This window comes from Impatiens glandulifera, chromosome 4 (assembly GCF_907164915.1).
Source record: "Impatiens glandulifera chromosome 4, dImpGla2.1, whole genome shotgun sequence".
In the NCBI taxonomy this organism is placed as follows: domain Eukaryota; kingdom Viridiplantae; phylum Streptophyta; class Magnoliopsida; order Ericales; family Balsaminaceae; genus Impatiens; species Impatiens glandulifera.
The window spans coordinates 53,628,823-53,700,911 of record NC_061865.1 but is presented as its reverse complement, the minus strand read 5'-3'; the positions used below and the strand labels follow the sequence as shown (position 1 = coordinate 53,700,911).

The following is a 72,089-nucleotide window of genomic DNA, read 5'->3' as shown; positions in this document are numbered from 1 at the left end:
ACAATACAAAGAGAAGAAACTTTACCGAATCGAATAAAAGATAAGATCGGCGAAGAACAGAGTAAGAAAGAGAGAGAAAACGGAGCTTTGGTTTTTGATTATGATTCTAGAGAATATCTTTATAGCTTGCTTGAGCGTGGGAAAGAGACCGACTATCACCGAAAACTTTAAGCTATGTGAAGAAGGTGGGAACATTCTATTATTGTTAAGAAAAAGTAATTTAAAATATTAGGAATATAACCAAATTTATTAAGCTTTTTTATATTTTTAAATATTATTTTAATAAATATACAGTCAATTTCTTTTTAAAAAAAATATTATTAATAATAAAAAAAATAAAAAAGTATGTTGAATTATTATAATATTAAATATAATAATTATTAATGATCATATGGTTGAGATTGAAGCTCCTTTTTTATTCATTATTTAAATTTTTATAACTTTTTTTTAAAATTAAAATAAAATTTGTCTTCATGTAAAATATTGTTAACTTAATATCTACCTAACATTTATAAATAAATAAATAAATAATTATAAAAAAAGTATATTGAATTATTATAATATTAAATATAATAATTATTAATGATCATATGGTTGAGATTGAAGCTCTTTCTTTACTCATTATTTAAATTTTTAAATTTTTTTTTAGAATTTTTTTTTAAAATTAAAATAAATTTTGTCTTAACGTAAAATGTTGTTCACTTAACATTTATAAATAAATAAATAAATATAAAAAAAGTATATTGAATTATTATAATATTAAATATATTAATTATTAATCATATGTTCAGATTAATACTCTTTTTACTTTTCATACAAATTTTTGAAAAAAAATATTTAAGTTAACGATATAAAATGTTAACTTATTATTTACGTAACATTTATAAATAAATAAAATAAGTTGTGTGACATTTATAAATATTATAATAATTTTATTAGTTAAAATTATTGACATAGTATTTTTTATTATTTTATTTTTTTATCTTTATAAATATTTCTTAAATAATAAGTTAACTAAGAAATCGTTAAGATAAAATTTGTTTTTTTTTATAATTTTAGAAAAGACCTAAAAGATAAGATTTGAAGAAAGAAATTGAAATCTTAATGGATCACTAATAAGAAATCTCAATTATAAACCATTTCACTCTAAATTAAATATTAAATAAAAATTTCTCACAAAAACCAATTAATAAGAATCAAAACTAAAACTGTTAATTTATTAAAATATACTATTTCCACTTTATTCTACATCATTAATTATAAATTCCATTAATTGAAAAAATATAGTTTGATTAGTTAAGAATGATTTTAAGGAATTTATTATTGTGGTTGAAATTTATAGTACTTTTAGTTGTTGTGATAATTATTTTATCAATCACATCTTGACTTTATAAAAATAATTATTTATTGTAAGTGTGTGTTCATTTTTTCTAAATAAAAAATTATATGTGTTATCTTATGACTTATGAGAGAACTTTAGAGTTAAGCTAAAATTTGCCCTCTAACATTATTTAACTTGACTCTCTATACAATGAGATTGTAAATTCAAACTAAAATTTTAAAATCAAATTTTTTATGTTTTTTTACTGGTTTTTAGTTTGTTTTATTTAAATGTATTTATTGGGAAAAAAAAGTTATTTAGATTAATAAAAATGACATTTTAAATGTTATTAGAATTGTCCAAAAAGAAAACCCAAATCAAGGAGGGAAATTGAAAAGGAGATTTATCTACTTTTAAGACAGATTCCGGAATATATGCTTAAAGATGCCTAGAATTATATTCTCCATATAATAATAATAAAAACAAATAAAAAATATTGTTTAGTTAGAAATAGGAGTTTGTTTTATTTCCTTATTAAGATGAAATTGACAATTAACAAATGAATAATTAGATTATTGGGATGATTAGGATTTATGTTATTTCGATTTTTTTAATAAATTTAAATTGACTTGTATTTATCATTGAACTTATTGAATGTATCATTCTTTTTTTAATAATCTATTTTAAACATTCAATTAACTGATTTTAAAACATTTTTCTAAAAATATTAACATAATATAACAACTTCAAACAATTTGTATTATTAAATAAAGACTAAAAAATCTAATATATAGTTAATAATAAGAAGTTTTTCAATCAATCGAGTTAAATGTTCACCTCTATTGTATTATAAAAAAAATTGAATATGATTTAGTGAGAAGTTATGAAAGTTTAAATGATTAAGTTAACCTCATTTAAATATTAATTAAGTATTAAAAAAATTAAAACATGATTACATAATTATTTTGTTGTTTTATATATGTGCTTTTACTATTATAATTATGTCTTATTTATTTCTCTATCTAATGAATCAATGATAATAAAACCAAAATTCAAAGTGATTTTCATCTAAATATATATATAAAAAAAGTAGATTTCAAACAAGGACTAAAAAAATGAAATGCATTAATGGGTTCTTTCTTCACATATAGACGAGGGGGATCAAAACAATAATAATATCAGAATTCAGAAGTTTCATCGAAAGCACCATTTTCGGTAAGTTTGGAACTATATGTAGCCGTAGGGTTGGTTTGATTCCATTTTTTAAATCTACAATAATTCATATCTAAATTGTTCTATTCTTTAATATTGTGTTATTTGACTATCAATTACTTTATAAAAAGTTAATAATTTGTTCAAGATTTAGTATCATATTAAAAATGATTTGTGTAACGTTTCACACATATTTAATCCAATATCAGTTATATGTTCAACGAGGGCGGATATATGTTCAAGTCTACCTTGGTCGTAACACTAACACGGGGTAGCACAAAATATTTTGTATATAAATGATAATAATGATGGGAAAATAACTTCGTTATTGATAGTTTTTCGTTGCTAAAAGGAATTAGTGACAATGAACTAGGTGTATTTTGTTTGTTTGCTTGATATTATTATCATTTTAGCCCGGATAAATTTTATGAAAACATTTTAGCCCGGGAATATTTTAAATCATAACTCCACCCTTAATGTTTGAGATGTCCAATAAAGTTTAAAGTATAATTCTTTTGCTATATTTTATGTTATGAGAATATTGTTCTTTGCTCCACTAGTGAAAAAAGGGTAATTGCCGAGAGTACAATCTCTCGGTAATGACCCCATATATGTCGGTATAACACTAATACCGAAAGTTTAGGAAACTCTCAGCATTCGTCGGTATAGAGGCTTTCGGTAAATCTATTTGGGTGTTTCCCGAGAGATTTACAAATTTCGGTATAGAGATTTTAAAATGTATCGGTTTAGACACTAGAGAGAAAAACCAAAAGTTATAAAAAAAAATCGGTATTGTCCCAAGAGAAAATACCGAGAGATAATAGATCATCTCTCGGTTTTTTAGACGAGAGAAATACCGAAAGTTTTTCGAAAAACTTTTGGTATTTCTCTCAAATGAAAAACCAATAAATAATTGATAATCTCTCGTTATTTTCTCTTGGGACAATACCGAAAGATTTTCTTATAACTTTCGTTTTTTTCCTTATGTGAAAAACCGAGAGATAATAGATCTTCTCTCGTTTTTTCACTCGAAGGAAATACCGAAAGTTATTTGAAAGTTTCGGTATTTCTCTCGTCTGAAAAACTGAGAGATGATCTATTATCTCTCAGGTATTGTCTCTGAAAATGACTCAAATAGGACATCCATTTTTTACGCAACCAAAACATGTTATCAGCCAAACCAAAACATATACAATACCATTCATAAAAAAAATTATAATTCCAAAATTATGTTATCAGCCAAACCAAAATGTTTACAAATGCTCAAAAAACAACTACAAATGTACTAACTAGTTAGGGGCCTTGAAACTGCCTCATTAAGAATGCAATTTGTTGTTTATATTCCTCCATTTGCGCAGCCCTTTGCACCATATCCGCCTCCCTTTGCGCCATTTTCGCATCACTCCTTTGGATTTCCTCCACTGTCGATGACATTTCTCTCATTTCTGCCCCAAAGTTTTTCATTCTCCTCCACCAACAACCGATCAGTGGCTCGTTGAGTATTGTTGTCACTCCGTCGATCCTCTCGAAAGTGTGTGGATCGGACGCCGGATCCCATATTGATCACTGTCTCATGCAGTTGACGTCCAAACACTTTCTCCGTCAAGTCGAAGTCGGAGATATCCGGTTCGTTGCTTCTTACTTTTTCCATCTCCGCCTGCACATTTGAAATTAATTTTCATTCATATAAGCTATATATAATTTTATTAAATTTACAATTAAAGTCATTTAACTTACGATCTTATCTTGCGCCCGTACGTCCGGATCAGGTTGGGGTTGTATTTTGTAGCTTTCGGGGTACGGGTCCTCTTAAAAATTTCAACGAAAGCTTGTTAAAATAAATGATTTATGAAATTAGTAACATTATTTATATTAAGTTATTTGAAATAATGTAAATATCAAATCTTCTTCCACTTGTGAAAAAGGCATATTGCCCGTATGATGCGGGAATTTCAATTTATTTATGTTCTCTACATTTATGTCACTGTTTCTTTGCATTTAAAATATAAAATGAAGTTAGAAACTAGTGTTATTAGTTTTTATTTCAATTATGAAACTATATCTTAAATTTATCTGTGAAGTAATGGTGTCTACACACGAACTCTCAATTGGCTAAATCGTAGTCTCGTGGGGAATCGGTTAGTACCGTTGCCTCGTCTCCTTGATGAACCCAAATATTATCAATGTTCAAATCAGAGCGTCACCTATCCCATATCTGTTTGGCGTGTGCCAATCCGGTCGGTCGATATTGATTAATAGGACCATTTGTACTCTCGAACGGATCCTAAAAAATAAAACATTCAAATGTTATAAAATTTTATTTGAATGTTAAATGTATAGTTAATTTATCACTCTCATAGAAACCAAAATGAATTCAATTGGTCAGCACTTAATGCCTTCCACTTGAGCAGACGGTGTGAGATGACTGAGGGGGCCTACACCACTGACCCTAAATGTCTAGACAACATGCGTCTATCTTCGTCAATTGGCCTCTCATCTACATCTCTGAAACTTAGAGCAATCTTCAATCCCGGTGGCCTCCTTGATAGAGCAATATTCTTGTTATTCCCCCATCTCTTCCTAGCGGAAGAATCTACAAAAATAGCAAATTCAATATTATGTGTAAATCAATATAAGCAATAAATATGTGTAAAAATGTTACATGTTGATGCATTATTGTCATGAGTGGACTAATTCTCATGATCATCCTCTTGATCCTCCTGATTCTAATCCTTCTCCTAATCCTCATGATGATGCTCATCCCCCTCAAGCGTACTCACAATAAAATCTCCAACCTCATCCTCATCATGTGTACCACCTACTGGGTCAGCACTAGCTAACGGCTCCACAACAAACACTGTGTCTCTGAAAGACTCGCCTTTGATCGTAAGGTGATCTGCCTATGCAAGCAGGTTCTGGAATTACTTATTTAGTTTCTTTGGAGTTTTCCATATACTCATCCAAGGCTCCCTTTGACCACCAACCATCATGCAAACACATACAATTAATAAATTGGAGAATAATTAAAGTAAAAACATTAAAGTAAAAATTTTAATATAATTAATCTTAACTAGATATTTGTAAACCATAGATTTATTTTTGCCACAATCTTCCAACCGGATCGTGATGTCATATCAGGGGCATTATATACTTGTTTTGTTTGATTCGCTAATATATACGATTCTTGACTTTGAGTTTTCAAAATCCGGTTTACATTTATACTTACGAAGCCATATTTATCTACTTTCACTCCTCGTTCCCCGGAATGTGTATCAAACCACTTACATTTGAATAGGACAACTCGTTTGTGAAAAAAGTATTGTACTTGGATTATGTCTGTTAAAACTATATAGTATGACATAGTATCTGACCCGATGTACCCTTCAACAACCACTTCGCTGTTTTGAGTGGTCAAACATTCGTCGTGTTTTTTTGTATAAAATTTGTATCCGTTTATTTACACCAAACATACGTACATAAGTACATAGTTGGACCCAAGCCTAAATTCTTAAGATCTCTTGATATATTGTTATCTTCTGCTAATTGGGCGACCTATATATACATTCCAAAATTCCATTTGTAAATTATAGAATCAAAATAAAATTATAAGGTATGGTTATGAATCTACTAACTCTATTATTAAAATATGTGACATATGTTTCTCCACGGGACTCATTGTTATTGCAATCCTGCATATACTCGTTGCGCATGTGTCGAATATTAAATATCATAATCTTTAATGCTAATTAATAATACGTACTGTAACAAATAAATATTGAATCTTACATTTAAAAAGTTCTGCTTCGGGATAATTTTTCAAAATGTATGAATGAGTTGTCACTCGATCACTATAATCCAACTTGTATATTTTTCCGTTGGATAGTTCTTCCAACGATGAAAATATTGAAAGACCCGAAATTGAACTTTGTGAAGTTTTGTGCACGTTCTTGGTCTTCCTCATCTAGATACCTAGAACATAGACTAATACTTTCATTTAGAAGATAACTCTCGCTTATTGAGGCTTTGGGGTGGTTTTTATTTCGCAAATATCTTTTCATTGTACCCATGTAATATTCTATCGGATACATTCATTGATACTGGACAGACCCCCCAAGTAAAGCCTCAAATGACAAGTGAACCAGGAGATGCATCATGATGTCGAACATTGATGGTGGGAAAATCATTTCAAATTTGCAAAGTGTCGTTATAATATCCAAGTACAATTGTTCGAAGTCCGCTGCAATCAACTCTTTGGAGCACAACAAACGAAAGAATATGGACAAATTTACTATAGCATCATACACATGATCTGGAAGTAATCAACGGGTTGCTAAAGAAATAAGATATTCCAATAAAATGTGACAATCATGACTTTTTAATCACATAATCTTCTTCTCTTCCAAATTTACACAACCTCCAATATTTAAACAAAAAACATCAGGCAACTTAAGATCTTTCAAAAATTTACAAAGACGTTGTTTATGATCCGATGACAAGGTGAAAGGCGCTTCTAGATAATGAATCACTCCGTCAACATTTATAGGATGTAACCAGTGTTTTATGCCCAAGAGTTGTAAATCTTTACGGGCTTTAAGATCATCCTTAGTTTTCTCTTTCACATCCATCATTGTTTCAACATGCTATCATAAATATTTTTCTCAATATGCATGACATCTAAATTATGTCTCAATAATACTGATTTCCAATTTATAAAAACATTTTAGATTCATAACTCTACCCTTAATGTTTGAGATGTCCAATAAAGTTTAAAGTATCATCAGTTTGATGTATTTTATGTTATGAGAAGATGATTCTTTGTTAGCTCTATGTTTGAACTAACATGTAAACATTTGTTTAAACTCTATTCTATAACAATAAATTGATAGAAAGTTATGATTTGAAATGTAATGATATTTATAAGTTTTTCTTTCTTCTTATAACCAATATAGTATTGGATAGTGTCTAATTTTTCTTTCCATGGTTGAGATTTGAGTTAGTGTATATTTTGTTTGATCCGACATCTAGTTTAGTTGAATGAATTTTTCGTCCATATTTTTTATAATTCAAATAATATTCCTGGTGTGTCGTGCACTTGAATTGATGTTATTATTTGTTATGTCCGACGTCCTATTTAATTGAATCGAATTTTTTGTCCAAAATTTTTATAATCAAAATAATACTTTCAACTTTTTGTGGGTCGTAGCCTGCTCATACTCATCAATTGTCTTGGTGATATTTTATTAAATATTTGTATATTCTCTTCTTAGTAACAAATAATATAGAGTTGTCATATTTGAGTTGTTTCCGATGGTAATAATTTGCACTTAAAACTAAATCATAAATCATAATGTCATAATGCCCTAGATCATAATATTTGTTCCTCATATATGAAAGACAAGAGCGAAATATATATCTAGATCCTTAGACATGATGTTTGGATAAAATAGTCTTTCAAAAAGGCAAAAATTCTTAATTTTCTTTATTCTCGGTGATGGAGATTCAGAAAAAGAGAGCCCATGATAAAAAAAAAAATAGTTCTTTTTATTCATGGCTTTATTCCCTTAATTTTCTCTTATGTCTTTTGACGTCGCATTATTAATAACCGTCTTATTAATAACCACTTCATTAATAAATGGTGTTGATTTCTAATCTGGCGCCAAATTAGAAATATGCATGTATCATAGTTTAACATATTCATGACAATAATGTCCTTAAATCAAATCATAAATAAACTTAAATTACAAAATATTGACTTATTATATTCAAAGAATATATATCTATTTAAATGTCCCATTAAATTCTAACCATTTCTCTTTTGAATAAAAAAAACTTTTATTTAGAAACTCTCTTACAAATAACCCTTTTGAAGACAAATTCCATTCACGTATTGGCCCTATGATAACCCTAATAAACTCATGGGCTAGGGTATACCAACCCCAACTCATCATTCTACTCATAGGTGAACGGCCAAACTAATATGTCAAACACATTTTTTCTTCTTTTAATTTTGTTATACATAAGAGTCAATCATTTACAAATTAAATATAAGTGAAAACAACTTTTCGAATCAATATAACTAGAGCAGCCCAATAGTCAGGGTCATAATATTTTATATAGATGAGTTTTCTCTGCTTGCTCACTCAATAAGCTTACACTCAATAATATGTAACTCAAACAATTTTGTATTTTGAGTTCTCCTAAAAAAAATTAAAATTATTAGATCTTCTCTATTGAAATTTTGATTTTTATAAATTTGTTATAATATTTAACATCTAAATTCTCATTTAGTTGTGTTTTGAATTTTTAAATATTATTTTATATTATTTGTAAATTAATATTTTATAAGTAACCCTCTATTTGAATTAACCAGAATTAACATTTTATAAAAATAAATAAAAAAAAATTAAATAAAGTATAAATTATAAAATAAAATTTGTGGGCTTTGACATAATTTATGATTTTCTCTTATTTTACAGATGGGCTGGACTTGCATAACCCATACAAATAACTTATGTCAAATGAGGGTTGGGGCTTGCTGCTCTTATTCATGTTTCATGAATTACCAAATCAACAAATTAAGCCCAATTGAAGAAACAAAAATATTATAAAGTCTATAGCAACTTGACTAAAAGATTTTATTTTGTTCCGAAATAAAAATATTTTTATTTATCAAATATATTGTTGTTATTTTCTCATCAATCTTTATAAAGTAAAATGTCATTTATTTATTTTTTTAAATAATAATATTGAATAATTTCCCACGAAAAGTTAGATGATTCATCCCTAGTTGTAGTTAGTGGTGCTACAATAATTAAAAAAAAAATTGTTTTAAAATTGGAATTTAATATTATTTCATTAAGTATAGGCAGACCTATAAATAATATTCTGCCGCTATTGTTTGTCCTTTAGTAATTAGTATAGTGTCGTATTAGATAATATATTAACATGTGGTCCCATCAAAATATTATTATAATTAATTTGGTAATGAATTTAACTTAATTTGGTTTCATATGAACACTTGAAAATACAAAATAAAACTATTTTAACTCATATTTACTATGTCAAAATAAGTAATAATGAAAATTTTAAAATTTATACTTTTTTTTATTTATATTTTATATTGTATCATGTCATGTATTTAAAGTTGAGTATGTGATGTTTGATTGTGGTGGTTGATTTTTTTTCTGTAAGTATAAATATCTTATAACAATAATTAAATTAGAATTAGTATTATATAGAAGAGTAATATGCCAATCAAAAATCAATTAAAATGATATATAACACATTATTTTTAGAAATAAGATAATTTTTAATAAAAAAAGAAAATAATAAGATAGAGTTGCACGAATCTCAATTTTGTCCTAGCATGTATATTGTCTTAATTGCCCTTCTCATGAATGGATATATAGTCATCCATTCTTCATTGTATATCTTGCACTTATTATTATTGTTTTTTTTAAATCATTTAACAAATTTTTTTTTGCTTTACTTGGGGAAGGTTATCAATATAATATAATATAATAACTCATGTTAAGTTCCATTTAAAATTATGAAGTTAGTTTTTGTTTTTTTTATAATAAAACATTAGTGTGATAGTCATTACCTATATTTCAATTCGAATTAATTTAGTGAGTTAAGATTATGGATAATTAGTGAAATAAATAAATAAAAAGTTGATCACACGATGAACTGATAATTATAACATTAAATTGTTACGAGATATGATACAAATATGAGGTAATCATAGATGGATTGTGTGTATGAAATATATATTGGCCGGTCTAATAGTTCAAAATATGTATTGGTTTGACCAAATTTGTGGTATATATATAGATCATGCATGTAATGAGCTGTTGAGGGATGTGGATAGTGACAGAGGAATTACTATAAATGAAGGGTGTTAATTATTGTAATCATAGAGAAATTATTTCCAAAGTTTTATTTTCAAATAAATTTTTGAGATTAGGTTATCAATCGAGAGAGGATATAACTAATTAAGTTAGTTCAAAAAATAACGATAGTTCTAACTGATTAAATGTTACGAATTCGATTTTGAACGTAATAATGGGTAAGGGTGGGCAGCCTAAAGAAATTGCAAACCCTACCAAACTTTATACCCTAACTCTTGGATTCAAGAGGGTATTCTTTCTTTTCTTTCTATTTGTATAGAAAATAAATTATTATTTGTATGTATTCAAGTGATGGTAGATGGGCAATGTTGAATGCTTTTTTTTATATATAAATATAATAGATTTAGGAAGCCAACCTGAGAATTAGTGCACATGATTCTTCTTAGGTGTCCCCTATCTATTAATTTTTGTATTCTTTAATTTTAAAAAGTAACAAATCATGAGATAAATAAAATAGTTGTTTCCAATTATTTTGGCTTACAAAAATTATGCATCTAACCCAATTTGCATAGTCTATTACCCCTTTCAACCAAAGCCTATTGTCTTTTGCTAAAGCTTGACTTTTTTTGACAACTTACTTTACAATTTTGTCTTTTTATTTATATATATATATATTTGTTTTATTTTTAAAATTATTATTTAAAAAGTTATTATTACAATTTTCTAATTATTTCTCTCCACCTTAGCTTTGGGTTTTTCAAAAATCCAACCAAATTAATTTTCCAATCAATCATTTCTTAACAATCACGTCACTCATTTCATTAATCAAAATACTAAAATACCTTCTATTTTAAATTATTATTTTTTATTTTATTCATATATATCAATACCCTTTAAGTCTTTTTATCAAAAATAATCATCACCTCCTCAAAATCATCACCAATCATTATTTTTTCCTCCCTTTAGGTTTTTTAAAAACCCCAATCCAAACAAGGCCTTAATTTAAAGATGGTTTTACTCATGGACAAATTTATATTAGGAAAATAAAAAATAAATAATTTATTTAAGTCAAGAAAATAACGTGACCACCTAATTTTTAAATTTTTGTTTATTTTAATTTACTATAAAAAAATATAAAATTAATGTTCATCTATTAATATTTTTAAGTCCACTCAATTTATTTTTCAAACTCATTCCAACTTTAATTTTAAAATCCGTTCCTAATTTACCGAAAATCAAACTTGTGATTCTTAATTTTGTAAACACATACTTTGTCCCTTTAATTATAATGATTTATTAAATTATTATGGCTCGGTTCTTCTTAGGTTTTTTAAATAATCTATACAAAATTAATTTTTCAATCAATCACTTTCACCAATCACATTACTCATTTCATTAACCAAAATACTAAAATACCTTTTATTTAAAATTATTATTTTTTATTTTATTTATATAAATCAATACCCTTTAAGTCTTTTTACCAAAAATAATCATCACTTTCTTAAAATTATAAATCATCATTATTTTTTTTTCCACTCTAAGTTATTTAAATAACCTCCATCCGAATAAAGCCTATGTGTTAAAACAAATATTATTTATTTTAAAAATATTAAAAAGAAATCTTAATTCGGATATAAAACAAACAAGGTGTTGTTGAATCCATCGTGTATTCCGACTGGATTCGTCAATAATTGAGTTAAAAATAATACTATATTATAAAAAGAATAATTAGATTTATGACTTGTTTGACATATCAAAACATTCATTACAATAATTTTTATTATTTTTTAATATTGTAAATGATTAAATAATGAAATTTTTTAAACAATTTGATTTAAATTATTCAATCTTTTATTTTTATAAAAAATTACATTTTAAAATAATATAATACAACAAAAAATAATCATGTACCAAACAGGTCATGACTAATTATTTAATTAAAACCATATCTATTTTGCATGTTGAAACCTAGTCATAGTCTAGTCATCATTTGAAAATTTGAATAGTGGTTTTTTCGTCTTTTCATTTTTTTGTTGACAACTTCTAGGAAATATCCTAACATTATTGCATTTTCTAGTATTCCATTCAATATAATATTCTCAATTATTAGACAATTCCATATTATTTAAATATAATATATATGGAAGTGAATCACACGTTTAATGAAGATCTTGACTCAAAATTGATTGTTTTAATATAATGTTTTGGAATTTGTCTTATTTGTTGTTTTATAAAATATTTTATGTAGATGATCAATTATTGTTTATTTTTAAATCTTTATATTTATTAAAAAAAAATTAAATTTGATAGTATTTTAATTAATTATTTAAAAATATAAAAATTCTTAATCTAATTATGAGTTATGTAGATTAAATTAAATAACTGAAATAGTTAAATCCTTCTCTCTCTATATATAATATGACTATTTAATACAATTAATTTTATAAATAAATATTTAAATAAAAATAAAAATAATTAATACAAAATAATATATCTAAAATCTAAAAAATATAATATAATATATACATTAAATAATATAAAAAAATAAAATAAAATATCTATAGAATATATTCAACAAAATAAATAAAATTTGTTCAATAAACCAAACGTAATAAAAACAAAATCTACAAAATCTTCTAAGTTAAAATATACCTTAATATTTTAGTAATATTAAGGTACATTATTTAAAATTTAAGTATAAAAAATTCATATATTTATTCTATCTTAATTTCAGTATAATTTAATTTTGGTATACCTTAATTTCGGTTTTGATACCTAAAAATATATTAACTTAAACAATTATTTTTTTAATAGGATTACTTTGTAAAATTACACAAAATTAAAATTAAAATATATTTATTAAATAAAATATTATTTTTAAAATCTAATCTTCTTATAAACTAAAAATATTAATAATTAAATTTTATTATAAAAATTAAAATTAACAAAAATAAACATATACATTAATCTTCAAGTTACACTATAGAGAAAATAAGAATAATACTTTCATTGATTACCTAAAAAAAATAATCAAATACTATATAATAAAATAAAATTAGTTTTATATATCTTAAAAAGAATAATTATAAATTTTATAAATAATATTACAGTTTAATTATATTTTGATTTGATTTAAAAAAAATTATATTTTATAATTAAAATAATATCAAATTTATTTATTTTTTAAAAAATATTATATAATATATTTTTTAATTTATAAATATGATTTCAGTATATTTTATTTTATTCAAATAATACCCTTTTATTATTGTTGTTAAACAATATATTTTCAAAATAATTCAGAATCAAACAAAACCTTGTTTTTCTTAAAATATTTAGAATTAATTTACTTTTTTTGGTATTCAATTTACTAGGTTATAACTAATTTTGATTTTTTTGGATCATCAATTTTTCATTCATTAAAATAGGGTTTTGACTATTAAAAGATTGAAAAAAAACTCTATAATTAAGGCATAATTATCTCCCAACAGATTTCCTACTATAAATACTCTCGATTCCCCATACCGCCGTTCACAATCAAACCATTCGATTCTTACCCTACCTTAAGCAATAGTCAAAACCCATCTTTTATAAGGAGAATTGAATCCTCTACCATTCTCATATCTCTGAAATTCATCATCTTTCGTGGGTATTTTTCCAAATCTTCTGATCAATCGAATACATCTTAATAACCCAGTAAGTTCATATCCCTTTCTCTGTATTTTGATTCGTAAAAGTTATATTTTGTTCTTCATTGTTGATGATATGAATGAATGCATTTGATTAATACCCTTTTCAATGTATTTTGATTTGAGTTGATCTTTGTTTAGAATGGGTTTTAATATCTTCATCATCATCCAATCTGGTTTCTTTTTCTTGTTTTCAGATAGGCTGAATGTTCTAATGGAATCTAAAGGTGGTAAATCGAAGTCTAGTAGTAGTAGTAGTAAATCGTTATTTTACGAAGCTCCTCTTGGATATAGCATTGAAGACGTTCGACCCAACGGTGGAATCAAGAAATTCAGATCTGCTGCTTACTCCAACGTGAGTTTCTTTATAACTTGATCAATTTTGAATGAGTTTCTTTATTGATATATGTGTTTTGCTTTGATAATTCTGCAGTGCGCTCGCAAGCCATCCTAATATTCCTTGAATTCCCATTGTCATAAACCACGAACCTCACCCGTGGTGTTTCCTAGTCATTATTGCTTTCTTAGTTGATAGATTTACTCCTTTCCTTCTTCTTCTTCTACCTCTTTGTTTGAAATGGCAATCTCTGCAATTGGATTCGAGGGTTACGAAAAAAGACTTGAAATTTCATTTGCTGTCCCAAGTTTCTACGCTGATCCTAATGGGCAAGGTCTTAGGTCTCTAACTCGATCACAGTTGGATGAAATTCTTGGTCCAGCTGAATGCACTATTGTTTCTTCCTTATCAAATGCCCATGTTGATTCCTATGTGCTGTCTGAATCAAGCCTTTTCATCTTTGCATACAAACTAGTGATAAAAACATGTGGAACTACTAAGCTGCTTTTATCGATCCCACCCATCTTGAATTTGGCCAATTCCATTTCGCTTAAAGTTGAATCTGTGAGATACACTCGTGGAAGTTTCATTTTCCCTTCAGCTCAGGTCTACCCACATCGTAACTTCTCTGAAGAAATTGATGTTCTCAATAGCTACTTTGGAAAACTTGGTTTTGGTAGCAATGCTTACATAATGGGAGACTCTGATAAGCCACAGAAATGGCATGTGTACTCAGCCTCATCAGCTTTACCCGCCTTAACCAACCCAATCTACACAATGGAGATGTGCATGACCGGTTTGGATAAAGAGAAAGCATCTGTGTTCTACAAAAACCAATCTGGTTCTGCTGATATCATGACTAAAAACTCTGGAATAAGAAACATCCTACCGAATTCTGAAATATGCGATTTTGACTTTGACCCATGTGGGTATTCAATGAACTCTATTGAAGGAGATGCAATCTCGACTATTCATGTTACTCCAGAAGATGGTTTTAGTTATGCAAGCTTTGAAATGGTCGGGTATGACCCGAAAGTTGTGAGTATGGAGAGTGTGGTTGAGAGGGTTTTGTCTTGTTTTAGGCCGAAGGAGTTCTCTGTATCGGTTCATGCTGATGTTGGTGAGGAAATGCTGGAGAAGACTTGTTCTATGGATATTAAAGGTTATAGCATTGAAGAGAAGAGCAATAATAACGAGCTTGGTATTGTTTACCATAAATTTGCTAAATCTACTGGATCTGAATCTCCTAAGTCTGTTCTGAAATGTTGGTTGAAGGAGAAATAAAAAAGAAGAAGATGAAGAAGAGGAGTTAATCTTTAGGTTTAATTTCATTTCATTGTTATTGTTTTCGTTTTCAATAAAGCAAACCAGTAAGGTTTTGCAAGTTGTTTCTTTTAACTATTTATTTGCTGTATTGAATGGAGTCTTAAGAGTTGGAGATTGAGAGAATCATCAAGAATTTGATTGTTTCTCTTGATTCCAGTTTGAAGTATGAATTTCAAGAGATTATTGTTTTTCTAGTTTTAATTCTCTTCTATGTTATTTGTTTTTCAATAGTTGTTATTTGTTTTGAAATAAATGAAATTTCATATTATACAATTGCAGTTTACAATGTTTTTTTTATGTGAGTTTATTATACATGTATAAAAGAACAATTGATTGCCATCACAAAACTATAAATTCTATGTTATCTTAGAATGATATCAAAAACTTACTTAATATTTTTGTGTAAATTAGAATTTATTCTTATATGAAAATCACTTGAAGTTTTCTATTAGATTATAACTGAAAACTTAGAATATTTTTTCAATATTTCCATCATTCACATTCATTGATATTACAAAATCATTCACATTCATTGATATTACAAAATTATAAATTCTTTGACATGTTAAGTTAGAATGATGTAAAAAACTTACCTAAAAATTTAAGTTTTTTTTTTTGAAATTAGAGTTTATTCTTTGATAGTATTAAGAAGAGAGAAAATTCGTACCACAATATATCGAAAATATCGATTTTTTGATATACCAAAAAAAATATAAGGCATGATACTAATACCAAAATTAAAGATACACCATCGAATTTTCAAAATTTTAATATATTGAGATATATTGAAATACCAAAATAATATTTATAGATTATATATATATAATACTCATAAGGAAACAAATATATTTGATATTAATTTAAGTATAGAAACATTATTTTTTTAAATCAAATCAAAATATAATTAGAATATGTAATCACTTTCTATTTTAGAATATATATAAAACTAATTTTATCACACGTGATTGATTTGTTTTTTTTAAATCGACTTAATAGAGTATAATATGTTACCAAGTTCATCTGAAATAGAAAATATTTTCTTACATTCACTTTAGTTTTATACTTGTGCTTATTCATGTTAATTCCAATTTTTGTAACTAAATTTAATTATTAACATTTGCTTTTTACTAAGATGGTTTGAATTTTAAAAAAATATATTTTATAATAAATATCTTTAATTTTATTTTTTTAACATTTATGTAGTAATTATGTAAGGTAAGATAAATGTATGAATTTTTTATACCGAAACTTTTGGTAAAATATAAAGTATGAATAAAAAATTAAGGTATATCGTATAGACCCACCCCTAGATAGTACCGACTCTTCTCAGTTAATTTGAAATGTTTGTTTTGTGATGTGAAACTATTTTTACTTGAACTACCTTATTAAATTATTTACTGAAAATTCGGAATAATTCTTCAATATCTCAAAAATCCAACTTCAACCTCAAAAACAATTAAGAATAACTCTTCAATATCTCAATAATCCAGGTTCAAGCTCGAAAACAAATTTTGAATAACTCTTAATTCAAGTTTGAAAAAGTTCAATGTTTCATTCTATCACAACCTTCTTGCAATGTGAATGGTTTAACAAAAGTCTACTAAGAAATATTTTGATATCACATGCAACCTTCTTCCAAGTTCTTTTTGACTATAACCAAAGTGAGAGACAAGAAAAATCTTGATATAGTGTTATTAGTATACATGACCAAACTTTCAACGTTCAACTAGATATTTGTTGATTATAATTAATAGAACCCAAAAAAATAAATAAAATGTTGATACATAATGACATAAGACAATAATTTTTTTTTCCTCTATATATGTGATTTTATTTATAAAAGATTTTAATTTATTAGTCAAATTTGACACAAAAGTGGCTGTAGTTTAGTGGTAAGAATTCCACGTTGTGGCCGTGGAGACCTGGGCTCGAATCCCAGCAGCCACACTACTTATTTTTTAAGAATTTTAAAACTTTGCAAATTAAAATGTGAATACCAGCCTAACATATTCTAAACTTTTCAATTAAACTAATATTAGTGGGATAACTTTTCTTAATTAAAAAAATAAACAATTAATAACTTTGTTTTTTGGGTACAGTTTTCAATTATCTTTAATTTGTATTGGATTTGAGTTTTCATTACCTTTTCCTTTAACATTAAAACAGTCATTTAAAGGGCTATTAGGAAAAGTTGTATGGTAAAAGAGAGACAATATTTATCATTTATTGATCCTTACTAGCAAGAGACTTGTACTAAAATTTAATCATTTTAAGATTTTAAATTTCATTAATTAATTCACATTCATTTTTCTTTTTAAGATGTGAAAATCACAATATATAAATTTATTTTAAAAGGAATAAGTGATATTGAATTATGAAAAATGGATTATTGTTAGATATCTTTTAATTGAAACATATGATTGAAATTTCAATTCAATCTAAGATATTTAAGGGTCTCAAAGTCTACAATTCCAAGTCGAACTAGCTCACTAATATTCAAAGAAATAAAGGAAAAAAAAAATGTAACTTTAATAACAATATAAATAAATAAAAAGTAATAAAGCCATTTCAATAATTGATGAGAATTTAGGGCTATTTATATGAGAGATGAGATAGCCATTCATACTAACTTTATTAGGTAATAAATGAGAATTCTTTTAGCATGAATTGATGGCATATTCTATTGCTAGACATAAGGGGTAGAACTTTGGAGAAAATAGAATATGAGGAGCCCCTAAGCTTTAAAGAGAGGCCCACTAAATTGATGAATATATTCTGTCATTTTCTTTTAGGGTTTGTATTAAGAACACAAAATATATTTCTAGGCAGCTAATCTCAATTATTTACCTAACGATATATTTCTTTGTCTCGCCAAACACAAATTCAATAGTATACAGTCTTCGGTCGATTAATATAGCTTTCGATTCATTTTGTTTTTATAACAAAATTTTTACAATTAAACTATTTGAAGTTGTTGAGGTATACAACTTGTTAATGTGCAAAAATCGATCATATTCTTTACGCCTTTCATCAAATATTCTTTTCCACTATTAAAGATGCCAATGACCATTAATATACAAAGTTATAAAATAATAATAATAGAAGTCAAATACTGACTTTTTAAAATTCTTTTCTTTCAAATAAGATTATAAGAAAGAAAAAAAATAGTTTATGGGTATTTATTTATAGTTATTAATGAATTAATGTGATTTTGAGATGCTCTATTGGCATCTTCTATTTTTGTAGACATACCCCTTCATTTGGTGCAAGTTGACACCTTTTTTCTTCTCTTAACAAACCAAAACCCACTTGAGGGTCTTAAAAGCAATTATTTCCTACTCATTTGGGTACCACCCACTACTTAGAGTATATATATCTTTATTAGATCATAGGTGATATTTGTCTTCAATCAAATTTTGCTTTTTTTTTTTTTTCTACTTTCACTATTCTTCTTTTATCATCTACACCCTTAGAATATATCTACTTTAATACATTTCTAAAATTGTTATATCAAATTTGAAACATGGAAAAATGAACAATATTCTATTTTTATTAATCTTTATCGAGTTTTAATTTTTGGTAAGATTGATACAACAATTTGTTATAACTATCAAATTCACTTCACCCATTTTCTAATAGAACAAAACCGCAACAACTAATAGTTCTCTCGGAGCCCTAATTTATTTGATATTTTATTATTACTGATATTAATTAGTAAGTGCAATTACCAAACACTTAAAGAATTATATTTTTTAAATGTCAAAATTTGTATTAATATATCATTGTTATTATTACGAATTTAAATAATGTCTATAGTAAGTCTTGTTATTAAATAACAGAACTCGCCGAAACAGTTGAAATGGTAAAGTCGATTCTCAAAAAAAGATGATCATGCTAGTTATTCTCGAAAATAAACTAGGATAAAAATCAATTTGGGATTAAGAGATTGAGATATGCTTGGCACCTTGTTTGAGTGGTTTGAAAATATTTAAAAGGAGTAAAGTTGGAAAAAGAAGTTAAAATGAGGAAAAATAAGGCATGAATTGACATAAAGAAATAAAGACAGAGAACCATATCTTTGTCAACCTCCATCCAAAGATCCTTTGGAACCTGTTTTTTTTGTGCTCACACCTTCCATTAGGTGCTGGATGAAGTCTTGTTGGGCCAATGTGTCCCATGGTGGCCCTTAAGGGCAAGGGGGAGCCATTGCCAACCAAATTGTATAATTTTAAAAAAAAAAATTAAAATTAAAGGAGAACTAGCACGACATCCTATAACTATGCAATCGCTTAAAATTAAAGCGCTTTCAGATGTAATCGAATTTGTGATATTTTGATTTCTTAAACCGACTCTTATCACTGAACTACTTTGAAGGGTAATTTCTAGATTTTCACATCAATATATATATTTTTGTATATAAAGAAAACAATATAAATTTCAATATCTACTTTTAGTTAGGGACATCATTAACCCTAAAAGCTTATTTGAGATGATTAAAATAGTTCCAATTGTAATGATGTGATAATGGACTTCTAATATCATTTGAACCTTCCTTTTAATGAACATATGCTCATTTGAAAATTATTTTTATTGTTTTGTATTTTCTAATTATTCAAATAAAATCATGAAGATTTCAAAACCAAATCAGTTTTATTTATAAATACATCTAAACCCAAACTCAAACAACCCCTTAGATTTACCCATGTTCTACCTCTACTATATAGATAGAAACATCTCTCAATTTAATTTGGTTGTAGTTGGAAATTATCACTAATGTTTAAGCCTTAATTTTGTGTTAATTATTTCTTCATGAATTATAAGCTTCTTTATGTTCAAATAGTGCTATCTAATCAAATTATTGTTACAAGGGAAGAAAAACATCCATAATAGAAATTCTAAACTATTTTAAGAGGAATACGATAACTCATCAACAAAAAAACATGTCAAGCATACAAAGTTAAGAAGATTAACAATAAAATTCCAACACTAGGATCGTGGCAATTTGATGTTTGTAAACACCGTCAAATCATGATACTCTCATAGTCATTTAAACCCTTGTATCAATGGTCCTAAAACAATTTGCATCACACGAGAAGATGTCTTGTGTCATACTCATTGCCATGTACGAGTTGATCAAGTACCCAACCCGACTAGGATTTGACCTGCCACCAACTTTTTCTTATCTAGCAGTTCCACAATGACGGATCTAGGATTATAATTGAGATGAGTTTGAATTCCTTTGTAATATATATAAAAAGGAAACAATATATTAGAATGTTCAAATAAATTGAGCTTTAAGCGATTATAGCAATTATAGAATCTACATTTACATCTTCAATTAAATCTCGTTCAATATAAAGTGTCAAGTAATTGACAAGAAAATCATCTTCTATTGGTTACAAAGTTACGTCTTCATATTCTTCATTATTGATAATGATCTTCAATAATATCCGTAGAAATAAATAATGTCAAAACAAGATAAATCAATTTAATAAACTTAATATAAATTGGTCAAACGATCTTTTTAAACTTTTTAAACTAACGATTTTGACTTTCAAATTTTATACTTACTCTCCCTCACGTATCTAGTTGATAAGTCATTATATTTAGATATATGAACATTTTATCTCATTTCCAATATTAACATCATATTCATATATATATATATATATTTTCTTTTTCTAAATTTCGTTTAATACAAATAGAGAAGGATGATGATATCCGTTGTTACGAGAATTCATACATATGTTTTCTTTTTCTAATTTTCGTTTAATACAAGTAGAGAGTGATGTTATTTGTTATTCGTTGATATGAGAAAAAATTAGAAAACTTTTAATAAATTAATTTTGAATTGTATAAACAATATACTAGATGAAAATTAATTTTGAATTGTATAAACAATATACTAGTTTGATAATCTCTTCATATAATATTGGTGTTCAATTTTTTTAAATACTTATAATGGTATTTGATCGAGCAAATAATTGAAAGTTCTCAAATTCTGTTTATATTGAATTTTAAGATAAACTCAAATACTCAAATTAAGTGCATTTTATCGAGTAATTAGAGTAAAATTAAAAAAAAAAATAAGGAAAAATTATAAACTTGATTTTGTATTTTTGTTTTTTCGTTTAGTTTATTAATTTATTTGTTTTCTTCAATTTTTTATATAATACTTTTGTCGTTATGTTCTAACGATATAACAAGACATAGTTAACAATTTTATTTCCTTTTCAACTATTATTTACAAACTCAATAGTCAATACAAACAAGCATTTTTCTAATTGTTTGACAAAAGAAATGTTAGAAATTATTTTGTCACATACATTGATAACATAGTTATGATGAATTATAATCATTGAACATTGCTAATTTGTTAATGCTTGATGATCAATGTGTTTTCTTTTTCAGATGATCATATATGTTGACCATTATTGGCCCACTTTGACCACCCACCCATGTTTGAATTATCTTATCAACCCTTACAAGGTCCCGTTTGCACGTGTTACATCCACGTGCAGATCATCCCTCAATATGAGAAATGAAAACCCATATAAAATTAAGTATCATCCATTAAATCTCTAAACAAATTAACAAGTTAATTAGAATTCTTCATCAATTCCAAATAAGATAATTAGAATTGTAGCTACTAATTTGATAAAAATTATTAATGGTAACATGTGATTTTTTTGAGATTTTATATCAAAATCTAAAAGTTTTTGGAGATATCCCCTCTTTTAACTTAGTGACAACAATATGTGGATATTCCTAGTCTTTTTGAGGTCCTGAGTTTGAGCCCGTCAGATGACAAGTTATATATCTGATTAAATGATTAAGTGTGTTTGCGGACTATGTGTTTAACCCGCAGAGATTAGTCGCATTTCAAAGAAGAATGTTTCCTTTAGAGACATCCCCTCTTTTAACCTAGCGATAACAATATGTGGATATCTCTAGTCTTTTTGAGGTCCTGAGTTTGAGTCCGTCAGATTACAAGTTATGTATCTGATTAAATGATTAAGTGTGCTTGTGGATTATGTGTTTAACCCGCATAGATTAGTCGCATTTCAAAAAAGAAGCGAAACTCATTATTTTAAAAAAATGTTAATTATATTTATTTTGTTTCTTTATATGTCCTTTTAAGAAATAATTGAGTAATTGAAGTGCATAACATCTTTAGTAGGAGATGCCATTTGAAACACCAATCTCGAGGTCACCACCATATTGAGATTCTCACCTCATCATCCCTCCACTCCCACTCACAATAATAATCTCTTTTTTTTATTCTCTTTTCATCATTCTCATTTTAACACCTTACTTTATGCCAAATTAATATCATAAAATATCTCATCAATAATTTACATTTATTAAAAATGAAATTGTGAACCTATAAATACTTTAATGGGTATGCTAGTAGGTTTTTGCATAAGTTATTTATAGTATATTTAATTTACTCACGAGCTTATGAGATTTCATGTCAGATACATTATATATTTAAAATGTTTCACATGGTAAATGTTATCCTACATTGCACACAAATTTAATATTATTTAATTACTAAAATAAAATTTGACTACGTTCACAATAAAAAAAATATAATAATAATATTATTAAGGAGATTAAAACATAGATTACATCGCAACATACTAAGTTTTGACACGAATTTCTATAACACTTATATTAAGTTTTGACACGAATATATATAACACTCGGTCCTTCAAAACCCTAATAATACAAAATTGAGACGGAAAACGATTCTCTCAAGATAAAGACTTCAGTTTTTTAAAGTGTCCGACTACACATTTAAATAAACTTCAACTCGTCAATAATAATATATTCAGAAAGAATCTCCAAAATATATCACAATACATTTTTAATTATATTAATATAATTAAAGATTAATTTTTTTTGTGTGTTAATCTTATTTTTTTAAATCCAGATTATACAACAAAATTATATATTTTTCTTTTGTTTAATATTATTTTTTTTACACCATTAATTCAAGACAACTTAATAATAAATTTTTACAAACTAATAACTTTAAAATTAATTCTCAACTATAATCTAGTTAATTAGAGTGAAACAACCCAACCAAAATAAGTTAATAAAAATTAAGGATAACATATCCATCTTTAAAAACAAATTACTAATTTTTTATATTTTTTTTTATGTATAATATATAACTTAATTTATCCACTAAAATATCATTTCAATACAATTACAATAATTATTATATTATATATTAATACCTTTCAATTTATTTTGTTTTTTTTTAAATTCTTACATTATTTTCTTATTTATTTATTATTTTATTTTTTCTCTTCCATTTTTTTTATAATGTTTAATGCATTTTAAGTTATTTTTAATAAAAGTTGATATTTTTTTATAAATAAATAAAATAATATATATACCCTTCAATTTTTTGTTTTTTTTAAACCCACATTTTAAATCTAAAACCCTATCAATATTCAAATAATTAAAACCCTAGCTAATCCCAACAAGAGCACAAATGAAGGGAAGTGAGCAAACCAAAATGGAAAGTGAAAGGAGATTGTTGAATACTATACATTCTTTTGTTGTTTAGTAATACATCCACACACATGCATACATACAAATGAGTCACCTTTTTTCTAACCATAGCTAGCTAGTACAAACAGAGTTCAGTTCATTTCCGCACTTTAGTGTTGTTTACTGTACCACTTTACAGTACTATTTACAGAGTGCCCAACAGCTCTGATAGACTGCTTTCCCCTGTTTACTTTTTTATATTGAAGAACTAGATCAAAAGACATCCCTTTTCAAAACAATCTAAATGGAAGAGGGATTGATTTCCTTTTCCTTTTCTCAACTCAATCCTAAGATTCTTAATTACATTACTGGTTGCTTTTTTCCTGCATTGGGTTATGTTCTTTATCCTTGTTTTCTCATATATATTCCTTCCTTTGTTTTCAACAACCAAGTGGTAGCCATGTTGCTTCTCACTTTTCTACCTGACCCTCTGTTTTTTTCTCCTTGTTTCTCTCTTCCTCTCACTTGTTCATAGCTTCACACAAATATTGCTCAAAAACAAATTCATTTCTTCTTCTAAAGAGTGCCCGCCAAGTGTTTGGTATTTGTTTCCATGGAAATGGAGAAGAAACTGGGAAGGGTTATGTTGAGTGTGTACTTGTTCAGCTTCTGGGCTTGTTCATATGCTCTTCTCACACCCGGTGGTATTAACTATGAAGGTGAGTAGTAATAATAATAATACACACATAATTCTTCAAACATGTCTGAATTTTTGTTTTGATGTTTGTTCATTTTGAATTGTCAGTTAATGCTTTGATAGAAATCAAAAGTTCCTTGGTGGATCCTCATCATGTTTTAGACAACTGGGATGCTGACTCGGTTGATCCATGTAGTTGGACCATGGTTACCTGCTCAGCTGATAAGCTAGTAATTGGCTTGTGAGTATGTTAAGATTATGATGATGAAAAATAAATAAAAATTAATGCTTGGGGATGTTTTGCAGGGGGACTCCGAGCCAAAATCTGTCTGGTACACTCTCAAGCAGCATTGGAAACTTGACAAACCTTGTAACAGTGTAAGAACTAAGAACCAAGATTTAGAAAGTATTCTTTGGGAAGAACAAATATTTGAAATTTTTTATCCATTTTTCTTTTCAGGCTTCTACAAAATAATAATATATCAGGGGAAATTCCAATCCAACTTGGGATGCTTCCAAAGATTCATACACTTGATCTTTCTGATAACTCTTTCAGTGGCGAAATCCCTTCATCTCTTGCCCACATGAAGAACCTTCAATACCTGTAAGAGCTTTAACATAAAAACGCGCTTTTCGCTTGTTCAAGTTTTTATTATAAATCTTGAATACGCGATGGTTTTTAAATTTTTTGTTTGTTTCTTGATGGGGTTTTGAACTGTGACTTAGGAGGCTGAACAACAATAGTCTTTCTGGAGAAATTCCTGCTAGTTTGGCTAGCATGATCCAGCTTTCATTTCTGTTAGTTTTCCTTCTTTTACTTTAACCTCTACTATGGAATTTGGTTGGAATAATAAACTTAAAGAAAAAATATATGTCTTCTTTGTTCGACATTCCAGGGATTTGTCATACAATAACCTGAGTGGACCTGTGCCAAACATTCTGGCAAAAACATTCAAGTAAGTTGTCTGATTTATTTTTTTCCAATTGTGATGACTGGGTTATAAATATGTTCCTTGATCGATATAAACAGTCTTATTGGAAACCCAGCCATTTGCGCCACGGGTTCAGAGCCTGGCTGCAACGAAACAACAGCAATCCCTCTGCCATATACTGTCCCTAATCCACAGAGTAAGAACTGACTTCTTTTAATATTTTCTTTCTGGTTATGGTTGTTTTTTAGCAGAACTCTTTCTGATTTATTCATTCATCTCTTTAGATTCTCATTTTCCCGGTATACCCAAAGATCACAAACTCGCGTTGGTATTTGGATCGAGTATTGGGTGCGTTTGTATTCTGATGATTGTGTTCGGTTTGTTTCTCTGGTGGAGACAAAGGCGAAATCAACAGATATTCTTCGATATAGGTGGTAAGAAAGAAGACTAACAAATCATTGAATAATTTCATTTCCTGTTTAAGAATATATAAAAACAAAATCAAATTTTGTTTCAGAACAAAATCATGAAGAAGTTTGCCTTGGGAACTTGAAGAGATTCCAGTTCAGAGAGCTTCAGATTGCTACAAACCACTTCAGCAACAAAAATATAGTAGGAAAAGGAGGCTTTGGGAATGTGTACAAAGGCCATCTCCAAGATGGAACTCTTGTTGCTGTTAAAAGGCTTAAAGATGGAAACGCAGCAGGTGGGGAGATCCAATTCCAGACCGAAGTAGAGATGATCAGTTTAGCCGTGCACAGAAATCTTCTCAAACTTTACGGTTTTTGCATGACAACGACTGAGAGGCTTCTTGTCTATCCTTTCATGTCAAACGGGAGTGTTGCTTCTCGACTCAAAGGTTTTTCAAAATTCTTTTTATTGTAAAAAAAGAAAAAAAATGGTTCTTTCTTAGACATGTCTTTTTTATTTCTTGCAGGAAAACCGTCATTGGATTGGGGAACACGAAAGAGGATCGCTATAGGAGCTGCAAGGGGATTATTGTACCTACATGAGCAATGTGATCCAAAGATCATTCATAGGGATGTGAAGGCAGCAAACATATTGCTCGATGATTACTGTGAGGCTGTTGTAGGAGATTTTGGGTTGGCTAAGCTTTTGGATCATCGTGATTCCCATGTCACGACAGCGGTTAGAGGAACAGTTGGCCATATAGCACCTGAGTATCTCTCGACAGGACAGTCTTCAGAGAAAACAGATGTTTTCGGGTTTGGAATTCTCCTTCTTGAGCTTATCACTGGCCAAAGAGCTTTAGACTTTGGAAAAGCTGCAAACCAGAAAGGAGTCATGCTTGACTGGGTTAGTTATTTGTGATTAGTAGTAAAAGGTTCTAAAATTTACATGTTACTAATGATTTTCCAATTCTTTAAAAACTTCTCAGGTTAAGAAAATTCACCTGGAAAAGAAACTAGATATGTTGGTTGATAAGGACTTGAAAACTAACTATGATAGAATCGAGCTTGAGGAAATGGTTCAAGTGGCTCTACTGTGTACTCAATATCTTCCCATCCACAGGCCTAAAATGTCAGAGGTGGTTAGGATGCTGGAAGGAGATGGGCTAGCCGAGAAGTGGGAAGCATCTCAAAGAAAAGTAGATGGTGGTAGTAGTAGATGCAGAGGGAATGAGTTTTCGTCTTCAGAAAGATACTCTGATCTTACGGATGATTCTTCTTTGCTCATTCAGGCAATGGAGCTTTCTGGACCGAGGTAACAACAACTTGAAGAAGACACAGACTTGTATAATAGCTTTCTAAGAGTGAAATTTGTACAGAAGAATAATTTGTGTGATTTTAGAATGATCTATCTACTAGTATAATAATAACTGGCATGAATACTTATGAAAAGCGATTAGTTGCATGAATCATGATGGATTTCATTTCACCTAAATACCCATTTTGTTCTTAACAATTTCCAAAAATTGTCATTGGTGTGCATTACTGTTGTACTTGTGTTGTTATTGAGGCTTTTTCTTCAAATAAACGATATCTATCGACAGTGAATTGATTGATTTATGTCCTTCGAATGGGTTGGTATTGCTTTCCCGAGTGTTTAGCATACACAATTCATTCTCTCCAACCCGACGAGAGTAAAATTTAATAATATTTTATTTCCACAGAATACGCTTAGTCTTCCAAAGAATCAATGACTACTCCTTGAAACTTCAATTTTGCTTTTATTTCTACATTCTTTCTTTTGTGTATAAATCTACCTTTTCATAATCATGTAATGTTCTTTGTACATAAAGTAAATCTTATGTATAAAGAAGGTAAGAATTAAGTTTAACAAATGAAATTAACTCAAAGGCACAAGAATCATGAATTCAATATATATAATGTAAGATCTTGCTAATTGGTTTCATGTCAATCTCTACTATCTTTGTAATGGAAAATTTGTGTGCCTTCTCTTTCTCTCTATGCTCTAGTTTGAAAAAACACAAAAATAGCCTATAAAGCTACAAAATCTTCCTGGAATCAGAAGGGTTGGCCTTGAATCAAATCAAATCATATAAGAAAAGAAAATCTAATAGTGATGGAGATCAGTTTCTTGGTTGGAACGCCTTGAATAAGACAATTCCCAGCCCACCAATCGCCAGTGTTAGAATCAAAGAAACGTGAACAGGTTCTATCATCCCTGCGATCGAAACTTTACTTTTGGATTTTCCTAAGTTCTTCTTTTCTTTCAAGTTCATCTGGATAAGATTGCCTAAATTCTCCAGCTGATGGACAGTTTGTCTTTGGCCTCGGCCAATAGTTGTTAACTAAATGAATGAAAATGAATGAATGAATTGACTTATTTGGCCAAATAAAAAATCAAAGAACCAGAAATTAAGCGAATCCATTACTGACCTCTTCCATCAAGGGGGAATCTTTTGTTAACTGAGAACATGATAAGGAATTAGGCATTATGGAACCTTTTCCTAATCCAGAGATGAAGTAAGATGTAGGAGCAGATCCATTACACACTTCTGATTGCAGACCACTTTGTGGGCTCACTGAGTAATAATCCCCTTTATTGCTCAACTTGCTACTCAGCTCTTCCATCTGTAAATTCAGCTCGTCTATTCGATTATGCAACGTCGAGATTTGCTCCGACAACTGTGTAACTGCTCCCTACAAAACCAAACCACAAAAAATTAAAAATAACAACCTGATACTTTATGACAAACCCCATTTGGTAACACTCGTATTTCAGAAACAGACTCTGACTAAATTCTGTTTCCAAATGTTTCAAAATGGGTCAATCACCTGGCTTGCAGAAGCATGTTCTGCCTCTTCTAACCTGCTACGCCCGTTCATGACATATCCAGTAACCTTTGAAAGACTCTTATCCCCTTGAGCCGAGAATGATCTAGACATGCCACTGTCAAAAACAGGAAATTCTGGATTCATATATTACAAAAGAAGATCTCCATTTTTTCTTAACAATGTTGAGGTATTGTGTATCATGATGAGGAAGTTAGCTAACCACTTAATATTCTTTTTTCTCGTAGCCACCATCTCCAAAGAAGCTCGGTAAAGAGCTTCTTTAGGGCTTGATACTTGGTCATCATCAATGCTTAACTTTGTTCGTAAATCGTCTGGTAGAGCCTGCAGAATGATGAATAAATATGAGCCAAAGTACTTTTCCTAAAGTATTCCTAAAAATGTTAGTCATTATTAACTTACCATAACCTCGTTCACTAGTTTTTCAAGCTGTATTTGTTGAATATAAGTTCTTGGAACAAATGAACCATCCATTCCCAACTGGTCAGCCACATGCTTAACAGTGAGCCGGTCTTTTCCTAGAACCTTATACCGATAAGGAAAATTAACAAAAGATTTCTAAAGAATAAAAAGTAAAGAATTTGACTTCTGCACTACCTGAACATATTGACGGCTTAATTGTTCTAACCAGTCAATCTTCACGCAGACTCTTTCATCAGTGAAAACATGGCTGTTTCTCTTCAAGATGGCAGCTATCTTGTAACCCAAGGCCATTAATCCACCAAGAAGCCGCACACTTACTTCAAAAGTTATTCTCGGTGATATGACAAATGGGGTGTCCGAAACCCACTCCTAAAATTCATAAATCAACCATTTTAACATGACCAATCTAAATTGCAGGATCAATTGATCTTTTTACAATCGGTTATATCATGTGCAATAGTTGTAACCATGTTCAAGACATAGTATTGACATTGTTTGTATTATTAGCACTAAATGAAATCCATAATTAAATCTAAATTTTCAGTTGAAGACCATCCTAGACATGAAAGATGGGTCATTGAGTATATGATGGAGAACCTAATACATATTCGATAGAAACAAACCTCAAACATGAGATTGTACTTCCCATCTTTGTTCCGCATCCTCAAATAGGACTGACATGCTTCTGGATCTTCACCAGGTGGGAGAAGATATATGTCATAAGTTTGTTCCATTGCATCTGTGTATTCACCAACCATGGCACTCTTGACTTGATCTATGGTCACTTTCTTAGTTGACTACAATAACAGTAGAAAAGAAGTTGAATCATCAAAAGAAAACAATATATTTTTTTGCTTAGAAAATAGTCAAAGATGTGTTGAACCTTTAAAATATAAGTAGGAGACTGGAAACCAGAAAAAGGGTTGAACTTGTTTATGATCTTAACATGTGCTGTTTGTAGGTCTGGCTCAATAAAAGCCTTGTACATTGGGTATACCTGTATAATACAAAAATATAGTTAAAATCAACTAGACAGTAGCAAAATCAGAAAATTAAAAAGAAATCAACCGTTTCAGATATCTGGTGGATAATTTCTTCCGGTTCTTGTCCTGCGCGTTGTATGTCACGTAACACTCGTTTAACGAGATCAAAGTGAACCCCACCAGTAACTGATACACGAAGATCCAGTAAAGGTTGTAGTTTCTCACTGAGGGCGTAAATACCTTCAATTACTACAATGCGAGAGCTAGGAATTTCAAGAGTCCTGAATTAAGATTAACATTTCAGGCATCAAAGATACATACTTATACTTATGAAGAACATAAGAGAAATGATCATATTAGAACCTGTATCCTATGCGTGAACTAGCCTTAAAATCATATACAGGAATCTCAACTTGTTTTCCAGCCTTCAGATCATAGATATTCTGGAGCAATGTATCATAATCTGTCAATCGCGGGTCTGTTTCAAGAAGAAAAGAAAGTTAAGAATGGAGGAAAATAAAGAGCCAATGATCGAAAAAAGATGAATTTCTATTTTCTACCATCGAAATTGCCATCAACAAGTCGGCTAGCATCATTGTAGTTATCCATTGATATAACAGCAGTACTAGGCATTAAGTTAAGTATCTTCTCAGCAAATAATGTCTTCCCTGCTCCAGATGGACCAGCTAATCCAATTAATATCAATCCATCATTCTTCTGTGCAAGCATTTGACATGCACGAATTACAAGGAAGAAACCCTTTTCAAATGACAATTTATCTTGAATTGGAACCATTTCATAACGCTCAGAATCCTTCCTTTTTATCAATCGAACTTGATCTTTCAATAAACCAAGCCTTTGCTTATTTGTTTCTGTCATTATTGTATCTAATGCCATTGCTAATCAATCTGGTAAAAATGTAATAAACAAATCAAAATCCAAGCAGCAGCAGCAGCAGCAGCCAATTAACTTCTCATACAAGATCATTCATTCAATAATGAAGATGAAATTCAACATTGTTTAACAAATACCGATCTATAAGATGCAACATTATTATTATTATTATTATTAATAACCCACATGAAACCGAAACAGAAATCGGAAGAAGAAAAGAAGAAAGATCATAAATTGTTCGAAATGCAATAGAAAGAATGGAAACCCAGATATGAAAAGCGATGAATGAATTGATAAAGAATAAAGAACATACTAACCGAGTCACTGGTGGTGAGTTAGCAAGAAGAAATCCTGTAAAAACCAGGTTATATGTATATATATATATATATGAATGAGATTCTTGGAAAGCGAAAAATGTTGCTTTGAAAGTGGGAATTGAGGTTTTCGTCACTAATTTTCGAGAACTATCAAAAGCAAGAGGGGAAGAAGAAGAAGAAGGAAGGAAATGCGATTAAATACATTTATATACATTTTGTTTTCTCGCCAATAAAATAAAATAAATTTATTTTATTTTATTTTATTTTATTTTATTTTATGATTATTCTCATAGAGATCCAACATGTTTACCTCTTTGCACACTTACCCAAATTAACAATTCATTTTCTTTTCTCAATCAATAAATTTGTAATTTTTTTAATTAACATTATTCTTAGTTTATGTATCTAACTATTGAAATTGGGGTCGGAACTCTTATAACTCTAGAGGTAGAAAAAAAATTTATTTTGGATTTGATCTGTGGATGACAATGAGACGGAATGCGGATCGATGCGGAAAATGCGTTTATCATTCTTATCTCATTCTATTTTGGAGATTTTTTTACTACAAATACTTTAATATTATATATATTGAAAATTTATATTCAAATTAAAAATAAATAAATATATTGGTAATGTTATATATTCAATTATGTTTATTAAGGTTCGAGTGTGATTGAGACGAAGAATACAAATATCATCCTCATCCTCTCCTTCAGATAAGAAACCGCATGACGGATTATATTTATCATTCCTTATTTGATCACTCGTTCAATTGTTTTGATTTTTGGATAAATTTAAATTATGTCATATTATAACTTTATTAAAATTTTGCATTTTAATATAGGAAGTTGACATCACACCTCTTAATACATAATCATTTTTTTTTAATACAGAGGGTTGACATTACACTCCATAAATAATAAATAAAACAAATTCAATGAAAAATTCAACAACATCATAAATAATTTTAATTATTAAATAAATACATAAAAATCAATTTAATTTATTTGTAAAATTAATTTGTATATCATAAGATTAACTAATATATTTTGAGTCCGGTTCGGTTATATATATTAAAAAATTAAGAAAAAAACGAGGTTTGAAAATAATTTGAAATAATCCTCATTCGGAGTCAATTGGGATTTCATACATTTTACAAATTTTACAATTTAAACTCTTTATTTTTAAATTTATACCAAACAAATTTATAACGGCTTCAAACGTCGTTAACTTATTATTTACGCGACATTTATAAATAAATAAATAAAATATCAATGTTACTAATTTAATTACTGAATTTCAGCGAAATTAGAGTTTTGACTACAAATTCTCTGAATTCAGTACTTAAAACTCTTAATTCGTAAAATTCTATAGTTAAATTAGTTAAATAAATATTGTATTTATTTATAAATGTTATGTAAATAATAAATTAATGTCGTTTGAAATCGTTAAGACAAAATCTTGTTTTTGTATAACTTTAACCATACCAAACCCAAATTGTAAGATTTAAAAGAAAGAAGTTTGAAAATTCAATTTATCCAAATAAAGCAAGTCTCAATTTTTGGCCTTCAATTATTTATCTTGTAACAATAATCTTTATATTTATCAAGGTTTTATTTTTAAGATAATACTAATTAATAATTTATAGAAATTTTATGAATTAAATAAAGTATATCTATATTTACTTTCAAATATATTTTAACTCTATAGGTGTAAACAACTTTAAGATTAAAAATCATTCTAAAGTGATTTTATTTGTATATGTTTTTTAATCTCAAAGTAACTTTTCTTTGATTTTTTATATAATTAAATTTAATATATTTAATTTTATTTATATATACAATTACATTTTTTTATAAATACATAAATTAGTTCACACAATATATATGCATATTATTTAATAAATTATAATTCTGTACTTACTAGTGATATAATGATATATATATATAATGATATATATATATATATATATATATATATATATATATATATATATATATATATATATATATATATATATATATATATATATATATATATATATATATATATATATATATATATATATACCGCATTCCGAATTGTACTCTGCCTTGTTTGAAAACTGATTTTTTTTTTTAATTTACTTAAAATTATTTTTTATTTAAATATTTTATAAAATTGATTTAGATAAAATAATGTTGAAATACATTATAATTATGTATATATTAACAAATTTAATAATATTTGTTCGTTCAACTTCACTCCAACTCCAACTCCAACTCCAACTCCAACTCCAACTTCAACTCCAACTCCAACTCCAACTCCAACTCCAACTCTAAGCGTTTCCAAATAGGACATTAAAAAATCTCCTTTTTAAATTCACCATTTTTTTGTTTTAATTAATTTTAAATATAAGTTGGACATAGAATGTTTTAGGTGAGATTTTAGATTTTTTTATCTTCTTCCCTTTGTGCTTCTTGTTTTTTTTAATCATGGTGTTTGATTGATTGATCATGTTTGGTGTTTCATTTTATTTGTTTCCAAACTCTTTTGTAGTGGTAGACTTGACAGACCGGGACGAATTTAGAGTTAGGGTGAGTTTGAAAAAAAATTAGAATATTTTAAAAAAAATATCAATATTTATTTTTTTTAGATAAAACAAATGGATAAATGTAAGTTTTATTATTTTTTAAATAATTAAATAAACAAACAGTAAATTATATTGAAATTTTTAATAAATTAAATGGTATTGTCACATTTTTATCGTAAAAATAATAATAATTTTTTTTCGGGATCGACTTCAGCCTACCCTAACCCCTAAATAGATCTATCCACAGTGAGTGAGATTCGGCATAACGACTATGCAATGATCGGGATCCTTATTTCACTATCTTTTCTCATTTTTTATTTTTTTTTTTTTTTTTAAATGAACTCTTTAAAAAATATTAATTTTTAAATAAAATATGTGACATGAAATTAAAATAAAGTGAAGTCAACAAAAACAAATAGACAGACATGTATGAGTATGACCCCATTAATTTGGACAAGATATGTAGAAAATTATTTTATACTTTTGTAACATGGATAACAACTATTTACAATGATTGAAGTGTGACTGTATTAGATTTCGACTTGATTTCTTTGGTTTAGGAAGCTTAAATTTAAGAAAAAATGTGTCTTTGACCGAAATAAGAAATGATTGAACTTGTTAGATAATAATAGTTAAAATATCAGGATCTTAGCACACTTAAGAGTGAAATTATACCCATTATAACATTTTACAAAATAGATTATATTAATTTTAATATTCTAAATACAAAATTATTATATACTATTATAAACTACAATTTAAAGAAAAAATTCCGCATGTTTTTTTTTAAACGCTTGGTTCCGCTTCTCTTATGGAGTGCGATTAATCCCCGCGGGTTAAGTTCATAACCCGCAAACACACTTAGCATTTAACTATGCACAGAACTTGTCGACTGACGAACACGAACTCCAAGGACTCGGAGAAACTGAAAATATACTGCTCTTGTTGCTGCTAGGCTAAACGAAAAGATTCCGCATTTATATATATGGTTCCTACTTTTATGATAATGGATATGACTTGCATTGACTTGAAAAGTTGAGATTATCAAATAGCCATATTTTGGTAAACGGTCAATGGACAGGGGCAAACATATCAACTTTTTCATACTTTTTGGATTTCAACAAATTAATAATTAATGCAAACACCACCCATTGTGGTCCATTCTGAGCCTTTATTTCCCAAAAAAGGAAATGTAAGAGAAACACTCATTGGGGTCCATGGACAATTTCAATTGGTCAAGGATGATTTCAAAAAACAAAAGATGCTAGATGACCTCACCTTAAAAGAAGAAAAGAAAAGAAAAGGCCCATCTAAAAATAAGTATAGTATGAACTAGGAAGATATATAAATAAGTAATACCTGTGAGTTTGAATCATCAAATTTGAATAATTTTAAAATATATATTAATGATTAATTAATTATATATATATATATATATATATATATAAACAAATTAAAAAGTGATACATTTATTAGTTAGCTCTAAATTTATAAATTTACGACATTAATTGTGAAACCGTGCACCTAGAGATAAATATAAATTAAATTTGTGAAATTTACGACATTAATTGTGAAACCGTTTCTTTACTAGCACGTCTCCGAATAAACCTAACTTGTCCATCATAATTGATGTCTCTTTTGAAACTTGACTATCCTATTTGAAGTTGTGATTTCGTTATTTTCTATTTTTTTCTCTTTTTTTAGTCTCCAAGTCACGTCTCTCTTGACCAAGTGGTTCAAACCTTTTCCTTTCGCTTTTGTGTCAATGGTTCAAAGCCGACAATCACCAAAGGTGATCTTGATAATAACTTTTTCATCCCTATAGATCCTAATAGAACATTGAGTCAAATAATAATAGTGGACAGAAATTGAGAATACAGAGTTATCCTAAGACTCTGAATGAAATCATGACATAATGTGCAATGTAGACTTCTATTCTTTCTAACTTTTTCTCAAGATTTAAAGTCCATTACTTTTAGCTTTTTTATCAAACAAGTTGAAGAAATGATTCTACATATCTCTTTATCTATTGCCATTAATATACACCTCTCTATAAGAATAAAGTAAAACATTTAGATGAAAAATAAAACATAACAAATACACAATTCATGCAATAGAGATTTAACAATTCCATAAAAAATCAGCACCCAATATTATCTCTAAACATGTCAATGACAATGAATGAGTCATGGGTAAATAATAATCCTCATTAAGAATGAGTCATGAATTCACAAAAGAGTTCACTTGAATCTTCCAAATGTGATCTCATCTAAAGAAATAATGAACCATTCCATTGAATAGTCTATAGCAGCCTTTGAAGAATGAAAACAAAATGATCTGTAAATGAATTTGACTAAATAAACAAAAGAAAAACTGCTGCCTCTATAATCAATCTTCATGTTCATTATCTGTTTCTTCTTCTGAATCTGCATAAGCGAAACAATTTCAGTTAACTGATTTATCGGGTACAAGTAAAAGCTGTTTAATTTCCTACGGCTAACCTGATCGAACATCTTCACCAAGCTTTCCTCTTGCTTGGACTTGATTAACCAGCATACGGTATATCAACACCCACCAATAAATGTGAAGAACAAGCAAACAATAAAGTAGAGAATTGAAAACATAATAGTATATTGGTCCAACCACTTTGTGCTTATCCTTATCAAGTGTTTGGATAGATTCATAACTGCCAACCACCAATAACAGAAAAAGAAGACAAAATGTTTAAAATAGAATGAATCTAAAGAAGAAACAAATCTTGACCAACTGACGAATTTCACTTACCTTGTGCTCCAAAGAATCCAAATCGGGTAGTAAATAAGGCGAAGCAACAGCCATGACAAAGCAAAAAGAACAAACGAGACACTGGCTAGAGTTTCTGCGCCAGTGTACTTGGACATCTTTCCGATCTCAAGAAATATATCGCTAGCATCATGAAGTGCTAAAACAATAGAACCAACACGAGAAAACCTGCACAAACATAGAAATAGCAAATGATGTTAGTTCCCTTTCCAAAAAATAAAGAGAAACAGGAGTTATGAAACACTTTTTGGATCCGAATCTGAATATACACGACAAACCATCAATAAATTAATAAATTTGTGTCTTACTACTAGTCTAGATCCACTCCAGATGAGATACTTGATAGAAAAAAGTGTTTGCCAATAAATTTATCCAGACCCATAAAGTGTTTTCTATATGGGGGAGTTAATTACCTTAGAATGTAAGATAGCACGATAAGAATGACAGTGGCCACGTGATGACTCATAGATACTCCAAAATCAGATCGTCTTGTTTCCCAAAATATCAAAGCGAATATCGAATATGTATAGAATCCAGCTGCATACATATACACCCCTTTCAACTTCAACCTGGATATCCATCATATAGACAATAACATGATCATTTGCCTTTCGAAAACAAAATTTAATAAATTTGAGAATGAATTCAAAACATACTTCATTTTCAGGTCTGGCCAGACTTGATCACCTGGACCAACCCAAAAGTTCCTAGTGCTAGTGAACCATGGCTCATTATAAGTTACAGCAAGGGCTAGAAGCTCAGCTGAAAAAAAGTAAATGCATTTCCATGCTGATTCTTTGAACTTCCTTATCTTCTTTCTTCTATCTTCATTCTCAGCTTCCAATCCCTTTTGCTGCTCTCCTTTACCAAATATTAATCGCCTACCCACTTTCTACGATAAACAAAAGCATGCAATTCCTTACTAACTGAGCCATTCTGATGAAAACTCGTATATTTCTTAACATAGTTCATGCAGAAAACTACGTTAAAATATGGTATTTCCACAAATGCGATTGAAAACAGAACTAATTCATACACAAATTCAAATCCAGATCCAAAAACAGAAAGTGTTTCCAAATGGGTGTGAAAGAAATGTGTGCACCCTTTAAAAATTCATGACATACAAAACAACTCATGATTCATCTGATTAATAAAACTCTTTGACAGCCACTAGCAATTAGCAGATTCAAAGGAGATTGTTTAAGCTTTGTCCTTGAAGGATGAAGCCTAAACAGATTTGCAGATTCTAATGCATCCAATTAAACAAACAAACAAACAGTATTTTGTGGGGCCAGAAATTAAGCTTAATAAACTAATCATCAAGCTAAAGAAGATTCCAAAAACAAAATCAGCAAATAAAACAAAAAAGATGATTTGGATTCCAACTCCTATTCTATAGAAGAAGACAAACATGTTATAATAATCAAATATCAGATATCAAAAACCCATTAAAATTCTGCATGAAAGCTCAATGAACTGATTCAATTACACGATAACCTAGCGGATTCATTCATTCATTCATTCATTCATCAATCATCTAACATAAATGAGATATAAAAAGGGTACCTCGAATACGAATCTGTCTAGAAAGAATCGAACTGCAGGGAAAAACAAAGCAAAAACAGGAAGAAAGACGAAATCTGCATAGTCTGGGTAGGATTCTTGCTCCCAGTTAATGGATGAAATCAATTCGAGAAGACCCATCATCAAAGATCTTGTCTTGTTTTATAGCTTCAACGATATGGATTAATTGCACATGGAAAAAGCTTCTCTCTACGAGTTGACTAATGGGTTTTGCGCGAGGCTTTGTGTGATTCTGGAATTCTTCTGCCGGCTGGAGAAAGAGAATCCAGGTTGAATCAGAACCCAGAGACTGACCGAATTTTATTTTCTTATTCATTGGCGGTTGCTCATGAAGTATATTATATATAATACTGCAATTATTTTTATTAACAAAAAAAGGGTAAATAGGTTTTGTTTATTGTTTTAAATAATTATTTATTTAAAATAAACTTTTGAGTTATTAATTATTTTTTAAGAATAAAAAATTATACTAAAGAATTTTTTTTAATATAATGACTACTTTTAATTATTAATTAATATTAGTAAATTAAAATTTTAATTTTAATAATAATAATAATAATAAATTAAGATAAAAATTAAATCAATATAATATTGAAAATTATAATACTTAAAGTGAATCTTTTTTAAGAATATGAAAATGAATAAACGTAAATAAAAAAGTTAACCAAATGAGTTGTCGTATGCAGAATTAGGGTGTACAACGCAACTCAAATCGATATAGACTTGCTCGTTTTATTGAATTGATTTCACTTTTGGAAAAAAATAAAGAAAAATTAAAACTTAAAAGAGTATATTTCTTAAATAGTTTTCGAAAATATTCGAAAACATCGTAATCTTCCGCATTTTTGTGGACAAATTTGCATAGATTTATTGACAATGTGCATGGGCGCTTATACAAGTATCCAAAGATCGATTTCATAATAGTTTTAAAGTATTTTTTTTTATTATTATCCTTTTTAGAATATTATGGTTTTGTTTCTTTGAATAAAAATAAAAGTGGGGTTTGAATTTTTTTAAGTATAAATTAATATTAATAATTAATATTAGTGTACTAGTAATTATTAGATAGGATAACTACTATTATATAAAGATATATATCTTTTTAATAAAAATGATTTTGTTAATCTATTAATAAATAAAAAGATATTATATAGAAATATTCTATAAATAAACCATATAACAATATATAATTAAAGTGGAATCTTATTCTTTTGTCTAGTTGGGCTTTTTTAATTTTAAAATTATGTATATTTTATATATCAATTCAACTATTAAGAATTGGTACTTATCAAATATATATTTGACATTTTACCTACTAGCTTAAGGTTTTATTTCAATTTAGGGATACTTGAGACAGATGTTTCAACTACTAGATAACTAAATACTTTAATAAAATTAATCAATTGTTAAAATATAATATTTCAACAATAATTGAACTAATTTTTAAATAATATAATTATTATATTTAAATAAATAGTTAATATATTAAAATTTATAAAATAAATAATTTAATATGTTATTTTCAAAGGTTTTAATAAATTATATATTTTATTTTAAATTTTAATTATTACAAAGTATATATATATATATATTAAATTAATTATTTAATATTACATATAACACTGTAATTTTATCATTCTAATTGACTATACTAATGTATAATAAGATTAATAGAAATAGTCCATTTATAAAAAAAGTTAAATAAAATATTTTACTTTATTATTTTTGTGTAACATTTTATAACTTGCAGTAATTAATTAAAAAAAATAACATAATAAAAATATTTTATTTTATAAATTTAAATAGATAAACGAATTATTTAAAAATAATAAATATTTTATTTAAAAGTTAATTAATTTATTGTTGAAATATTATATTTTAATAATTTATTGATTTTATTATTTGTGCTTTGTCGTGTGGTTGAAGCAGCTCAACTAATTCATAAGATTATTAAAAGGTTATAATCAACCAATTATAATTTTCTTGATTTTCTTTTTAAATATTTTTTAAATAGTCAAATCAATTAATATAAACTGATCACGACTTTTCTGTAAAAGGATAATTGATTTGACCATAATAAAAAGATACATGTGCCCAAAATTACGAAAGACTAACAAATTTAATGTCACGGACCCATTCATATATATAAATTATGTTAGTATAGTATATTTATATTCAAATATTAATTCCAGTTTCATATGTCCATTTTATTAAACCTTGTTTGATATGAGGTTTTTTAAATAGTTTATGGATTATTTAAAAAATGTTTATTGGTAGTAATTGTAAGGATCAGAGTTTTATTTTGTACAATTTTTAAAAAAATATTTATAGACAATGATAAAATATAAGATAATTAGTTAATTAATTTAGTTTAATTAATCAATTAATTAAATGATTCAAGTATAAATACACGAAATAATAATAATTATGAGACATGAGACCAATTACCAATAACATAAACATAGTACAATTGCATCCCAAATTCCATTGTCATTGTGTTTTTAAAATATAATTGTTCTAAAGGTAATCTAAGTTTAGATTTAATTATTTTTGTTTAAACTTTTTAGGTCAAAATTATTATTATTTTTTGAAAAAGGTATATGTATATTAAATTTTTTAAAAAATTATTTAAGCACAACAACCAAACCAAGTATTATATTAAAAAAAGGTACTCAATAGTTATCCAACTCATACAATTTTGAGAGAATTTTGAGAGGAACAATTAACTCTCTAATAGACTCTACTACATTTCCTAAACGAATTTCAAAAATCGTCATAATAATATTATTATTATAAATTATACACATCGGACAACTACGGTTATTAAAAGTTCAACGATTTCTCTCAAACTAGATAGTCCACCAAAAAAATAATTTGAATGATAACTGTAACCCCATGAATTCCTTTATGTAGCTTAGCAGATGTCTGAATGACGCGTGGAATTACGGGGGATCGCGGGTGGCTCGAGATTCGATACGCATGCGTTTCAACTTGATTTGTGTGTCAGGCGTCTTTTAAAAGAAAATATTATTTTAGAAATTTTTGAAAATACTTGGGAGTTTTTGAAATTAATCATGTAAAAATAATTAATTTTATTCAAATTTTAATAATATGGGGACCAAATAACAATTTGGTTAAAACCCGGTTTATATTGATCAAACATAACTAATTTAAAATATTATTTATTTGAAAACAGAGTCGCCAAATGATTTTAGAAAAATCAGTAAAAAATATGTGTATAAACGTACTTATACTAGAGTTTCTATAAGGGGTTCGATTTTTTGTTACGCTCGGGAAAGGGCTTTCACGTTATGTTCTTCGCGCCCGTCAAAAGACAATTTTATTTTTAAAGCAAAGTTTGGTTATTACAAGATATATTTATAACATTTATTTCTTTTAATTAGTAGTCCGGAGTTCCTAAACAATGATAGATTTAGATTACGTAAATAATTGTTCAAAATTATTTAAAAGGGCGTATCTGCGATTGCGTTGATATAACTAAATAAAAAACCTGAAAATATCAGAAAAGTGTTAGAATTTAAAAATAAATTCCAAACGGTGCTTAGCCAAAATATTTATTTAGAAAATATCTCAAAAAATTTTAAATATCATTTTCTGGCACTTTGGGATTATTTGAAAATGAATTAGGGTTTCAAAATTATAAAAATAATTTTAGATTTTGAAAAGTGGAACCAAACAGGCCTTAGGATCGGAGTCTTATGTCCTGGGTCTGATTTTTCCGATTTAGGCTCAGACAGACTCGGTCTAGACTAGGGTGGTCTGGATCAAGGTTCAGGAGCATGGGTCTGGAAGGCTCGGTCCTGGGTTCGGGAGACTTGGTCTCAAACTCGGACTGTTTGGTCAAAAGACCGGAGGACTCGGTCCTAGGTCTAGGAGGCTCGGTCCCAGGTTAGACCTCTCGATCCGACGTTAGAAACCTCAGTCGGATTCCTCGATCTTTGGTCAAGAACACTAGTCTCGGTCATAGGTCTCGGTCCCAACTCAAGTACATCGGTCATTGTTCTCGATCCCGATTCAAGAATATCGGTCATTGGTCTCGGTTCGGATCGAGGATCCTTGGTCCTAGTCCTATAGGACTCGGTCGTCGAGGACCGAGTTTTCTTGAATTGATCAAGAATTTGCAAGTGCTATAACTTTTGATACAGATCATGGAATCATGATCTGTAAGTTGCAATCAACTCATATGATTGTAGGGATCAAAAGCCTTAACTCTAATCACGATCAATCGATCTCTGCAAAGATCAATTTCTCAAAACTGTTTTCAGGCCAAAATTTGGAATCTTTTGAATTAGACTATCTCAAGGCCTAATTCTTGTTTCATTAGTTTTGAAATGATGAACATAGTCGAACACAATCAAAATAAAAACATCATTCAATCTCTATAACAACTTTTGAAGATGAAATTCAAATTAATTTTTTTCCAAATTTTAGTTTGATCAAACATTATCGGGATGTTGTTTTAATGATTTGAAAATCATCCTAACATGTTTACAGGCAACTATTTGAATAAAAAATTCAAGCTTATAGCTCAAGAACATGAATTTCAAAAAATCTAGAATTTCAATCCAATTTTTCGTTTTAAGTTGATTTGATCAAAACTCCTTCAATAGAAAGTTCATGTAACATTAATGAATGATTCTAAACAAAGAAATCACATAATTAAACCCTAGAATTGATTAAACCGATCAAACTTGATAAGAACCAATTTTCAATCACAAATTGAAATACAATGGATCTGGATTCTTACTAATAGTTGGAGAACACTCCAATGATGTATTAAAAAGCTTTCCCGAAGTTTGGATCAAAGCTTTGGTCGCCGAAGATCATTTTCACAAAAATCAGTTTGGCCAAAATCTTTGATTCTTTGATTCGATATGTAACATGTGATAATTGTTTGGTGTTTTGAAAGGAGAGTTCCTAAAGGGTATTTATACAAAGCTAGGTTGGTTGAGGAGGTCGAATTCAAATTCAATTTTTCCATTTAAAGTTTTATCCCTAACTCTGTTTTTATCTTCGGCAACCTAGTTCTAGGTTAAGGTGGAGATTCTAGGTATATGGCTAATGATGGCGAAGATAAGGCGAGCACATGGATGAAAAATGGGAGGATACAGATGGCTAGTGATGACGAAGATAAGGTGAGCACATGGATGAAAATGGAAGGATAAAGATGGTTAACGCATGAGATAGGGCTTCTAGAAGAAACGTCGGTCATCGATCGCGTTTCTAGTGATCGCCATGTTCGACCGAGAAAGACGAACAAAACGACGTCGTTTTGTTTAAAAACAAAACGCACCATTGTGTTATATTGGAAATTCGTTCGCGTTTGGGCGTTTCAGTTAACGGGCTTGACATCCCGTTAGTTGCTTCCGTGTGGACCGGGCACGCACATGCCTCCGCTACAACGGAGTGTGTGGCCTTTTTTTTAGGTGTTAGATGATGCATAGGTGCTCATCTGATGACCCATAATCCTGCTGTCACTCAATTATCAATTTTATTTTTTTATAAAAAGGATTATTTGAAATCGAATTTTAATTCTTTACTTGTGTTTTTCTTCACCAAAAATTCCACAAAAATTACTTTTGGAAACATAATAAAATTATGTTCATCGTTTTATTTTGGGGTATTTTGGGTTATTTATTTAATTGTTTTAAGCCATAAATTTTACATAATTTATATTTAAAATTATAATTAAATAATTTAACCCTTCTTAGGTTTAATTTGGGTAAAAATATATAATATTTTAACCTCAAATTATTTTTGGACTTTTATTTAATTTTCCTAATTATGATTTAAGTAATACAATAATTAATCCTAATTTAATTATGAATCTTTTTTGAGTTATTTTAAATTTAAAAATTCAAAATATTATTATAAAATAATAATATTTTTATAAATTATGGAATATCAAATTTTTATGTTTAAAATAACTCAAATATGTAGGTCCGTCACTACATCAATCCAAAATTTTCAACAACTACTCAAAACCCCAAAAACTCAGTATCAACCAATGAATCTTAGTAATACTTCACTTTTGACTACAAATATTAATAATAATGCACAAATAAATGAATTGTCAATTAAACCTTCTCGTTCTTCGGTCAAAGTTATTGTTCAACATTAAAACTTAATAATAAATCAAAATTAATGTTTACTAGATAATGCTCAAACCAGGGATCCAGTGTGGGGACAACACCGACAATACTTGTCTCCCACATTGCAATTGACAAAGAAAAATAAAATAAAATTTAAAATATAATAATCACCAAAGTAGTGAATATGTAGTTTATTATGGAAGAACAACATTGTAAAATTTCAATAAATATAAAAGATCAATTCTAAAAGAGAATGAAAAATACAATAAGACTAAACCAATAATAACATCAATTTTCCGTGTTTTTTTATTACAATTTGTGTTGTCATTTATTTATGTGCATGAACAAGTGCATAGTTATCAAAAATCGATCTCAAACTATAATAATATAATGTCAAACTATAATGTCTTTTTTATCGCACCTTTTTTATAGCATCAATAATTTATCTATAAGCAAAAATAAAACATGGGCTTTGAATTTTGTTAATGTAGATACTTATTTTTAATAACTAATATTGTTGTATTAATAATTGTTAAATAGGATAACTATCATTATAAAAAGATATATTTCTTTAAAAAAAATTGTTATTATTAATCTATTAAATCACATAGATATTATATAAAAGTATCTTATAATATCTAATATTATTGATAATTAAAGTGGAAGTGTATTCTTTGACTAGTTGGGCTTTCTTAATTTTCAATTATGTATATTTTATATATCAATTCAACTATTAAGAATGGATATTTATCAAAAAAAAAATGCATTTTACCTACTAGTTTAAGGTCTTATTTTGAAGGGAAAAAAAGTAGTAATAATAATATTTTAGTTGATTGGCTTAATTGATGAATAAGTGTAATATGGTGAATTATTTACAAAATATTTATAAAGATATTGACAAGAAAATATCAATCAAAGATCATAATCAACCAATTAGAATGTTCTTAGTTTACTTTATAATATACTTTTCTTTTTAAGGTTATTTGATTGGACCATAAGCAAAAGAATACATGTCAAATTATGAAAGATTTTATCAAATTTAATGTAATGGGCCCAATATAATATATGTGTGCAACTTGTGTTATCTTATACCCATTCTAATACTATGTTAAATAAGACAGTTGATTGGAGATGAAAAGTGAAAGTAAGTTTCATTTTTCAAATTTAGGGATTATTGTTACAATTTTCTTTATCTAAAAAATTTTTAGAAGCTGTAAAGTCATTTTTCTCGTGCCCTATTTGTCTTTTTTTTTTTTTTAGAATTGAAGATGATTTTTTTTTTCAACCATTCAAATTTAAGTTACGTTGTGTATTTGAGTTGTTTAGTGCGACAATCTATTTAACTGAATCAAATTTTTGTAATTCGAATAATACTGTCATTTTTGTTGGGTTTTATGTTGTTCATGCATTCTCTAATCGTGTTAATGACTATTTCTCGTGTTTGTATTCATCTCATTTTTACAGCAAATGAGATGATGTTAGATTTGAAGTTCATTTTTATTTTTCTTATAAAGAGTTTTTGAATTTATATTTTATTTGTAATCCTTTTTACAAGTATCTTATTGGCAGCATTTTTTTAACGGTGTTTATCCATTCTCAGACAAAGATAAATTTTATTATCGTTCAAAATTTTTTGTAGAGATTTTTCTGACACCAGTTAATTAGTTTGTTTAATTTTCTCTCCTTCATTTTAGAGTTATCGTCAAGAAATTGTGTGATAAGTGAATTAGTTCCATTAAAATATTAATCTTTCTAAAGTATGTAACGTCTAAAATTTTAATTAGTTTATTTAATTTTTTTAGATATTATTTTCTATTATTTACAAATTAATCTTCTATATATAACTCCTTATTTGATTTAGTGAGAATTAATTTTTATAAAAAATTGTATTGATTAATTTTTAAATAATTTATGAATTATTAAAAAAATGTTGATCACTCTCAAAATGTGAATTTATTTTTGATAAAAAAAAAGTTTTAAAAGTGTTAATATATAACTATAAAATTTTGTTTTATAAATCAAAAGTATTTAATATTTTGGTAAATAAATTAGTAATAATATAATTTATAAAACTTCACTATAAAGTAACAATAATAATTCTTAAAATATCAAATATTACAAAAAGAAAATGAAATTTTAGAATATAATAATCATTAAAATAATGAAAGTTAGACTTTGGAAGAGCAATATGATCTTAACGTCCATATTGTGATGGGAAAAGAAATATCAAGAACAAAGAATATAAAAAAAAACAATAATTTTATTGATTGGCTTGAGTGAAAATGAAAAATACAATAGCTATAAGTATAATTAAAAAGAAAAGGAAATAACCAAGAATTGGAGATGAGACTAACATAATCTAGTTTTTAAGACTAAATTAATCATTAACTCTAATTTAATTCTATTTATATAGTAGAATGGGCTTAAAAATACAATTCTCTTATAAAATGGGCCATACTAAATTCAAAGTTCATTGGCTGCCCATTTTTTTAATTGAGACTCTACAAATTAGGTATATCTTCAATTTCTTTATATAAAGTATATCATAAAAATATATTTATCGAATATTCTACTGAATTTCGGTTAGGTTACGATTGTATCAAATATTTGCGGTATAACAAGATTTTGTTACAACATTGACATTATACAACAATTTCAGAATGATTATTACATGAAATTTAGACAAAATTAAAACTTAAAGGTTTCTCTCGTATAAAAATTAGAGTTTGACATGAATAAACATAAATAAAATTTTGAAAATTTGATACAAATATAGTTAATTATGGACTGAAAATAGAGGTAATTTCCAAATGTCAATACCCTATATTAGGGTATTTTTCTTGGAGTCGAATTTGCGTCTCCTCTCTATATGATTTTAAACTGTTTTGAAGACCCCATTTTTTTAAGCAAGCCGTTATTTTAAATTTGTTCGATTGAATCGGTTTTGAGAACTCCTTGGAGATTAAACTCTTCAATAGTCATAGTTCTTTCTCTTTTTTCAAAAGAATCTATATCATCTCATAAAGTTCAATATCACAATCAGATTGACAAGCAAAGGAAAAAATAACACAATTTCATACATAATCACTTCAACAAATAGATAAAAGATGACATTTTTCTCAATAAAATAGTTCACACAACAATATAAATAACAATACACAAACATCAAACACATTTATTACTTGCAAAGAACACAAAAAACTCACATGTTTGCCTGTTTAGCGAGCTTAAACCATTCGGTATGGAACGAACCAGGCATATCAGTCCTCTCATAAGTATGAGCTCCGAAATAATCTCTTTGCGCCTGAACCAAATTCGCAGGCAAACTTTCCCTTCTATAAGTATCGAAATAAGCAAGACTAGTAGCCATACCAGGTGTGCTTATTCCAGCATTAATAGCAAGACATACAACTCTCCTCCAAGCAGCTTGTCTTTCAACAATCTCACTTGCAAATTCAGGATCAACCAAAAGGTTAGCCAAATCCGAGTTCCTGTCATAAGCCTTCTTAATTCGATCCAAAAATATCGCGCGAATAATACAGCCACCTTTCCAAATCCTAGCAAGCTCCCCCAGCTTCAATCCCCAATTCTTTTCCTCACTTTTCGAACGAATCAAGTTCATTCCCTGCGCGTAGCTGCAGATTTTCGACGCGTAAAGAGCTTGACGAACGTCGTCGATTAGTTGTTTTTTATCGACGAAAACTTGATCATCGGTGATGATGACTTCATCGAACAATTTAGCTGCTAAAACTCGTTCTTCCTTTAACCCACTAAGGAATCTTGAGTCTAAAGAGGAGGCGATTGTCGGAGCAGCGATGGAAAGCTCGGCTGCTTGTTGAACTGTCCATTTTCCTGTTCCTTTCATGCCAGTTTTATCGAGCACCTTGTCTACGAGATGCCCTTCTGCTTTATCGTCTTTAATTGAGAATATATCAGCTGTAATCTCAACCAAGAAGCTTAAAAGCTCTCCTTTGTTCCATTCGGAGAAGACTTGGTGTAATTCCTCGTTCGAAAGCTTGCCAACGGATTTAAGAACATCGTAAGCTTCAGAGATTAACTGCATATCACCATATTCAATTCCATTATGAACCATCTTCACGAAATTCCCCGAACCACCTTTACCAATGTAGGTTACACAAGGACCACTGTCTTCAATCTGAGCTGCTACTTTAAGAAGGATATCTTCGATATGTTTATAAGCTTCGAAAGATCCTCCAGGCATTAGAGAAGGTCCATTTCTAGCACCTTCTTCTCCACCTGAAACTCCCATTCCGAGGTAGAGAAGACCCAATTCAGCAGCGGCTTTCTCTCTTCTCTCCGTGTTTTCATACCATTCGTTACCACCGTCGATTATGCAGTCTCCTTGTTCCAAATAGACTGATAATGTTTTAATGGTGTCGTCTACTGGTGATCCGGCCTTGACTAGCATTATGATTACTCGTGGCTTTTGGATTGAGAGAATGAAGGATTCAGGATCGTGAAAACCGTATAAAGGAAGGTTTCCTTCTTGCTTGGCTCGGGCAACTGTTTCGTCAACTTTTGAAGAACTTCTATTGTAAACTGAAATTGGAAAACCTTTTTCTGCTATGTTTAGGGCGAGATTTTGACCCATGACTGCAAGACCAGCAAGACCGATTCTACTAAGAGTTGCCATCTCGTTTCCTGTATCGATAAAGAACAACAGTATGAAAATGAAATCCAAAACCCTAAATTTGAAAGCTTGACCACTGATTATTCTAAACAGAGTGAACTATGATCTGAGAACAGACGAAACTAGAAGATTGATTGATCAGCAATCGTAACGTAATCGAACCCAATGATCCAAAACGGGAAACAAAATTACAAGTTACTACTGTACTATACTATACTGAAAATGAAATCCAAAACCCTAAATTTGAAAGGTAGATCACTGATTATTCTAAACAGAGTGAACAGAGGTATAAATCAAAAGCTAAATGGTTGAACTATGATCTAAGAACAGATGAAACTAGAAGATTGATGATCAGAAATCGTAACGTAATCGAACCCTAGCTATGATCCATAACGGGAAACAAAACTGTACTGAAATTGATAAGAAGGAAAGATCAAAATGGGTTAATTGAAAATACCTTTCAGATGAACAAAGGTAATTGATTTCTATGAATGAGATCTGGGATTTTGATTTTGATGAACTGGGTTATCAAATATATATATACATCTTCTCTACCCACCCCCACTTGGGAGAGAAAACAGAGATGGAAACAGAGAGTCCAGTTCAGACTTCCGTTAGAGAATTCTTAGGTTCTTGTTTGGTTCAATAAACTCGTCTTTATTATAAATATATATTTTTATATTTAAAATGATCTATATATTGAAAATAAGAAAATTAAACTAAACTCTAAACCCTAAGTTAAACAAACCTTTTAAATTGAATTGAATCAGTCAAAATAAATTTATTACGGTTTTTTTTTATTAAATCAATCTCAACTATTCGGTTGTTGGTTCAACGCCACTAAAAATCGTTCAAACTAACTCAAGTATAATTTTATAACTATTAGATCATAACCATTAATCTCCTAAAGATAATATTGAGAGAATATTATGAAAGTAAAGATTTGTCACTAGAATGTAAATGTAAAGATAATAATTAGTAGAAAATTTAAATTTTAAAATGGTTAGATCCAATTTTATTGTGATGTTTTATAAAAACAAAAAATTCATGACGAAATTGTGTTTTGAAAATGTTACCGAATTTTATTCTATATATAATATATTCGAACAAAGTTTTCAATGAATTAAACGATTAATTTGATGGACAGTTCAAACCAAACTAATTTAAAATATTAATAAAACATTTATATGTATATTTTGTTTAATAAACAGACAATCAAACCGCGCATATTATCTTAACTCACCAAATATTATAACATGTCGCACTAATATTTATTATTTATAATCAAAAGTACATAAATTTCTTCTTAATTTTGTTGTTTGTTTCAACAAATTTATTTAAATTATTAATTTAAGAATATTTTAAAATCTTAAATAATAAGAATATTTTAAAATCTTAAATAATAAGAATATTTTAATATGTTGATATAAAAATATGATAAAAATCAATATTGATCAAACAAGCTGCCAATTGTTGATTTTCAGCCGCCGGTCCTTGTTTCTATTTCTTTAGCTGCACAAATTTGAAATGTGGGTCAATTAATTTAAAATTGGACCTTTTGTTGATTTTCCAGCCGCCACCCATTTATTGCTTATTATTGTTTGATTTCAGATTATTTGAAAATAATATAAATAATTGAAACTTGTTTGATGTAGGAAAAGTTTATTTGAACAAAAATATTTTTAGTATTTAATAAAAAATATATATGAAGTATAGTTTGATATTTTCATTAACATTTTAATAATATTAGAAATTGATAGTTGATTAATAAGATGATGATTAACCCTATAAAAAAATGTCTAGTAAAAAAAACCAGCTTAAAAAATCCAAATATTATCGGTTTGATTAACAATAAAAACATTGTTACTAAACATTGAATCCATAAAATCAATTGACTATTTCAATTATTTTCTTATTTTTAAATAGTCAAAGGGTTTCCTTGTATAAGGTCAAAGATTGTTTTTATTTTTGTTTTAGCAAATCCGTACAGAACCATGTGAACCCTAATTAGAAATCTAATTCATTTGGGATAGTTCCATTCTAGTTTATTTGGACCAATTTAGTCAAAGTTTGTCATATATCGGTTAAGTTTGAATGTTTTCAAAATTAGTTTTAGATATAATTGTATTATTTAATAATATTTTGTTAGGAACAAATAAAACTGATTAAACGACCAACAAAATCGAAACTAATAGTTTGAGATTTTATCAGAACTGAATTTCATCGATTTTGTTGTATATTTTCTATATACAAACCGACATAAAGGAACTAATTACCTGTCTAATATGAAAGTTGTTAGAGTTTAATCATATTTTTATTATTCAATATATTCAAGATTTTAATGAAAAGGAGATACAATGATCAAATCTGAATTTGTTTATTATTTCATAATTGAAGAGCATGTGCATAAAGTCGATCAAATTATCTTATGCATATTCTCCCCATGATTAATATGAATTCTGTACTATTTTCATTATATAAATAAATGATCAATCATAATTTGTCATGATTTTTCTTATCAATTCTTGATAAAAACATTTAACCTACTCACAATATTTAGTAAAAATGATTCTAATATTGATTTATATTGTTTCATTTAGTTTAATTGATTCATTTAAATATCTTTATAAAGTTTCACATTCATATCAATTTCATTTATATAGAATCTTTTATTGTAAATTTTTTTCAAATAGAAGAATGATCAGGTTGACAAAGTTCAAGATTGATAATTTTCTGTCAACCTATCTTGAATAGTTAGTGGGGCTAAATTACGAATAAAAGTTGATTGAGACCAGATTATCACTCAAATAGAATATAAATTATCTAGATTTAAAAACAAAATAATCTCAAGGTCGATTAATTCTCATTAAGAGTGTATTGTCATCTAAACTCACATATATGGTGTCTTTAGACATTCTCCCCAAAAGTGTGACGGTGAATAATGTATAAATTTATATTGAAATTTTCTAACTCATCATTTTGTCATAGTTAGTTAAATGTTTTAAAGATCAATAAGGTCTAATTATTTGAGATATTATTTCCTTTAATAAAGTTCATTTATCAAAATGGTGTAGTAGATCTGCACAAAGCCGAATAATCTTTGGGCATCGATGGTCATATGTAAGTATGGTTAAGATTGGTCTAATTGGTTCACCAGAATGTCTGATTATCTAGTGGGGTGTAGCATTTGAGGGAAATTTATTCTATGTGGAAAAAAGTTTCGTAAGCAGTCTAGTTTCATTATAAAGATGGTTATTCAATCAGTTTTTGGATGACATTTGATGTAGTGTCAAAAGTCTAGCTACGACGTATCCTAAGTTTGTTACATTCCTATATGTATAAATGTCACAGTTAAGGACATTATCGTTAGCCGAATTAGATATAGAAAGAGATTAAACATTAGGAAGAGTTCGACCCATAATAGAGTTTTACATTTGGTAAGACGCAAACAAGTGTTCCCATTTCCAAAAAAAACAAATGTTCCCATCTGAATAAGGCGTTATACATGGTGAGTCGACATCGATAACGACATCGATAATTTCAATGTAGGACATTGCTACAACTTGTTTGCTAAAATGATTCTATATAATTTTTGTTGGGAGAAACTTTGAGAATCAAAGATTCCATCCAAGATCTTGTTATTTGGATGAAGCGTTATACACAGTGAATTTTACGAATGATATGTGCATGAAAAAATATTGTATCATGGTTAGTTGTCGTATGTGTCACAAGAATGTTGAATTGAAAACTCACTTATTATTATGATTAATTTGGTGATGTCCGAGTCTTTGTGAAGTTGCTGATAAGTTTCAATAATCGCAATAATCCAATGCGTATAATTTATAATGCTATACTACATTTTATAATATATACCAAAACACAAAATTATAAATCATATACAACTTCTATAATTTAAATCAAACAACTAATACACAATTTATACATAAACACTACTTCATTCTAACTTATATTTATACAATTTTTATCATAATGGGTTAACCAAAATATAACATGGCTGAAGATGAGAAGGGAAAAAGTTATCCGATTGGGTTCAGGGTCGAAGATAGAGTGTGTCGATCCCAAACTCGACTATATTAATTTTATAATACATATGTTTTTTTAATGATATGAGATGAGTACACTATATTGTTAAGTTTTACTTAAAAACATCTTTTTACTTAAAATGTTTTCATTATCCATTTTTTTAAAATAAAAAATTAGCTCCTCAGCAACATGACAACCACAAACTTCACGAGAGAAGCAGATAGAGAGATCTGGAGAAAGAAATCAACTCTCGTTCGTTCATGAAGAAAATCCTTCATTTCTAAAGAATGTCTAAATTCCTTTTCCATGGAAACATCTCCATCATCTCTCCCAATTCTTCTTTCTCTCGCAACTCCCACCACCACTCTCGCAGCAATGTAATCGTTTCATCACAACCACTCTCAAATAATTTCTCCATCTCCGACGAAAACCTATCATCAAGAGGCTTCGATTTCCGTCGCTCCACTGAAGGACTTAACCTAGACCAACTAAATTCCGTCTTCGTATCTGTTGGATTTCCCAAACGTGACCCGGAAAAAGTTCGAATTGCGCTCCAAAACACCGACGCATTGATCTGGGTTCAAAGCGTCAAGAACCAGCGACCTGTAGCGTTTGCTAGGGCGACCGGCGACGGCGTGTTTAATGCAATTATATGGGACGTTGTTGTTGATCCGTCGTATCAGGTAGATTATTATAGAAATATCAAAGATTATTTGAAATCTGGATTAGGGTTTTTGGTTAATTGAATTTTGCAGGGGATTGGATTGGGCAAGGCGGTGATGGAGCGGTTATTGGCGGATCTTGTTGGGAAAGGGATAACGAATATTGCTTTGTATTCGGAGCCCCGAGTTCTTGGGTTTTATCGACCTCTCGGGTTTATAGCGGATCCGGATGGGATCCGAGGGATGGTGTTTTCTAGGAAACCCAAAAAAAAGTAACACCCAAAATTGTACTAAACTAATTTATGTTTTTATTATTATTATTATTATTATTAAATTTGTCTCATATTAAATTATCATATGTTATTAATAGAGTTATTCTAAATAAATAAATCTAGTTAAATGTAATACTTAATAATGCCACTTCTCACCTCTATTTCTATTCTATCAATAAATAGTCTCACACACATTTTATAAAATAAACAATAATATATATATATATATATATATATATATATATATATATATATATAAATACAAAACATATATATTATATATAATTAAAAAAAAAATGTTTAACATCTAATTGTTCGAGTGAAATTAATATATAAATAATAAAAAATAATGTATTTGAATTTTAATAAAATAAAATATTATTAAATATAAGAATATATATAAAGGTATATTTAAAATCTATTAAACGAGAATTATTATAAAAAAAGAATGATTTAAAATAATTAATCATTTTTTTATTATCAAAATATTTTCTATCATTTTATACAAAATTATATTTTAATAAATATTAATATATTTTAAATATTTTCACTCAATAATTATTTTTTTTAAAATTTTAAAACAAACAAAATTATTTAACTAACTTAATAAAACACAATAAGATTTAAATAAGATTTTAAGTAAATGTAAAATAATAGAAGAATACTAGTGTCCTAGATTTATCATTTGAAAAATATTATTAAAACATTAATAAAAAAAATATTTATAGATCAGGGTGTTTTTGAATCAAAATCCAAAAGTTTCATTTTTAAATGCAATTGCTTTTATATATCTTGGTAAAGATCCAAAATTATTATCAGACATAACCAACCAGTTACAACTAGCATCATGAATGTCATATCTTAACATAGATTTAACAACACAAAATTTAACTAAAATTTAGCAAATCATTTGTATATATTAGGGTTTTTGTGTCACATTCAGTTTCTAGCACCACCATACTGGAACAGTACTCTAAACAGACAAAAAACACATAACTTTAGAAAAGAAGACTGAAAACAACATGTCTTGGTTAGATTTCTAAAATGGAGACAGCAAAGAGATCTGTTTCATCATTGTTCATGTAATGTTGCAATCCATAGTCGTGTTGACAACAACGTAACTCATCTTCCACCACTGAGCATTGTTTGTTCAGTGGTTCATCTATCTGCATAAGAAAACCGAGGTCAATAAAGACACAATCTATGGTAAGAGAAAACAATCATAAATCTTTTTCATTATTAATATTCTCAATAAAAAAACATTTAAGTTGAATTGAGAATAAACTCTTGTTTCAAAAGAAGACTAATGAAAGATTTTGCTATCTTTTATCTTGGATGAAAAGATTAGAAGAACATTAGAAGGATATGCTCTCAAAATCTCAATAGATTTCCCTATTTGTTCTTAGCATGTAAATAGGTATCTTGTTGTGCTAAAGTGGTTTTTTTATTGTGAAAACCCAACTTCTTATTCGAAAAGTGACTAATCCCGGCGAATAACCACATAACCCGCAAATCTAATCAACCAATTTAACCAACGGGATGGAACCGGAGACCTCAGAGAGGCTGAGTACCTGGGTATATGCCTCCTTTTGCCGTTAAGACTAAAAGAGGTGATAAAATGCAAGGGTATCAAACTCAACACTTTATTCATAAGCCATGCTCACAAACCACCCAGCATAATCCATAAGAATTTCTCAAAGTCAAATTGAAATAACCCTAAAAGCCTCTTTGTAATGAAATCATTCAGAGCTCAACAAATCTTCAGATCAATCTGTGAATGGCATCCAACAAACAAATGATTCTGGATAATGATAATACAGCCTAAAACTCAATTAAAGTTCCTGATGATTAAAGATTAAACAAAATTGAAGAGATAAAAAGGAAACCATATTAATGAACAGATCTATCTAGCAATAATGATGAAATAGAGATTAGGTTACCTAAAAAGAAGGCTTAGACATCTCTGGCGTTATGCAAGAAAGCGATAGAGCAGAGAATGGCGGCAATGAAAGTGAAGAAACCCAATCCGATCATAAGGGAAAAGCCGGCAACGAACAAATCTAGGAAATATTGAATATTGAATCCTAGAGCCAACATTTCCCTTCTTCCTCCTTCTTTCGGATTCTGTCTGCAATTCAGGCTGGAGATGATGCCGCGTATAGGAATTGTTCCATTTGTATATAGTACGTGTACATCAATCAGAATGAAGATGAGGATGGAAAGAGAGATGCGTTGTCCGTTCTTCAGAGATCGTCTGGGAATGCGGACACTTATCTCCTTCGATCATCCGCTCGGTCCAACCACAGGTCTGGCTCAAACAATATTTCATGGTCATTTTAAAATATCAAATAATTTTTTATTAAACAAAATAAATTCAATTATACAATAATAAACCTCAAATATATATAAGATTAAAAAAATATAATAGGATAAAAATATAATAGTTTAAGTATATTAAAAAAACAATATAAAAATAAAATGTACACCCGAAAGATAACAAGATTAACCATTTGAAAGAAACGATGAAAATATAAGTAAAAATGTTCCCTATAATATAAAATCTAACGTTAAGGAGCTAAGGAGATCAGATATATTTAAAAAGATTAATGAGTTCACCGACTAATGATAAATCACATATGGTGATGGAGGATCATCGAGAAAATCATACGAGAGTAGAGGGGATTGAATTTCAACAAAAAGAAACGAGACTCATCAAATATGACGTGACGACAAATAATGATTTTATCATTTGATATGTCAAAACACTTATAGCATCGGTGATTCGATGGGTATCCAAGAAAGACATATGTGGTAGAACGTGGAAGAAGTTTATGAAACGCCGTGGATGGAAATAGATGGGAAACACAAACACTCAAACACGCGTAAATAGTCATATGTTGGATCATTGCGGTATAAACGTTGTAACAGAGTAACGTATGTCATGTACGCGGAAAAATATTTAGGAAGTATGTGACAATATCGAGAGCATGATGCCAAAATGAGGTGGGTATCTTGGCATGAGTGAGTAAAGTACGAATCATATTATTGATAGTACGTAGAGCGGTCAGACGAGCCAACTCATGGCAGGGCGGGCCCACCCACCAAAACCCATCGTTTGACGGGTCGATGGCGGACCGACCCACCATCCCGGCAGGCTAAAAATCCCCAATCCAATGTGGGTTGCGGGTTAGGCGAGCCAGCATGCGGGTTGTCTCATTACAAATAAAAATTATTAATAGTTCTAGAAAACAAGAATTCAAAAACATGATCAAATAGTCATAATACACACCAAACAAAAGTCTTGTCTATCGTTACACATCAATTGACCAAATAGTTCAACAAAATAACTAAAATTTGAAAATTTCATAAAATAGAAATTTCAGTAAAGTCAACAATCTTTAAATATCATCAATTGAGAACGAAGAGAAGAAATGCGAAACAAATAAGTTGTCAACGACCAATGGGCGAAGTATTTAAGTATTGACTGTTATAGTCTGGAACCAAGTTTGAATCCACGAACCCTTGAAGGCGAGAACGAAGAGAAGAAATGCAGAACAAATAAGTAGTCGGAGGCTAATGGGCGAAATATTGAGTATTGACTGCTACAGTGCTACATGAGAGAGAAAAAAATAGGGCTATGCAGCATATGCTATAAGGCTATAAATCATATTAGATTTTTTTTGCCAACCCGCAGGCCAACCCCAGCCCGACCCGCCTAGGCCCGCAACCCGAACAAGCTGGCCCATGTAAGCCCACTTTAAAATGGGTTGCTAATATTTCAACCAAACCCATCTAAATTATTTAGATGGGTGGGCCAACCCAACGGTCCTAACCCAAATTGACGGCTCTAATAGTACAAAATTGTCTTTCGGCTTTGCCGTTCTGAGACGAAGTGTGAGGACATGAGAAGCGAAAAGTCATCTCATGCGTAGATGCAAATTCTTTAAACGAATGATTATCAAATCCTCTCCTATTATCACATTGAAAAGTTTGTATATCTCTCTCAAATTGGGTTTTGACGAGTGTTCGAAATTGCAAGAAAGCACTAAACACTTGAGATTTATGAGATAAAGGGAAGTCCACAAAAAAGATGAAAAATCATTAAGAAACAAAACATAATATTTATGGTCATAGAACTTAACATAGGAGACGTCCATACATCACTATGAATAATGTGAAACGGTAATAAAAAAGTCGAAGAAGAAGCCTTAAACGGAAAAAGAACATGTTTTCCCAATGAACACGAATGAAAAATATGAGAAACATGTTTATTACAATGAATTAATTTATTTAATCTAAGAGATTCAAACTATAGTTGTCAGGATGACCTAGGCGATTATGCCACAAGGATGGCGACAAAGCAGCAAAAATAGAAGACGACACTTGTCTCTCAGTTGTGACCAGATATATATCTCCCGGCTGTCACATCTCATTAGACGCGTCCCCGTCCGAAAACCTTTAACAGAAAAACCAAAAGGATCAAATTCAACCGACACAGAATTATTCGTAGTGAATTTACGAACAAAAACTAGATTTTTAACAAGAGCAAGATCATGGAGGATATTATTCAAGGTAAGTTTATGATTCTCCAATATATTAAATATATTACATTTTTTAGATTCTTCAAGAGTCTCATCCCTCAGGTCCCAGAAACAATGACAACTAAACAAGAGGGTTGCGCTCGTTACGGGACTTAACCCAACACCTTACGGCACGAGATGACGACAATCATGTACCACCAACCCCTTTGCGGGCTCTATAACAAGAAATTATATATTATGTTAAAGAGAGTCCTTCACGTAAATTGTTTTGAATGGGTAAATCAACCATTTATCATTGGGGATCCGACATTAATAGACATATTTTAATTAATGGTCGCATGGTAGATATACCAAGTTATCGTTGCAAACCGCGAGATATTATTACGGCGATGGATGAACAACAAAAATTCAGAGATGGAAGCTTTGGTTTATACATTTCTCTTAGTCTTGACTCTAGGAATGATTTTTTTGCTATCTTTTTTCAGTAAATCAATCATTTGTTCATGGAGATTCGATATTAATCCTCTCATACATACTAATTGATGTAATGAGATGCGTTCCTCTAGCGGGGACGAATTATAGTAATTTATTTCAATCCGAGACATTAACAAAGATAATGATAATTTAAAATAAACCTGTTAAAAAAATCGTAGATGGTGAAAGTCAGTAGTCAAAGCATCACTAGAGCTCTAAAGCATCACTAGCTTACGCTCTAACCCGAGTAACTTAGTGAGATTTTGTGAAGAGTTGCTATTTGGAGAGTAGAGTACGATAATCCTTAATTTTGTACCTTATTTAAATACATTTTTTTTTTTGTTTATATTTTAGTAATACATACTAAAACATTTTAAAGTAACCTGGAATGTTATATACATACATTTTTTTAGTAACATAGTCATATTTTGGGTATAGGGTTCATTCAACATAACATAAAGTATCCATTGTCATTCTTAATTTGAATCATCATTCTAATTTGTGGAAGATTGCTTTAGGGTTTTTTCAAAAATCTAATTTTCACCCTTGTTTTAACCTGAAGTAGTTCAACTAGAAATTATTTTTTATTCACGAATATAAAGTTTAAAGTTTAATTTTACTTAAAAGTATTCTAATTTAAATAAAATGTTACTATTATTTGTTACCGTATTAATAAGCTCCAATAAATAATTTTCTATCTCATGAAAAAAAGCAATTCTCTTTAACTAATATATTAAAGTTAGATCTTCAATTATTTTTTCTAATAAATCATCAACAAGAATACAATATTTTTCTTATAAATGTGATAAACTAAATTAAAAAAATGTTAGATCAAAGTAAGACGTGGATTTGAAATAAATTATCGCATAACTAAAATGATAATAATTCGAATCTAATATACAATAACTACCTATTTAATAATAAAAAAAAATGTACACGTTGAAATTGTTGAACCGAAAATGAGTTGGAATTCCTTAATTTCCATCCCGCTTAAATCAACTCTCGTATTAACGTTAAAAAATAATAATTAAACAAAATAATGTTAAAAATCTCATATTTTTTTTTCTAAATAATCTCACATCCAACAAATGTACTTTAAAAAAAAATAAAAAATAAAAATTTCAAATATATATATATATATATATATATATTTAATATTAAAAGTGTGATTGATATTTTTGTATTTTAATTTTTTATATTAATATTAATTATTTTTTATCACTTGGGCTCGTAACCTTATTGCCTCTTTTTGGGCTATTGATAGTCCAAGAGCGGAGAAGCAGGAGCCAGGAGGTGAATATCCAAGTCCAATAAATAAAGCCCACTACCAAGAAAACGCGCCAACTGAAATTCTCTCTCCTCTCTCTATAACCTGTACCTTTTTTCTCCAAAGTAATCAAATCCGTCCGTCTTCTCCAAGATTTGAAGGTAAATTTTATGTAAAACTTTTTCTCCAACTGTATTACATCTTCGACATTGCAATTCATACTGTAACTGCTCTTCTCAAACATACTTTTATCGATATAATCTGTCTTCTCACTTTTTCCGAAACCTATGTTTTACTTTTGACGCTCTTTGATGTTCATTTTGCTTCTTTTATATTCATTTATCGTTGCATAAGACTGAGAAACGGTCTAATTTCTATTCTAGGGCATAAAATTTCTAGACATTGATTGAGCAATGTAAATTCATTGTTCTTTGTAACTACTGTTTTTATTGATTTTGCCTTTTAATTGTATTATTTGAATAAAATCTTGAGTTGAATAGGCAGATACATTGTTTTAGGATTATAACTCTGATCAGCTACTTGATAATGATTAGGTATTGTTTAATGATTTCGCCTGTTGATCAAGATGTAAAATTGTATTGTTTTGCTTTAGTGGATAATGACGATAGCAAAGTATGATATTTTAAGGAGTTAATGGTTATAGGAGCATGTGCTTAGTTTTATGTTGTTGCTGATCCCAATTAGGTTTTTATAAGTTTTGCTAGAAGACATGGGACATTATTTGAATAAAATATCGCATTTTTATTCCAAATTTCAAAAAACATGTTTAAATAGAATATCAGTTCAATTTTTACATGAAATTATCGTTGTGTTAAAATGAAAACATACATCAAACACTTATCACCACACCAAGTATCGTCCCCAAAACTGACCGAATGTCCATTCCCATAGTGAAAAACGAGCTTAATTCTATGATGAAAAGAATAAAATGATTGCATAAAGAACATTTGGAAATTTATGATTAATTTCATTTGTGGTATCCTTATCACAACTTGTTTGCATTGTTGTTTTTTCTTCATAACATGTGAAATTATATGAATCAATTGATTAAGCTTCTAGTTTGGAATCGAAAACCTTAAAAAAAAAACTTTCTAAACTTAGTTTTTTTAAAAGATTTTTTATAAGGTATTTAACTATTAGATATATATATTTTTGTCATTCTCTGATTGGAAAGGCTATTTGTTTGATTGATAGACAAATAGTTTTACATATATTCAGATATTGGAAAGAAGCTCATTTTACTTACTGAACTTGTATTAAAGACTCGTTTTGCTTTCTCAACTTAGAGATGACTCGTTTTGCTTAATGAACTTAATCTCGTTATTTACATAAAATGATTAATTATATCTCGTTGTATGTTTCTTCTTGTTATCTTTGTTAAATTCTTGTTATGCACTTAATTTGAAAGAAAATTGAGAATAATGGGTGACAATTAACAGATTTACCAAAAAATAATTTGATCCATTTTAAAAAGTTTTATAAGCAATACAAGCCCCACACAAGTTTAAGAAGAAAAACGAGCCATTGATGTAAGTTAATGAATCAAATTGAGCTTCTTTCTTCAATTTTATAATTATCTTACTTATAATTTATAGTTTTAGTTGAGCTAGATTCCTAATTAGAATAATATTTGATTCCTATTCCAATTCCTATTTATATTAGTATTTAATTTGTACTTAGATTAGTATTCACAATAGTTATATAAAGATTCATAAACTATTGTATTCACTTCATATTTATCGTACATCAATGAAAAAGAATCTTACTTTATAAAAAAAACCACTTTTGTAATTGTTTAAGCTAGAATCAAACAATGCCTACCTTCAACTTTTCCATTTTTGATTTAGTGGAACGATATATAACTATCTCATCTTTGATAAATTTCCAGCCGACACAGCTGAAATCATTTTTTACAGGAGACAATTGAGTTTCTATGTTCATACTGAATGGCTATGTGTATCAAGTCACATAATCAAATCTGCATATAGGAATTATCAACTATGATTAAGATTTAGATAATGGAGAGTGGATTGCATTAATAATTTGAAGTGGGAGGCATATAGAGGACATGTCTATTGTATTTCTGTGGGAAAACCTGTGAACACTTACTGTCCTAGCAGCACCTGAAATCTTGTCTATTTGAAATACATCTATATTCGATATAAACAACTTAAAGATGGTGTAAACAAGTAAAGACCATAATAGGGACAAAAGCTTTTAGTGGACTGCCTTTTCATGGCTTTGGTTGTTACAGTATTTTCTTTCTCCATTGAATTATATAAGCCACTATCAGCACCACTTCCACCACAAATTGTCTCATTCATTGTCTGTGTGCATAACAGAACTGCTCATGGGGCCTTTTCTCGACGTCACTGCATCCTGTTCCCTTTTTCATTTTTAATTTTTTTTCAGATCCATCTCCAGATTTTTTCTTTTCCATGATTGCAGTTAGTGGGATGCTTAAAATATTAACCGTGAGAAGAAAAATGGAATTCATTATGGATAACTGATTTTGATGCGGTAAAACAGAGTTCATAAGATAGTTATTTCTCACTTAGACAGATACAAGCTGACAACAAAAAAGTTAAGAAATGATTCTCAGTGAAGCAGACTTGATGAAGATGTCATGCTTTTTTGGTTGGAGGACTCTGCTCTGAGATGAGCGGTATTACAGTTAACATCCTCAAGAAGATCCGCAACTAGAAGTGAGAATGGACTACTACTACTATCAATTCCGAGGTCCGAAACCATCTGGTGAAGGTCGGAAGCCTCTTCCTTGAGTCTAGTATTCTCTCTTTGGACCTTGTCATGGCACTCAGCCACATGGTTCAACTTATTGATGAGGTTTTGGTTCTCCATTCTCAACCGCATGACCTGTGAGCAAAGTTCATCAAGATGCTTCTGCTTTCTCATCCTCGATCTCCTAGCCGACTCCCTGTTGGAGATCATCCTTCTCTTCTTCCTCTCGTCAACCATTCCTGGCTGCTGCTGGTGTAATTCCTCCTCGGTTTCATCTGAGGTCGAGTTATACCCGAGGAGACACGATGGCTGGGGAACAAAATCGTAAGTGGTTTGTGAAATGGGGAAGTTGCCAAAGAAACCGTTGTTGTTATTATGAGTCATGGTGGTTATGATGTTGTTATTAAAGGGAAAGGGACATGGGTTGTTGTTGATCATGAAGTTGTTCTCTGATGGGATCATCATGGCTTCTTCTTTCTTTGTCAATGTGAAAGGAGAAATAGAGAAGAGAAGATACAAGTTAGGTTTGCTGAGGATGTTGGGAGAAGGTAGTAGGGGATGATGGAAGCAAAGATGGGAGGATTTTATAGGGAAATTAGTGGGTCATACCAATATTATATATACCCCACAATTGAATTCATGAGCTGAAATATGGATAGGAAGTGCACTTGGGAAAATAATTGTGAGTTAATTTAACCTTTTTTTTTCTTCTTAAACCAGGTTAAGGTAAACTTTTCGCGCACCTCGACTAATCCATAGAGGAGGCTAGCCAAACAACTTCAAGATTGCAAGTTCTTTAGTCAAAGCCTCTTACCACTAAGCTAACCAAGTAAGTAACTTTCTATGATCTCATACATGATGCTAAATTTAAAATCCTGTTTGTGTTAATAGTTGAATTGCATTAATTTTGTTTGGCTAAGGTTGACTATATGTGTAGTTGAGATATGTTCTCTCATGTTATCTTTATTCACAATATTTTCTAGGGTTTTATTCATCTTTGAAATATCTATGATCATTTTTTCTTCAAAACAACTAATTAACTTTTGAAGAATTAAGTAAAAAAAAAGAAGAAAAAGATGAATGCATGATGTGGCTATCATATGTTTTCTTCTCATGCATGAATTGTAAATGCCAATGATGGATAATGATGTTAAAAAGAGATATATGACATGTGGACTGAAAATTTTCAGGTAAGAAAGTCTTGGAAGCAATATTACAATAATTAATTAATGGGTATTATAGTCAATCTTTAAAAAGTAATGGCATATATTTAATTTTGAATAATTATTGGGTAGCCAATTTCATTAGCATTTAGTACTAGCATAGGCATAAGATAGGTCTCTTTTAAGCCAATGGCGCCTAATGATTGATGACGATATGTACAATAAAATAATGTTAGTTTTCTTTATAACAAAAAATTCTTATCACTATATATGTTTATTAATATCATTGGTGACTCAATGAGCATTATTTTTAAACTTGAGACCCACTAGATTTTGATCTTCACCCATTTCATATTATCTTTAAACCAGCTATAAATCACTTAATAACCTACAATTTCGATCCCACTCGAACCGCAAGCTCGGGTTATCTAGGGAGTTGACTAGTAGTAGTTATTTTTTAAAAATATCTTTATCCACCCCATTATCGAAGTTAGAGATCAAGTTGATTACCTAATTAAAACTCAAATAGCATACAAACTACTTTTCAATACATAGAAGTAATAGGAACCCATTAAGGTGAATAATTAGGCAAGGAAGATGCAATTGACACATTGTTATATCTTTCTCATAATTAGATTGTTTTGTTTAGTGGAATTAACTAAACATTATGGAAACAATCTCAAAACAATCTAGCCAAGTGCATCCCCTCATTGAATTACAATGTGATGGTATTTCGTGCACGTGTTTTTACCTATATTATGAGGTTTTGACGATTTGTTAGAATATCTGTTCAATGATACTTAGTCTAAACAAAAATACTAACAAAAAAAATCTTGTTTTTAGACTAGATATTTTTTTAAAGGAGACTAATACATAATTTCAATCAAGATGTTCATAGAAAACTTATCACTTATGCTAAGCACAACTTTAATGAATATAGTAAAAGCCCTTATTTGACAATGAGAAGATTCAACATTGACATGATGAATTGGCTATCACTGTCCTAACAAAAGTATGAACCAACTTTGGAAGTGAGGTTCAAGATCAATCACCTCCAAATTTAGGGTCTTTGTTATCAATTTTAGGGCCCCCACCCCAATATGTCCCCTTCTTTTTCCTTTTCCTTTCTAAAAGAAAATAATAATTCTAAATAGTGTTTATTTATCTCAATAGTAAATAATCATTTTTTTTTATAAAGAAACACAATAAAAACAAACAAGATAAAGGAAAATTGACTTAGTAATAAAATGTAAAAAATTAACTCAAGAATTTCTGCTTCATCTATCTTGACAAGTGAAAAGCACTAACAATTAATTATTGGTGTATATGATGAACAAGTAAAGTAAAGCTAAGCTATAGTAATTGTTTGAGATATTATTATTATATTCTTATCCATTTGTGACATTATGCTAATCAACCCAATAGATAATTAATTAATAACAGTCATCATAATCACTAAAACATTATAATTAATCTCTCTTAATTAAAAATATTAAATCTGACAGTTTGCTGGCAATGTCTCTGCCATGAATCTAGCTAGCAACTTGATAAGCATAATTAAGGATAACATTAAACATGCTTTAAGGATTGTTAGAACTAAATCTTGACAGCAAACCTATCAGGCAGCAACTTACAACCGCATATTCATTTCTATTTGTTTTCTACTTTTTCTCAAATATTATAATAATATAAACAAAACCTTAATTATTCTTCCCACCACCTTAATTAATAACAATAATTATTTGGCTTAATCTACCTATATATTTCTGGTTCTAGATTTATTAAGTTATTCTGTCCACATAAATTAAACCCCACATATTTCTTTTATCTACTTATGGTTAACATGATTCCACAGATATAACTCAGGGTGGGTCGGAGCGATATATCGTATTAAAAGTTTCGATAAGGAAAAAACATACTGTTGTTTCTGTATCATTATTTCAGTATACCAAAATCTCAGTATTATAATATCGATCATTGATGGAATACCGTGATTACGATACAATATCGCTATTATACCGTTCATACCAAATAATATTAAAGTTTAATTATATTTTGATTTATTTAAAATAATTAAGTTTTTATAATTAAATTAACATATAAAATAAATTTATTTAAGTTTGAGAGAAAAAATAATTACTTATAAAATTGAGTCTAAAGTCTATTAAGAAAATAAAATGAATTTACTAAGATTGATTAATAATAAGTATTATATATTCTTAATTTATAAATATTATTTTGGTAGTGGAAATTTATTGTCATTAATAATTTTGAGAATGATATTACAATACACGAGTGGACTTGAAAAATGAAATTTACTTGAAATTTAATAGGGAGAGATAAATTTCATTTTTCAAGTCCACTCAAGTGCATCACATCATTTATGACACTAAATTTTCATTCTTTATCCTTACTTTTTTTTATATATATATACATCGATGTATTAAAATTTTAAAAATTTCGGCATAGTATCATATTTTATCATATTTTTTTAGTATACTAAAAAATTTATATTTTCAGTATATTGCTCTATGTTAACTTTAATATATCGATATTTTCGATAAATTTTCATCCCTAGTTATAACCTTTACCCTCGTAAATCAGAGTGTTTAGTGTTTTTAAGTGAATTAAATATGTGATATTTGATATCTGGCCACTTAAAAATTACCTTAGTGCAATATGGGACGGTTTTATATATAAGATCGAACCTTTACTTTGAAGATCGTGCTACCTTCCTAAAGTTTTAAAAATAAATTAATATCTATATATAAAAATGACTTATGAATGATCATAACACCCTTTCAAAACAAGGTTTTATCCTATAAGTTGACATGCGTACTTGTACTTGTTCTTCTTTAACTTGGTGACTCAACTTTATCCATTAAAAAAAACAAAGTTAATTAGAAACTAACATATTAATCTGAATTAATATGTGAGAAAGTGTTAAGGTTGGTGATTCTCCACCATAGTCGTTGGTGGACTTCTGAAAAATATATATAAGAGAAAGTATCATTACTAAGGAACAACACACAAACTAAAGTATATAATAGAAGTAGTATTAATATTGGTGATGTTCCACCCTATCTTAAAAGTACAAAGAAAGTACCATTCACAAAAAAACACATACACAAGTATATTATTTATGTAGTCATGATAATTTAATTAGAAAGAAGCAAAAGATAATGAAGGCAAAAACAATTTTCACATTATGTTTATTGTTTACATAGAGATAAAAGGTTGTGTGTGTAGTGGGGTGTCAAAACAATAAAAGAATCTCAAACAATACATATTATTTAAACATCCAACAAACTCACTATATTACAACAATGATCATCTAGATGGAGAGCTTGTTAGGAAAAAAAAACGTAAAACAAAGTTTGTCTTTATAAACATATGGGCAACCTGCATCGAGGAAAGAATAAATGACAAAGTGATGGTGTAAGCGGTAGATGATGGTGGTGCTTTAAATGACAATAAATGTCAATGTGCTTGATTTGTTGAAAGACTGAGTTTGAATAAAATAACATGATGACAAACATGAACACTGATCTCTGTAAGCAACCAAAGAAATATAACACATGCCTTAATTTGTTGAAGATGGAGATAGAACTTGTTTATTATTTCTACACGAAATAGGCGAGTCGCCTAAGAATACGCAAAATTATTAGTCGACCTATGATCATATATAGGATCCCAACCCAATTAACATCAAAATAGGCCTTCAATCCCAAGTAAATAGTGAAAATAAAAGTATTTTGAAATTGGGGTTTTCGAAGATACCTTAGGATAATAGGAACAACCTAATGAATTATGGTGGTGGGAGCATTAACAAACAGGCTAACCAAGTGATCAATATGAGAAATATTTGGACTAATTACGATACAATAGACTAGTGCCCCCAACAATATAACGGTCTAAACTTGGGTACAATATTAACTTTTGAGAATTAAAGGAAAGCTAGCTAGCATGACACTCACAATTATAGTTTATAGTCATGATTTCTCGATTAACTCAACTTTTTCAGATGAAATTGAACCCGTGATATTTTGGTCTCTTAAAAAAATGTGGGCACAAAGGGGTTAAACTCATAATCCGTAAACACACTTAATCATTTAATTAGACGCAAAACTTGTCGCCTGACGTGCTCGAACCCAGGACTTCACAAGGAGGATAGAATATCCACTTTTTATTGCCTATAGGCTAGAAGAGGGGAATATGATAAGAGATAACTTTTAGGAGAATACAAGACCTCACTAGCTAAAAAGATGTAGTTTGCCAAGTCTTCACTAGTTAGACATAAAAGGCTTAACAACATTACCATCTACTAATTAAATTCATTAAGGTTACCCCAAACACACTATCAAGATATAACCGCGTTACCATGATCGTTGATATAAACACGACACGTACTAATAAAATCAAAATGTTTAGACAAGGTCTTTTAATTCGAGGATCCAATAAGAATTAATGTATAAAAAGTTTAATGTTTTGTTGGTGAGAATTGACAACACAGTTGAGAAAAGGAAAGAAGAGTTGCTTCCATGAATGAAGTAAACTTAGGCATCCTCCAAACAGTGCAACCCACCACAAGCATACGGCCTAGCAGCCAGAACTCACCCAAGTATTCTTCTTCATTTTAATGTTTATGTTTCTTATTTAATTTAATTATATTCATCTAAAAAATTATAATAGTATTTCCAGTCACAAAAGTTTTACCTAAGAAATCAAATGTTTTAAATTCAAATCAGGCTAGATACCCGAGACTAATCCGGATTAAAAAAGAATTTGGTATTAATTTTATAAGATTCTTGAAATAATAATAAGAAGAAAAAACTGTGGGAAGGTGAATCTTGTGATGGAGAATTTGTTACGTACGGAGAAGGACTGGATAAAACGGCTATCCATTTGATATGTCTGCCTATAATAAAACCTTATTAGAGTAGGATTATGTCATTTTCCAATTTCATTTATCTCAATTAAACTATTTAAAGAAATTCACATAAATCTCATACCCCCACCATCCCATCCATATGGAGTATGACACAATTAATGTCACAATTATATACATCTTTTTTATTATTACACTTCAATTATTTGGTATCTCATTTGATTCTATATTTGTATAATGGATTGATATATTTCGATACTAACCTTGCGTGTATATTAATTTACATTCTCGACACTTTTTGGCCTATTCGTTCCGACCATTTACTTTGCACCACTTTGTGACAACAAGCTTGATTCAATTTACATTACAAAGTTAAATGGTAACAATGGTCATCCCACCAATGTCATATTTCAAGCATTTTAAGCATTCCATCATAGGGGAAAAAATAAAATTGGAAGCATGATTTATGATACAATTATTGTTATTATTGTGTACGATGTCTCCACTTACCCCCACTCATCCATTTACCTCCCTCCCTCATGATGTCACTGCCTTTTGATTGGTTCATATAAGGATAAGCTCATCATCCATCACTACTGATTCATTTTCATGACATATCTCTTTCTTTTGTATCTATTGATTCTCTTCAATTATATATTGAAAAGATTGCAAATTTGTGTTGTAGAGTTCGAAAAAATAGCAAAGAAAAAACGAGATAAAACAAAAAAGAACAAAAAAAAAAATAGATTATTGTGATAAAATCTAGAGCACTGAGACAACTTTCTTTGGATGTTTATAGTGAAAATCTTAGCCACTATGTTTTGAGAAATAAATAAAATATTATTGTAGGAAGATGTTGTCTTAATTTGTCACGTTTGTGACAAACCTAACTTTATATTTTCTTCTCCAATAATTTATTAGGGTTTATTGGAATTGCTTTGGAGGATGATCATCATTGACCGAGTTACATCAATGAAAATTAAGGGATTTTTGGAGGATGTAGTTTGAGCTTGAGAATATTTATTCTCTATGTAAATCTCCTAGTTTATTAATATCCCCGTGATCTTTTTGAGGGTCTTAGGCAAGGTTAACCGAAGGAGAGCATATGACAAGATTGAGTGAACTCAATTTCGCTCTAGTGATTGAGGAGCCACATGCAAAGGAAGGGAATGCATAACATATTGTTGATGTTGCCTCCTTTGTTGAGGAGGAGAAACCAAATTATCACCTTGCTCGGAGGACCTTGGAGTAAGGTGGTGAGTGAATGGCTCTTAACCCGATGAGGAAGGTATTGAGTTGTCGACATTGATTCATGTCATATTGTCTCTAGATGTGGAACAAGCCATTGACACTCCTATCATGTCTCAATGGGAGCCAAGGGAGTGCACTTCACGAAATTGTTTCATTTTGTGACGAGGAGGAGAAAATCGAATGGTTGAAGAGGTATGTATAGCATGAGATTGTTGGAAACGACCAGAAGCTTGATTCCGAGGTTGTTTAAGAAAGTTGACGCAAATGTCATCAATGAGATTAAATTCCATTAAGGATGATAAGTATTCAAAAGCTTGTTGGTTTAAATTTAGGTTGTACATAACTTTGTAGGATGGATAACTAATTAAGCTTATTTGAAATCACATTGTTAATTAATTTGTGTTTAGGTTAAGATGTAGGCATGTTATTAGTACACAAATTAGATAATAGAGGTCTTAATCCACTATCATTAATGTGGGTATTAAAGTTATCTTTCCCTAATTCTTCTTAAACTAGTGGGATTTATAATACTTAAACATAGACCAAGACAATTATATAAAGTTTAGAAGGTAAATTAGTTAACTAATGAGATATGTGGATGTAAGAAAATGAGCTTGGCCACCAATAGAATATGGTCTTTGTGACACAACTATGATGATCACGTTCTAGAAAAATAAAATACTTTTTGATATTTTAAATAAAATAACAAAATTCAGTATAAAACAAAAGCAACAAAACATCATCAAAATGTCAAATGTGGAGACTCCAATGATATATGAAGCACTAATTCGGGCCAATATGCATGTTTCAAGAAAAATCTCGGATAGTTCGTCATGTTTTTAATTAATTCATCGAGAAGATTTACAATACAACCCATTGATTACACCATACTTTAGTGATATTAAAAAACTAAACGTTAGGAGAAATAACAATTCCCGATTTTAGAAAGTAAAATGAGGCTCTTTTGGTTCATGACATTGGGCACTTACTAAAACATTTGAGCACCAAATTTTACTTCTCACACTTTGAAGAATCTTAGGTAAAAAAATAAAGTTATTAACTGTCCCTTTTAACAACGGTAAAGGACATCATCGTAAGTTTTTTTTAGTATTAATGACGATTATTAATAATCGTTGTTAATACCTATGTTAACGAAGATAAACAACAGCATTGATATATGATTATTTATTTAAAATTTAAATATACACTAGAACTTATAATGACTAGGTATATTAATATTATAGAAGTAGAATCTACTTATGTAAAAACCATTAAAGC

The 72,089-nt window shown here is 28.9% G+C and overlaps 6 protein-coding genes, 1 long non-coding RNA gene, 1 other non-coding gene and 1 pseudogene across 8 annotated transcripts; 4 read left to right on the top strand and 5 right to left on the bottom strand.

Annotated features, from left to right (window-relative positions):
• The first annotated feature begins 13,944 nt into the window (after positions 1-13,944).
• Positions 13,945-15,938, top strand: LOC124935665 (annotated as a pseudogene).
• A 1,672-nt stretch (positions 15,939-17,610) lies between these two features.
• Positions 17,611-17,682, top strand: TRNAH-GUG. Its single transcript has one exon. It is a non-coding gene; the product is annotated as a tRNA-His (tRNA).
• Positions 17,683-24,652: 6,970 nt separating this feature from the next.
• On the top strand, positions 24,653-27,748 carry LOC124933633 (protein NSP-INTERACTING KINASE 1-like). The gene is made up of 11 exons (XM_047474065.1): positions 24,653-24,959; positions 25,046-25,178; positions 25,244-25,315; positions 25,398-25,541; positions 25,664-25,735; positions 25,834-25,893; positions 25,968-26,065; positions 26,154-26,303; positions 26,387-26,728; positions 26,807-27,186; positions 27,269-27,748. The coding sequence occupies exons 1-11, from the start codon at positions 24,854-24,856 to the stop codon at positions 27,596-27,598; spliced, it is 1,887 nt and encodes a 628-aa protein (XP_047330021.1). The 5' UTR covers positions 24,653-24,853; the 3' UTR covers positions 27,599-27,748.
• A 571-nt stretch (positions 27,749-28,319) lies between these two features.
• Positions 28,320-31,453, bottom strand: LOC124933632 (inorganic pyrophosphatase TTM2-like). Its single transcript, XM_047474064.1, has 11 exons — positions 31,117-31,453; positions 30,920-31,034; positions 30,642-30,837; positions 30,457-30,570; positions 30,197-30,370; positions 29,748-29,942; positions 29,553-29,675; positions 29,353-29,474; positions 29,133-29,247; positions 28,734-28,997; positions 28,320-28,645 (listed from the first exon to the last, which is right to left on the bottom strand). Exons 1-11 carry the CDS (start codon positions 31,451-31,453, stop codon positions 28,424-28,426), a joined length of 1,977 nt encoding a protein of 658 aa, XP_047330020.1. The 3' UTR covers positions 28,320-28,423.
• A 5,092-nt stretch (positions 31,454-36,545) lies between these two features.
• LOC124936396 (ASC1-like protein) lies at positions 36,546-39,021 on the bottom strand. The gene is made up of 6 exons (XM_047476896.1): positions 38,708-39,021; positions 37,798-38,033; positions 37,555-37,710; positions 37,124-37,309; positions 36,841-37,025; positions 36,546-36,765 (listed from the first exon to the last, which is right to left on the bottom strand). Exons 1-6 carry the CDS (start codon positions 38,846-38,848, stop codon positions 36,728-36,730), a joined length of 942 nt encoding a protein of 313 aa, XP_047332852.1. The 5' UTR covers positions 38,849-39,021; the 3' UTR covers positions 36,546-36,727.
• An 8,896-nt stretch (positions 39,022-47,917) lies between these two features.
• On the bottom strand, positions 47,918-50,092 carry LOC124934401 (6-phosphogluconate dehydrogenase, decarboxylating 2-like). Its single transcript, XM_047474927.1, has 2 exons — positions 49,947-50,092; positions 47,918-49,500 (listed from the first exon to the last, which is right to left on the bottom strand). The coding sequence occupies exon 2, from the start codon at positions 49,490-49,492 to the stop codon at positions 48,041-48,043; it is 1,452 nt and encodes a 483-aa protein (XP_047330883.1). The 5' UTR covers positions 49,493-49,500; positions 49,947-50,092; the 3' UTR covers positions 47,918-48,040.
• Positions 50,093-53,749: 3,657 nt separating this feature from the next.
• Positions 53,750-54,551, top strand: LOC124936428 (serotonin N-acetyltransferase 2, chloroplastic-like). The gene is made up of 2 exons (XM_047476925.1): positions 53,750-54,216; positions 54,289-54,551. Exons 1-2 carry the CDS (start codon positions 53,821-53,823, stop codon positions 54,469-54,471), a joined length of 579 nt encoding a protein of 192 aa, XP_047332881.1. The 5' UTR covers positions 53,750-53,820; the 3' UTR covers positions 54,472-54,551.
• An 802-nt stretch (positions 54,552-55,353) lies between these two features.
• On the bottom strand, positions 55,354-56,769 carry LOC124936846. The gene is made up of 2 exons (XR_007099164.1): positions 56,408-56,769; positions 55,354-55,633 (listed from the first exon to the last, which is right to left on the bottom strand). It is a non-coding gene; the product is annotated as an uncharacterized LOC124936846 (long non-coding RNA).
• A 6,476-nt stretch (positions 56,770-63,245) lies between these two features.
• LOC124936204 (basic leucine zipper 43-like) lies at positions 63,246-64,052 on the bottom strand. Its single transcript, XM_047476684.1, has one exon. It carries the CDS (start codon positions 63,972-63,974, stop codon positions 63,369-63,371), a length of 606 nt encoding a protein of 201 aa, XP_047332640.1. The 5' UTR covers positions 63,975-64,052; the 3' UTR covers positions 63,246-63,368.
• Between the last annotated feature and the right edge of the window lie 8,037 nt (positions 64,053-72,089).

Coding starts and splice junctions, on each gene's coding strand:
- LOC124936396 (XM_047476896.1), bottom strand. CDS start 38,848: ATGATGGGTCTTCTCGAATTGATTTCATCCATTAACTGGGAGCAAGAA. Junction 37,310..37,554: donor GTGCTATCTTACATTCTAAG/GTAATTAACTCC, acceptor ATGTTTGTGCAG/GTTTTCTCGTGTTGGTTCTA. Junction 36,766..36,840: donor TGGTGAAGATGTTCGATCAG/GTTAGCCGTAGG, acceptor TCGCTTATGCAG/ATTCAGAAGAAGAAACAGAT.
- LOC124936428 (XM_047476925.1), top strand. CDS start 53,821: ATGTCTAAATTCCTTTTCCATGGAAACATCTCCATCATCTCTCCCAAT. Junction 54,217..54,288: donor TTGTTGATCCGTCGTATCAG/GTAGATTATTAT, acceptor TGAATTTTGCAG/GGGATTGGATTGGGCAAGGC.
- LOC124934401 (XM_047474927.1), bottom strand. CDS start 49,492: ATGGCAACTCTTAGTAGAATCGGTCTTGCTGGTCTTGCAGTCATGGGT.
- LOC124933632 (XM_047474064.1), bottom strand. CDS start 31,453: ATGGCATTAGATACAATAATGACAGAAACAAATAAGCAAAGGCTTGGT. Junction 30,571..30,641: donor TCCACCAGATATCTGAAACG/GTTGATTTCTTT, acceptor TGTATTATACAG/GTATACCCAATGTACAAGGC. Junction 29,943..30,196: donor AGTACAATCTCATGTTTGAG/GTTTGTTTCTAT, acceptor TATGAATTTTAG/GAGTGGGTTTCGGACACCCC.
- LOC124936204 (XM_047476684.1), bottom strand. CDS start 63,974: ATGATGATCCCATCAGAGAACAACTTCATGATCAACAACAACCCATGT.
- LOC124933633 (XM_047474065.1), top strand. CDS start 24,854: ATGGAAATGGAGAAGAAACTGGGAAGGGTTATGTTGAGTGTGTACTTG. Junction 26,066..26,153: donor TACTGTCCCTAATCCACAGA/GTAAGAACTGAC, acceptor TCATCTCTTTAG/ATTCTCATTTTCCCGGTATA. Junction 27,187..27,268: donor AAGGAGTCATGCTTGACTGG/GTTAGTTATTTG, acceptor AAAACTTCTCAG/GTTAAGAAAATTCACCTGGA.